The sequence below is a fragment of the Urtica dioica genome, chromosome 7 (assembly GCF_054948205.1).
Source record: "Urtica dioica subsp. dioica isolate 48M chromosome 7, U.dioica_male_clone48M_v1_H2, whole genome shotgun sequence".
NCBI classification, from domain to species: Eukaryota; Viridiplantae; Streptophyta; class Magnoliopsida; order Rosales; family Urticaceae; genus Urtica; species Urtica dioica.
The window spans coordinates 20522892-20594980 of NC_142762.1; the positions used below are offsets into that span (position 1 = coordinate 20522892).

General features: G+C 39.8%; 3 protein-coding genes and 1 long non-coding RNA gene across 4 annotated transcripts in view; 3 read left to right on the top strand and 1 right to left on the bottom strand.

The window, feature by feature from the left end:
• Nucleotides 1–29005: 29005 nt before the first annotated feature.
• On the top strand, nucleotides 29006–32619 carry LOC149390361 (uncharacterized). The gene is made up of 4 exons (XR_016300055.1): nucleotides 29006–29765; nucleotides 30499–30598; nucleotides 30981–31076; nucleotides 32157–32619. It is a non-coding gene; the product is annotated as an uncharacterized LOC149390361 (long non-coding RNA).
• A 9369-nt stretch (nucleotides 32620–41988) lies between these two features.
• LOC149390362 (uncharacterized) lies at nucleotides 41989–43539 on the bottom strand. The gene has a single exon (XM_089621125.1). The coding sequence runs from the start codon at nucleotides 43203–43205 to the stop codon at nucleotides 42294–42296; it is 912 nt and encodes a 303-aa protein (XP_089477251.1). The 5' UTR covers nucleotides 43206–43539; the 3' UTR covers nucleotides 41989–42293.
• Nucleotides 43540–63781: 20242 nt separating this feature from the next.
• Nucleotides 63782–66770, top strand: LOC149390363 (putative mitochondrial protein AtMg01010). Its single transcript, XM_089619756.1, has 3 exons — nucleotides 63782–63882; nucleotides 64106–64399; nucleotides 66577–66770. Exons 1-3 carry the CDS (start codon nucleotides 63782–63784, stop codon nucleotides 66734–66736), a joined length of 555 nt encoding a protein of 184 aa, XP_089475882.1. The 3' UTR covers nucleotides 66737–66770.
• A 2152-nt stretch (nucleotides 66771–68922) lies between these two features.
• Nucleotides 68923–72089, top strand: part of NAD-ME1 (NAD-dependent malic enzyme 1) — a 7294-nt gene continuing 4127 nt past the window's right edge. Inside the window, exons 1-9 of the mRNA XM_089619144.1 lie at nucleotides 68923–69228; nucleotides 69332–69428; nucleotides 69798–69916; nucleotides 70051–70218; nucleotides 70670–70798; nucleotides 71141–71201; nucleotides 71304–71407; nucleotides 71484–71567; nucleotides 71876–71982. Of these exons, the coding sequence (XP_089475270.1) occupies nucleotides 69043–69228; nucleotides 69332–69428; nucleotides 69798–69916; nucleotides 70051–70218; nucleotides 70670–70798; nucleotides 71141–71201; nucleotides 71304–71407; nucleotides 71484–71567; nucleotides 71876–71982 (1055 nt within the window). The 5' untranslated portion in view covers nucleotides 68923–69042. The remainder of the gene's footprint in view (nucleotides 69229–69331; nucleotides 69429–69797; nucleotides 69917–70050; nucleotides 70219–70669; nucleotides 70799–71140; nucleotides 71202–71303; nucleotides 71408–71483; nucleotides 71568–71875; nucleotides 71983–72089) is intronic.

Sequence of the window (72089 nt, forward strand, 5' to 3'; positions counted from 1 at the left end):
ATCTATTCCCGGGGAGACCTGGATCTCGGTTAAGTCCAATCGGATGGCTAGAGGAAGAGCTCGATTCATCTGTGCGGTTGACGTAGCATTCCGAGCTGATTCAGAGGTGGTCATTTCAACGGAACCAGTTTGTGGATCTAGGTGGTTAAGAAGGGTTGTGAGGGAGTCAAGCCGAGCATTGAGGGCTCGATTGGTCTCCTCTTGATTTTCAAGTTTCTTATTTAGAATATCCAGGATCGCCCTAATCCCCGCAAGGATTTCCTCCCCGATTCATAGTGAGTCGAAATGGAAGAGGATGTATTATTTTTTTTAGAAAGATTGTTTCACAGACGGCGCCAAATGTTGATTTCGAAATCTCAACAATCACAAATATTATATAAGATATACTTATTTGATTTATTTAATGGGTCTTAGAAGACTTCGTATAAGAAACAACTGATATGAAAAGAAGAATTCATACGAAATAATAAAGAATAACTTTTATTTAAATGTGTTGTTTACAAGAGGCAAAGTGCCGAGCTCAAATGGGTGAACTCTACAAAATAACTGAAAAAATTTGAATAATAAATAATTATATTACGTGAGCTTGTGTGTGCGAAAATGAATACAACAATTGTCATTTATAAGTGAAGAAAGGATCATGTGATGGACACGTGTTGATCAGCTCGTCCTCACCACATCGCAGACCAGTCAAGCCTCAGATCCGATCTTCTCGGCGAGATTGCAGGGTGACCACGACTTCGTTACTTGGCTAGGTCAGCTCGGGCGAAGTAGATGACTTCTCTGTGAACTAGGTTTGGGCATTTTCTCTTTAGCTGAATTGGATCATTTATTGGGCCTTTGTCCGAACCGAAGCCCAATAAATAATTAAATTTATTTTTATAATCCCACAGTTTTTATATGGTTAAGTTCCTAATAATTTATGAAATCTTATAAGTCGGATTCTCAAAATTCGACCTTATACATCCAAGAAAATCGAAAGTAAATAATATGTTTAGTTGATTTATTTCGCGCGGGAAGAAAAGATGTGTTGTAGGTCATTCTCGAAAAAATCGACACATTAAATTTCACGCGACTTGCGCAAAATCCCGAACTCTAAAAGCCCAACGGGCTGGGTCACTGAAAAACCTACCAAGGCCCGTAACAGCTAAGGCCCATTCCAACGGCCCGAAAGTCCTAGCCCAAGCTCACCACGGAGTGCATTTCACGACCGCACACTCCTTAAAAAGAGCGCGCGTCGTGCCAATGTGCGCCCCCGTGCTACGTACGCGCCTCGGAACTGCCTCACATTCCCGAAACCTACGGCGCGCTCTCTGAGGTGCGTCCAAAGGTCCCCCTAGGCCTCCACATCCACTATAAATACCCCATCTCAGTGAGGGAGAGAGAGACATTCATTTTCTTCTCAAGATTACCCGCTCTCAGAGTTCTAAAATGCTGTCAGAGAATTTCTACGCATAATTTCCTCTAATCGAGCCCTTGATCCAGCGCACAAGCTGCGCCCAGGGTGTTCTATTGAAATCCCCTACGTCTCCAGTGCACAAGTTGCGTCTCCCGAGCGCATGATGATGAAGAGTCTCTCCCTGAAGAGAGCTCGACCTGCTCACCATCTCAATCTCCAAATAGCCAGGGTGACCACATTAGAGAGTTGGAGGAGGATATCCACCGACTAAAGGCGACAAATGCAATGTACCACAACCGACTAGCTGCAAAACAACCTATACATAACACGATAATCCCCAATGGGGAACCTGAAAACCTCAACGAGGAAAGTTGCGAACGCCACCCTGATTACGAGGGCCTTGATGATTCGAAGGATATTAAGACTTCTCTCATTAAGGATGGGGGACTCCCCTCAGTGAATGAAGCCGGTCCTTCGGACCCCTCACCTAAGACAAGGGACGCACCTGCAGCCTCTTAAGAAGGGAACTCTCGACGTTCAGGGCACGGAAACTGGTCGTTGAGGAGAACTACTCGCCTTTTACAGCCCAGATACTGGCCGAGGTATGCATGGGAAATTTTAAACTCCTGAATCTCGCTCCCTACGATGGGAAAGCGGATCCCACCAACCATATCCAACATTACGAAACCTGGATGACGATGCAGGGTGTCGTTCCCGGCGCCATGTGCCGAGCTTTTAGTCTTACCCTCGTCGGACCTGGCTTTGAGTGGTTCAAGAACTTAAGGCCGGGAAACATCCAATCGTTCAAAGACGTGAAGGACATGTTCCTGTCACGCTTCGCTACGTCTATGTTCACAAAGAAGACCAAGATGTACTTGTGGTCAATTAGGCAAGAGAGTGGCGAGTCTCTTAGATGATACCTCTACCGATTCATTGAAGAATCGAATAAGGTTGACCGCTTTGACGATTGTGAAGCAATCATTGCCATCATTGATGGCTTGCGCAAAAGCGACTTCCTCAAGTCCGTCGTCGGCCGTGTCCCTTCTACCATGTCCGAGTTAATGATTCGAGCCAAGACCATCATGGGAGTCGAAGATTACCTCGACGGCTGCAAGAGCAGCAACTAAAGCTCTCGTCGCCGAGATGAACCTAGCCACAGCAAGGCGGCTCCCGCAAAAGGCGAAATAAGAGGAGTCAGTCTTCCAATAGCCAACCCCTCATGCCCTAGAAGCCACGACTAGTGGAAGGCTTTATGGTTTACTCGCCCTTCACACCGTTGAACACGACGCTGGACCGAATTCTGGCTTTTACACGTGACAAGTTCACCGCCCCAGCTCCAATGAAGAATGTTCCCGCGACTCGTGACCGGTCTAGATATTTCGAGTTCCATCGGGAATACGATCACCTGACCTCCGAATGCTACAATCTCAAAAGGCAAATCGAGGCTCAAATCCCACGGGGTGAGCTAAAAGAGCTCGTGTTGCGCATGATTAGCGCTGCGGGTCCCACCTCAAGTATACCAAAATTAGGAAAGGGGGAGGAATAGTCGCTACTGTCAACCGAACCAAAGCTACTGATGCCGCCAATCCGTGACTCCACGTTGTGACAATATACTGTGCCGTCCGCTAGGTGAAGATTCAGCCCGACAACATAAAACATTCCTAAGGGCCGCGTCTCAAGAACACATCACAAAACACATCAACCTCACCTATGAGGAACCTCCATCCTTGCCTCACGAGATGATGTACTTCACCGACGAAGAGGCCAAGCGAGTTGTGCATCCGTACAATGATGCGATAGTTCTCAAAGCCTAGGTGGCAAAAAAAACTGGTGAAGAGGGTTCTCATCGACAATGGCAGTGTTGCCGATATAATCTTCAAGATCACCCTAGACTGCATAAAGCTCAAGGGGCTATGCCCGAATCCGACTCAAACGCCCTTATTTAGGTTCATTGGAGAGAGAGTCATGACGAATGAATCATCGATCTGCCGGTTACCTTCAGTACTCCCGCAGGCATCGAAGTCGTTCACATGGTCCCATTTCTAGTGGTTGATCAGGAGTTGCCCTAAATATCATCATTGGGCGACCCACGCTGAATAGACTAAGTGCTATTACTTCTATATACCACCTACTGGTGAATTTCCCAACCAAAGGAGGAATAGGAATCATGGCCGGTGATCAATCCCAGGCCAGAATATGCAACGTCCAAGGAGTCAACGGCAAATCTGCCGGAAAAATGGTTAACACAATCTTCCAACTAGAAGATGATTATCCATGCGACCTGAAGGACGCAAGGAAGTTCAGAGAACTCGATCCTCGAGACAAAATCGAGAGACTTAAAGTCGAAACCTTCAACGATCTCACGTTAGTCACACTAGACGAATCCAAACCGGACCAGGTTGTGAAGATCGGTGCAAACTTCCGCTTGCCATCAAGAACGCAACTTGCTGCCTTCCTCTGGGAACTTAAGGATGTCTTCGCATGGACTCATGCAGACAGGCTTGGAATTGACCCCTAGGTCATAGAGCACCAGTTGAATGACAAGCGAAGCATCGCTGAAAAACTACAAGCTAGACGAACGTTCAACCCGGAACGATACCTATGCATGAACAAAGAGGTCGAGAAACTTCTCACCGAAAACTCCATCTGAGAAGCTAAGTACCCCAAGTGGGTTACCAACGTGGTAATGGTGATAAAACTTAATGGGAAGTGGCGCATTTGCATAGATTACAAAGGTCTTCACAAAGTCTGCCCTAATGACTGCTTCCCAATCTCGCGCATCGAACAACTGGTCGACGCCACGGCCGACCATGAACTCCACACCTCCATGGACACCTATTCGAGCTACAACCAGATTCGCATGCATGAGCCTGATCAGATTAAGACAACCTTTGTCACTGATCAATGCCTATATTGTTATAAGGTCATGCCTTTCGGCCATACGAATGCGGGAATGAAGCTCATTAAAAGCCTAGCAAATATTCACATACACGACATGTTCACAATCCTCCACCGTTACAGAATGATGCTCAACCCCAACAAATGTGTGTTCGGGGTCGAATCTTGGAAATTTCTGGGTTACATCATCAAAAAACGAGGGATAGAAGTAAATCTCGAAAAGATCGAGGCACTCCTTGAAATGAAGTCTCCAAGACCAGTCAAGGAGGTGCAAAGTCTGACTAGTCGGATTGCTGCTCTGACACGCTTTGTGTCGAAAGCAACCGATAAGTGTCAACCGTTCTTCAAAGCCCTAAAGAAGACGGACGGCTTTGAGTGGATCGATGACTGCGAGAAAGCCTTCCAAGAGATGAAGGCCTATTTTGGGTCCCCACCATTCCTTTCCGAACCGAAAGAAGGCGAGATGTTCTACATCTATCTCGCCGTCTCCGAAATCAAGAAACTTTCTCTAGCTCTCGTGATGGCAGGCTCACCCTATCGCGGTCTGAGCTGAGCACCCGAATTGGTAAAGCTCTCCAAAAGGGAACATCGACTCGCATGGCGATCTGGTCCCAAGAATTGAGCGAGTACGAGTTTAAGTTCCGCCCAAGAATGCTTATTAAGGGTCAGGCCTTAACCAATTTTGTAGCGTAATTCTCCTACACTCCCGACATGGAGAGAACGAAAAATGATTTGACCAACGACTTGTTGGTACTAAAGAGAAAGGTTGACCCAACGGGTCACATCTGGGAATTCCACATAGAGAGAGTATCTAATGACGGGGGGCTGGCGCTAGCATCATATACTAACTATCCATGACGGGAAAAAGTTACGTTACGCCCTCCACTACGGATTCCATCTTCCAACAACGAGGCCAAATATGAAGCCCTCATCATAGGGATAGTGCTAGCACAAAAGCTCGGCACCAAAAACCTGCGACTCGCAGTTGATCGTAAAGGCAATTATACCGCAAAGAGCCCAACACTGTCGCCTACCTGACAAAGACAAACTCCACGCTCGATGCCTTCTCTTGGTTCAAGATCCTCCAAATCCCTAGAGAACAGAACTCTGAGGCTGACGCCCTTGCTCGCCTGGGGTCTAGCATCGACGAAGATAGTCTGGGGACTGTCCCAATCGAATATCTTCCATGACCTTCCGTCTCCCGAGATGAAGTCGAAACTATAGAGGATATGGCTCAGCCAATATGGATGAGCCCGATTATCGAATTTCTACGAAGAGGGGAACTCCCCAAAGACCACTAGGAAGCTGAAAAATTGAGAGCCCTAGCATCCAAGTACACGCTTCGAGATGACGTACTCTACAAGCGCAGTTACTCAATGCCGCTACTCTGATGCCTCGATAGTGTCGAGTCGATAAGGGTTCTTCGCGAAATACACGAAGGCATCTGCGGGAACCACTTTGCTGGGGTCTCTATCGCGCTCAAATCGCTCACCATGAAGAAAGATGCCTGCGAATGTGTGACGCGCTTCGACAAGTGCCAATGCTTCTCCGACATCCCAAGGCAATCACCGACTCCATTGAGCAGCATCATTGTTTCGCGACCATTCGCCAAATAGGGCGTGGACATCATTGGCAAGCTCCCAAGAGCGCCAAGATAATACGAATATGCCATCATCGCCGTCGACTACTTCACCAAATGGGTGCAAGCCGAGTCACTTGCAAAGATCACCGAGGTGAATACGACGAACTTCATCTTGAAGAACATCATCTCCCGACATGGCATCCCTGCCTCAATTATGATCGATAATGGCACACATTTCGACAACGCGCGAGTAATAGATATCTGCGACCAACAAAAGATCAATAAGACGTTCTCCACGCCGCCTCATTCACAGGCTAACGACCAAGTCGAAGCAGTCAACAAGACTATAAAGAGCAATCTTAAAAAAAAGCTTGAAGGCAAGAAAGGCGTATTGGTAGTACTACCAATAGCTAGCGCTTCCCCCCGTTTTATTGCTTTGTTTTCCTAAATTCAATAAGGTCTACGAGCCAATGTTTTAAGATTTCAAATTTTTCGTAATATTAATAAAGTTCGAGGATTTCCTTTCAAAATCCACTTTATCAAAGTTTTTTGGTCATCAAGCTAACGCTTGTAAACCCAAAAACTTTGGGGCTAGTGACATAGGCAACGCGTAAAAAGAGCCTCAAGAAAGTACACTTCACCGAAACAAAACATTAGGGCTTAACCCGAACACAAACGGGAACAAAGACCTAAGTCACGTACATGGTACAACCTAAGATGCCTCTACGGCACGTTGTAAGACATCCCAGAGATGCAGGCTTAAAGTCACCATACACGGTACAACCTAAGACGCCTTTCGCGGTGCGCTGTAAGACATCCCAGAGATACGAGCTAAAGCCACCATACACGGTGCACCCTAAGCCGTCATAAGGCGCACCAAAGCCGTCTAACCATGACGCACCCACAGCCACCATAAGGCGCACCAAAGCCATCTAACCATGACACACCCTAAGCCGCCATAAGGGCACCAAAGCCGCCATAAGGCGCACTAAAGCCGCATAACCACAATGCATCCTAAGCCGCCATAAGGCGAACTAAAGTCGTCTAACCACGACAACTTAAGCTGTCTAACCATGACACACTCAAAGACGCCATAAGGCACACCAAAGCCGCCATAAGGCACACCTAAGCCGCCATAAGGCGCACTTAAGCCGTCTAACCACGTACTCAAAGCCTCCATAAGGCGCACCTAAGTCGCCACACTAGGCGCAACTTAAGCCTTCATACACGATGCACCAAGTTTCCAAGGGCAACACGGTCAAAGACGCATAACACGGCATGCCCATGTCATTGCGACGTTGCGAAAGACTCTTCCCAACCCAAAAAAGGGACACATTTGCTCGGCAACAAGGATGCGAACCATATAGCGGTTCACATGTCTCGTGTTAAACCCCCACAATGGTAAACAAGCCAACACAATTGCTAAGGGAACGGGAGCCAAATCCTTCCAAGGCAGAAGACTTGTCGAAACAATCGACAAAGTTGCAGATCTACCAAACTACGTCATGGCTAATCAGAATAGGAGTGCGCACCGATGATCAAAATGAGAAGACTTATTCAAAAGATCAGAAAAAGAAAGCATTCGAACTCCAAAGAAAAAGATATATTTCATATAAAAGGGTAACCGCTCCAGAATTCCTACAAAAGTATGCTCTAATGCAAGTGCGACGAAAAATGAAAAATCCTAAAAAGCGAGCGCTAAGACAAGTGCGCAGAAAAATGAAATTCCTAAGGATAACAATGCGCGGAAAATAAACAACTACTCAAAAATGACATGTTCGTCTTCGCCACTAGAAGGCTTGACCCCATCAAGCGGTTGGAATAGAGAATCGAAGAAGGCGAAAGTGACCCCTCCGAGAGACATTCTCGATCGCGGTAGCTTCCCGACACTCCACCGCTGCGGCACACCTTGCCTCCTCAACCCCGACATCGAAGTCATCTTGCAAATCGGATGCAAGTTGCTCTTCTACGGCCTTCTCCGCAGTCAGTCGAGCAAGTTCCTCCGCCAAAGAGTCACGCTCGCACTCCGCCCGGACGCAGGCAGCCACGCTCGATGCAAGCTGGCCCTGTATGATGTTCACCTCATCCATCCGAGTGTCCAACTGGCGTCGAAGGTCATGCAACTCGCTCCGGAAAACTTCTGTCGACTGGGTCGCCAATTCGAGAGCTTGACACTCTATAGTCAACTCTCATGCCATCTTTGCCACCGCCGACTGGGCGTGATCACACTGGTCTTGGACGACTCCTAGTTCCAAGCGAGTCTCTTGAAGCTGCTCGCGAATACTCGCAAACTCCTCCCTTGAGTGAGAACCCCACTCACCCCGAGTTAGTTGAGATTTTGCTTGAACAAGCTCCTCCTGGACGAGTCCCATGAGCTGAATGAGGTAGTGTAGAATCTTCTCGCCCCGGGACACATGCGCAAGCACCTAAAGTGATCAGAAGAGCAAGTGAGCAAAAGTGAACTGTCGCAAAAGGGTGCGATGAGACAAGAAGAGGAAAGTTACCCTCTAGGCATCAAAAACGCCATTGCAAAAGAACTCCACATCGTTGCTTGACACGATGCCATTCCACTCTTTCAAAGGTGACTCCTGGAGCCCCTGAAAACACTCCCCTCTAACCTCCAAGGCCTCTGCCTCGATCATCGATTTTGCGCGCTTCGAGTCCGAAGGTGCATTCGGAAGTACCAAGGACGAGGGTCGCTTCAATGAAGTACGTGGACTACACTCCGCTAAGCAACCGGCATCGGACTTCTCCTTGTCGTTCCGTGCTCCGATCCGATAACGAGTCGCTGCCAATGCCTTCGAGTCTCGAGAAGTCTCGCCAAGCGCGCCCGAGCCCTCACCCTGGACGAGGAAGCTGTAAAATACAACGAAGGTCAGGACTCTGACTAAAAGAAACTAAAATCACAAGACGAAAAGCGAAAGTACTTGGAAGACCGACGCTCAAGGGAGACAATGCGGCTTAAGGGACTTCCTCCGCCTGCTGAACACCCTCACGGCCGAAAGGGTAATACGGGAACCACCCAATCGATGCCATCAACTCAAGCAAACAAAACTGTTCACCGGTTTTCTGAGCTTCCAACATGTCTCGGATCTCCTTAGGACCGAACCAGAGTGGTGCTGCTCCAAAGGCCTTAACCGAGACCCACACCTACGCCTTCCTACTAGGGGTCTCGATGTCCATGATCAGTTTGGTGTTATGGCAATCACGGGCCATATTAAAGTTGGGTTGCCCCAATGCGGGAAAGACCACGACAAGATTGTGAAAGTTGTCCATGGTCATGACCCGCTCGGTTTGGCAATGCCACTCCATGTGGCACATTGCCACCAAACGGTAGACCGACGGGCTTATATGAAAGGAATGCACCCCCAATCACGCGACAAGCTGTTTGACAATGGGTTGAAAGGGCAATCGCAGCCCGCTCTGAACGCTCGCCATGGCCACCGCGGGAAACCCATGCCGCGGGATGAACGGTCAAACATCCGCCAAAGGACGGAGAAGCGCCAAGGACGTCAAAATGGCGTATGCTTCCCTAAGACCGACGTACGCTCGATAGGTGATTGAGCTCGGAGCATCATTCTCCGAGCAGTCGAAGCCCTCCGGAGCAGCAAAGCCTTCCAGGGGATACCACTTTGTCCTTTCCAAAGACTTCATCGAGACATTCGACATTGCGTCCAAGACCTCTGACCTAGCACGCCTTTGCCCCGTTGGAGTGTCGTCGCCCCTCAAGACGGCTGAGGCAATCGCCATCACCTTCCCCGGGTGCTCCGCGGCAGAACTCTTTCCACTCCACAGGCTGAGTGACGGACGCAGTCACGTCCGCCTTACCAAATTCGAGCCACTGCTGGACTCCACTTGGATCCTCCTCTACGTGCATGGGAATCTTCTCTAATCCCAAAAATAGATCATTCTCTTCATGCTCAAATTCCAAAAGCAAGTGACAGAAATCCACCTCAGGATCTTCGGTTGAGTAGGGGAATAGAATTTTCATCATGCACTAGTGTACAGAGAGATGAAAAAGTGAGAAAAAGCACGTGCAGTCGCGAAAAATATGTAGAGCAGTGCTCTTATTTATAGGCACATACAGGGGTGGAAAAGTTGGATTCCAAAAGTAGGAATCCTAATCCTACTCCAACAAGGGAGGGAAAAGAAACCAAGAAAAAGACGAAAAAAAATCTTCTCTAGGCCAACCACGCCACGCGTGCGCGCGGCGCGTAGCGCAGACGTGAACTCGAAAAAACCGAAACATTAAATTTCGCGCGACTTGTGCGAAATCTTGAACTTTAAAAACCCAACGGGCCAGGTCACTAAAAAACCTACCAAGACCCACAACGGTTAAGACCTATTCCAACGGTCCAACAATCTGAGCTCAAGCTCACACACAGAGTGGATTTCACCATCGCGCGGTCCTCGAAAGGAGCGCACGCTCGGCGTACTCCTCAAAAGAGTGCGCGCGCGGCGCGCAGAGCACCTGATGTATCGCACCAATGCGCACCCGCACAGTTGTGTGCTGCGTGCATGCCTCGGAACCATCTCGCGTGCTCGAAACCGGTGGCGCACTCCACGAGTTGTGTCCATATGCCCTCCTAGGCCTCCACATCCACTATAAATACCCCCTCTCACTGAGGGGAAGAGAGACATTCATTTTCTCCTCAAGATTACTCGCTCTTAGAGTTCTAAAACGCTGTCAGAGACTTTATACGCATAATTTCCTATGATCGAGCGCTTAATCCAGCGCACAAGTTGCGTCCGAGATTTTCTCTTGAAAATTCCTTCTGTCTCGAGCGCACAAGCTGCGCCCTGGGTTTTCTACTAAAAATCCCCTATGTCTGTAGGGCACAAACTACGCCCTATATTTTCAACTGAAAATCCTATACGTCTCCAAAGAGATAAAACACACATTCTCCTCGGATCACTCGATCCTTAAGTCTCGAGACATCGCCGAGGAGGACCGCGCTCCGTCTCCTCTGTCGAGCACACCCTCCAGACTCCGCGCCTCACACAGCGTATATATACGCCTTGAACTACATTCTAACTCGATCGCGCAATGCGGGTATGTAGGCAGCTCACAAGAAGCACAATCACCCCCCCCCCCCCTCATTCACCCTCTTCTCTCCTTAAGAGAACGCCTCCGACTGGAGGAACCTCAATTCAAGACTTTCGAGTTCACATTCTTAGCTCGGGTGCGGCCACAATTTCCGGCCTTGGGTCGAACCGCCCGAAGCTTTAAATCGTTATTCATTTTTGTGCGCGACAAGATGCAAGTACCATGGCTTAAAGTTATTTGAACAACTTTTTGACGCTCTGACTGGGACAACTCTATTACAATTTGTTTTGTCAAATAAACTATGCCCTAAAAAATTCAACAATCTCCTCCTTGACATTTTTTATGGCAAAAAAAACACATTTCACTACGCAGAGTGTTTCAATATAAAAAAAAAGTTCTAGCAACTAAAGGTACTAGTAATTTAACATAATCAATCAATTCAAACTTTTAGAGTAGTAAGAGCAAATATTTAACTATAGCTATTACAAACCCAAAAATAAAACACTCATCAATAAAAATAAAAAATAAAAATAAAAAATACACCCCATTTTTGCCACAAAAAACAAACCAAGGGAAATATAGAAGTTTAGATTGAGAGTAAAACGAGCTTAAAGTATTGAAATAAAAAGAATTCAAAAGAAAAAAAATACAAATTATTCTGGTCGGAGCGGCTTGAATCTGTAACTTCAGTTCATCTTTATCTTCTTCGTCTGGGTCTTGAAATTGTTCCTCTAGCGGATACTTGATGTCTTTGATGAGGTTGGTGAAAAGCCTCGTCTAGTTGGTGATTCTTGCAATCTCGGTCGTCACTTCTTCTTCAAGCTGCCTGAGTATCTTCTCTATCATTGACGAGGAGAAAATCAATGTACCGGCTAGAGAGAAAGATGTTGGAACATCTTCTTGTACAACTGAAGCAGGTTTTTCTCCCTCGATGTCATTCTTGTGCTTTTTGGTGAACAATTTTGGATAGCTCATATCCAGGTGCCACCAACCAGGAGTCCTACTTCACAATCAGTTCATAAATGAGGGAAGGAAATCCGATGGGATGGTTTACCTTCTTTGAATCCCCATGAGCTACAGTCTAGTTGAAGATGATCTCCCCGATGCTGACAGCTTTCTTGTTTCCTATGGCATAGAGAGGCTGAGTCATTGACTTGAGAGTGTACCTCTATGGATAGAAGGGTACCAGCTCTTGATCGCTATTCCATACAAAAGGGAAGACTTTGTGGAAAGATCAGTGGATGACATCTTGTTCTCAATCCAACTGGATTTCTCTCCTTTGGTGAGACATCTGGTGATCTTGTCAAAGTCTGACTCTGGTTCCTCATGTTATGCAACCAACGAGTTGTAATACTCATTGATCGAATTGGGTGTGATGTGCATCTTCTTTCCCTTGATCATGATCTCTCCAAATAGTGGACTTGACGAGTTCCCAAAGTCCTCAGTGACGTTGACTATGACCTCTCTAACATGTTGAACACTAGACTTCTTGGAAGAAGTCACAGTGGAGAATAAGTTTACCTCTTTCAACAAGGACACAATCTGGGGAGTTGTGTGCTTTTCTTCGTCAATTATATTCTCGTGTATGATTGATCGCTTCTGAACGGTGTCTCATTTGCTGGCGTGAGCTTAAGACTTTAACCAAACACCCTTTTTAGACTCTTGGTGCTCTGGTTGAGTTCTCTTCACCCCAAACCAATTTATTCTTCTTGGTCTGGATCTTCTCCTAGGTTGGACTTGGCTTCTTTGCTGCGATCTTCTTCTTTCCATTTCTCTAGGTAGACTCGGCTTCCAATATTGCTATTGCTGCAACTGTTGTTGGAGGATCATCTTGAGAAGTTGGTGGAGCATCCTCTTGAACATCTTCTGGTACTTCTTCTGGAATTACTAATGAAGAAGCTTAAAATCTCATTTTCTTCTTTTGTTGACCAACATCAACTTTCTTCTTCCTAGAGGGGTAGTCCATCTTCATCTTGTGGGCTTCTTCTGACTCAATGGCTTCATCATCTCAGACTCTACTCGTCTCTTCAACAAGCTTCTTAGCCTTCATATTCATGTTCGCTCCTCAGTGATAGGTTCATTAGCTCCTCAGTTGTGTCCATGTTGTTGGCTTCTTCGTGAGTCTCCTTGGACAGAGCACCTTCTTCAATAATTGCTCCTCGGTGATAGGTTCATTGAAAGAATCATCTCTCTCAGCATCTATGGCATCCTCATCTTCTGCACGGGATTGAGTTGATACACCTATTCTAGCACACATGGTCACCATTTTTGGTCGGAATAGAGAAGAAAACCTCGAAAAGATTGGTCATCGGAAAGATGTGAGTTAGAGACGAGCTAGGGTTTTGGTTTTTTAATTTATCGAACAAGTGAGCGAAACAAACAATGAATGAAATAAAAATGGGTTTTATTCAAACACTTCCATTGGAATCAGAAAGGTTGCAAGCCACTTCCCCCATGATGTCCACGTGTGCCACTTGAGACCCATTTTAAAAGTAACATTTACTCGAACAATTAGAGTAACCAAATTCTTCCAGTAAGTATCCACGTTGTTACTCCCCCTCAATTCCAGGTCAACCTCACAGGACTAAGTCAAATTAAGACCTGGTTGACGAACATGATTAAGAGAAAATTAATTCTCAACGACACAAAGACCTAATGAGGACCTGAGTGTTTCAAATTGCACACAATCAAGGGGCTTGGTGAAGATAACCGCTAGTTGCATATCAGTGGACACGTGCTTTAATTTAAAAACCTTCTCTTCAACTAGCTCTATGATGAAGTGGTGCCTGATATCAATGTGCTTCGTCCATGAGTGTTGCACTGGTTTTTTTTAATTTATTATAGAATTCATGTTATCACAGTATAATGGCATAACATCTTGTTTTACATCATACTCGCACAACATGTGTGTCTTCCAGATCATCAGTGTACAACTACTCCCTACAGCTATATACTTCGCTTCTGCTGTAGATAGTGAGATGATGTTCTGTTTCTTTGTTGAACCATGACCAAAAATTGTTCCCTAAGAAGAAACATGCTCCAGATGTGCTTTTCCAATCTTCGGCACTGTCTCCCCGGTCAGTGTCGTAATAACCCACAACACAAGCATTTGTGTCATTGGTATACCAAATACCATAATCAATTGTGCCGCACACATATTTTATTATTCTCTTGATATGAGAGAGATGACTTTTTATAGAATTTGCCTGATATCTGGTTTGCTTGCAGTCAAATACAATAGACTCCTAATCATGCTTCTATATAGGGTTTGATCAACAGAGATGCCATCTTCATCCTTAGTTACTTTGGTGTGAGTGGCTGCCGGAGTTTTCTTGTGTGAGGCTTTCTCTAGCTCCAACTTCGTCACTAGATTCCTTGCAAACTTGCTCTAGGAGATGAAGATTCCCTCTGATTTCTGCTGGACTTGAAGCCTAAGGAAGTAAGATAGTTCACCCATCATGCTCATCTTGAATTCTCTTTGCATTTGTTCGACAAATTGTTCAACTAACTCATGGGAAATATAACAAAAAAAAACAATATCGTTAACATAGATTTAAGCAATTATGAAGTCTGACCTGGTGTGTTTGACAAAAAGAGTTGTGTATACTCCCCTCGAGCATAGCCATGATCGACCAAGAACACTGTCAATCTCTCATACCAGGCCCTGGTACCTACTTCAATTCATAAAAGGCCTTTTTCAGGTTGTAGACATAGTTTGGATGGTGAATATCTTCAAAGTCTTTAGCTTGTGCAATGTAGACTTCTACGAATAGGGGAACCATTCAGGAACGCGCTCATGACATCCATCTGGTGTAGTTTCAACTTCAAGTGCCAAGCAAGTGCTAGAAGTATTCTGATGACCTCCAATCGTGCCACTGGGAAAATTTCTCCTTAAAATCAACTCCCTCTATATGTGAGTATCCTTGAGAAACTAGGCGAGCTTTACAACATATTGATGTTCCCTTTCTGATCGGAGTTGTTCTTGAAAATCCACTTTGTGCAAATGACATAGACATCAAGTGGACATGGAACTAGATCCCACACATCATTCCGTTTAAACACTTCAAGCTCATCCTGCACCGCCATAACTCAGTATCCATCAATGATCGCCTCCTTGATGTTTTTGGTTTCTACACTAGATATAAAGCAAGAGTGATTGATCATATCAGGAAAGTTAATAGTGGGCTTATCTCTTGTCTTCTTTCCTTCAAGGGGATTGTTAATGATCGAGGCAATTGGATGGTTCTTCCGAATTTCGGAGGAATTTTAAATTTGAGGATTTCTTGGATCAGCTTTGTTCCAAGTCCTAAACAGAATCTTTGACAGTGATGTTTATGGAATCCATAACAGTCATGGTGCAATTGTGGAACACTCTATAGGCCCTGCTATTAGTTGAGTATCCAAGGAATACTCTTTCATCACTCTTCGGGTCCAACTTATATCAGAATTCGCTATCGTTGAGGAGTAGCATGTGCTTCCAAAGATGTGGAAGTATTTGACGGTTGGCCTTCTTCCATTCCACAGCTCTAGCAAGTCTTCTTAGTTCTAGTTTGAATGGAAACTCTATTAATGATGTAGTATACCATATGTACAACTTCGGCCCATAACTTCAGTGGTATGTTCTTTGCGATCATCATCACTCTGGTCATCTCCTGAATTGTTTTGTTCTTCCTCTCTACTACACATTTTGTTGTAGGGTGATGAGGGATGAGAATTGATGATCGATCCCTTGAGTTTTACAGAATTCAGTGAACCCTTTGTTCTCGAACTCTCTCCCATGATCACTTCGTATTGCCAAAATACATTCACTATAGATCTCTTTCTCTCTCTAAAGCTTTGTGAACAGTATGATGAACACATTAGGAGCATCTGATTTTTCCCAGAGAAAATCTACCCAAGAAATACATACTTCTTACCCCCAATACTTTCAGTCTGCATAGAACCCATCAAATCTATGTGAAGAAGTTCTAGTGGTCTCTTGTTGATGTGTAGTGCTTTTATGAATACCCTTCGTCTGTTTTCCCATCTGAGAATATCCATACAATGTTGAGCTTTCCCTTGAGTGTAGGAAGTCCTCTAACCAGTCCTTCAGTAGCAATTTTCTTTATAGTTCTCATGTTGAGATGTCACATCCTCTTAAGCTAGAGATCTATCTCATCAGACTTGCTCAGCAGACATGTTTTTCTATAATTTGTTCGACTAGCTTCTCGAAGGTAACCATTTATGGGTAATGAAACCCTAGTTTGACTTCCAGACTTGTATGACTGCTATAAAAGTTGTATGCTTCCCCTTAGCAGCGCTCGACGCTTTATCAAAATATTTAGGGTTCCTAGACGTGAACGATTGGTGAATTGGGAAACTATTTATTTTGATAAGAGCGGTGTTATTCTACAAACACCATTCCAAAAGTGTAAGTGTCTGTGAGATTGGGTTTTGTGTTTACGTGATTGAAGTCTTCACGTGCGTTGATATTGAAGTTGTTCAAACATCGAAGCATGCTTGAAGAGTTGAATTGAGAGGGGTCTCAAATTCAGGGGGAGTCATTGTTTTGGCAATCACTTGTAGTAATAGTTTCTAGGGCATTGATGTTTGTGATGTTGATATAAGTTCTTGTTTGTACTATTGAACTACTTGACAGTGAAATCCTTTCCACATGCTGAGTCCCTAGATGTATGTGACATTGCACCAAACTGGATAATCATATTGTGTCTTTACTTTTACGCACTGCTTATTTCATTATCCATTATCTGTGTTAGAGCAAGTTGTCGGACACGTTGACGCTACATTGTGTGCGACATCTTGCCTCTTCCTCTAAACAAAATTTCACAAATGAATTTAATCATGCTTGATTCATGTGATTTGTTAAAGAGTATAAATTTCTAATAACACTTATTTTGTGGCTTTTCTTTTATTACAATTTTGTTGATTAGATATATTGTAAGTTTATGGATTGCCTATAATTTTTTTTAAAAGAATATTATTGTGTTAGACTAATTCTTTACTGCATTATAATCACTTTGATATCTCATCGTTTTAGTTTAGTCAATGAGATTTTATTCATGGTCTTAATTGAAAGAGTTTGTTCTTAAATAAAAACATGAGTTTTATTGGTTGATTTTAACGTCTAATTTTCTGATGACTTTGGGTTGTGAAACTTGTGATTGAGGGATAATTTTGGAACCGTATAAATAATTGGTAAACGAAGTAATCGAGTACCCCGACACCTTGTGCTTTCCTTATTGATTTTATAAACATTTTAATCTCAAAAACAATCTTTTTTCATTTTTATCATTCTTTTACCACTTGATATTTGTTTAAATTCTCATTTTCAGTTTTGCCTCCTCATGGGCACGACTCCACTTTCCTTGTGCTATCAACGACCGCTTAGCGATTGCACAATTTGAGCGTGATCAAATTTTGGTGCCGTTGCTGGGGAGGTGCGACAGTTGAATTCTTGAATTAAACGACAAGAGTTAAGTATTTCTTTTCATTATTCTTTTTTTTTACTAACCTTAAAAAAATTGTCTTGCACGTTTTTCTTTTCTTTCCAGATTTTAGTGTATTACTATAGGATTTAGTTTGATTTCATTGCTGTTAAATTACTCTCACGATGCTAGTTGTATCTTAGGTTTATATTCTAGGTTCTTTTGTTCTTAATTAGAGTAGTTCTAATTTTAGATAGTAATCTTTTCTTTTATTTCTTTTTCCTTTTTAGCTTTATTCGTAGAATCTTATTCTTATTTTACTCAGATTTAGTTTTAATAATTTTGGTAATTACTTTTAGATTCATTTTACGCGGTTTAAAAAAAACTCAAAAAAAATATAAAAATCACTAAATTGATGGGTATATGTGCAGTGTGTGGTGGAAATACTGAGTCCTGTTCTGTCTAAAAAGACTGGTTGCTAAGTAAGGTTTTGTCTAGAAAGACATGGGTCTAAAGTGGGATGATAGTGACCTTTCCATTGGGCCTAGGAACATTCTTAGTACGTACTATTCGCGCTATTACATATTTATCCATAAACCAAAAAAAAAAATTCAAAAATTCAAAACAAAAGAGAAGTGAATGACCCAATTTAGAGATGAGCTACGTCGTTTCGCTAAGAAACTCAACGAAGACCTTGACCGTATTCATTAAACACCCAAGTCTCTGTATCTACCGTCAACTTCGACTTTTTCTTCTTCCCATCCATCTTCTCCAATCTCATTGCAAAAAAAAAAAAATCAACCCAATGGCACAGATACAGAACAATCATGTCATAACTCTTAACGAGTACTTGCATCCAACTTGAACTGTTGTGCCATCATGCATCATCTTCAATCCTACCATTCCAAATCATGAGTTCAAGCCTGGCATGATCCAACTTTTGTCAACCTTTCATGGGCTAGAAAACGAGAATCCAAATATGCATGTTCGAGAATTCGAGGAGGCAGTGACCACTTTTAATAGCAGCCCAAATGTCGCAAGCATCATAAGATTGAAATTCTTCCCATTTTCCTCAAGGACAAAGCAAAAAGCTAGTTGTACTCTCTAAGACCAAAGTCTAGTAGAACCTCGGAGGAGATGACTACGTTATTTTTCAACAAGTTTTCCCCAACCATAAGACTAAAGGTCTAAAATGACAGATCTCAATGTTTAACCAAAAATCCAATGAATCACTTCGCCAGGCTTGGGATAGATTTAAGGATCTAATGAACATGTTCCCGTACCTTGGCTTTGAGAGTTAGCGCCTTGTGAGTTACTTCTATGATAGTCTTACAAGTGATGAACGCAACTCAATCCAGTCTATGTGCAATGGACAATTCTTGAACAAAGATCCCGATGAAGCGATTGAGTACCTCAACGAGCTAGCTTAAATGACTGACACTTGTACTAAGCCAAATCTCATTGAAAGTACTAATAGGTCCCGATCAGTTGGAATATACCAATTAAAGGAGGAGGACAACCTCAAAACCCAAGTTGAGAATTTGACTAGGCAATTTGAGGTCCTCAAGTCCCAAAATGGTAGAGGAATCCATTCAGTCGCACAAGCTGAAGTCCAAACTGCATGCTTTGTCTATGGAGGCATCGATCACCAACTTTAGGATTATGCATCATATGTTGAAATGAGAGGGGTGTATAAGGAGCAATGTAATGCCCTTGGCAATTACAATACATCTTATTCACCCTACTCTGAATCTTATAATTCTGGTTGGAAGAACCACCCAAATTTTAATTGGAAGAACAATAACAATGCACCATCACACAAAAACCAATGGAAGCCGGACCAACAACAACCATCATCAATAGTGTATTGCGCCTCAACAAGCGCAAGCACGAAGAAGGTCCATCGAAGACACCTTGCATGATTTTATAGAGGCTCAGTGGAAAACAAACCAAAGGTTTGAGGCAATGAGCACAAAAGTGATGGAAGAGAACAAGGAGATCAAAAGTAAGGTCACTAACCTGATAAATACTTTTTCTGTTTCGGAGCGTGGCAAGCTTCCTTCACAAACATTGTCAAACTCGAAGGGCATTCATCTGGCACAAACCTCAGACTCCAAAGTCAAAGAGGTGGATGCCATCACTACTTGAGCTGGTACTATAGTCGAGCCTCAACCAACAAAATCCACCACTTCCAAAAAGAACAATGGCTCAGAAAAGGAACCCGCAATGATTTAAGTGCAAGCCCTGTTTCCACAAGCTCAAAAATTTCATGGTAATGCACTAGAGAATCAAGGTGAGATCCTTGAACATCTTCGAGAAGTGAAGGTCAATCGTCCTCTATTGGATGTGATCAACCAAGTTCCGGTTTATGCCAAAGTACTTAAGGATCTTTGCACCGTAAAGCGTCGACACCATGTCGAGAAGCCTGTGTTCCTAACAGAGCAAGTTAGTGTTGTAGTTGAGCAGAAAACACCATCAAAGTACAAACATCTTGGTTGCCCCAAAATCTCATGCTACATTAGGACACAACGTTTTGGCTAAGCAATACTAGACCTTGGCGCAAGCGTGAATCTCATGACATATTCGATTTACTTGTATCTCGGACTTGGGGATATCAAACCTACTTCTGTAGTGCTCTAACTGCATGATATATATGTGAAGAAGCCTCAGGGTATAATAGAGGATGTCTGGGTTAAAATTGATAAATTTTACGACCTCATGGATTTTTTTATCTTGGATACGCATTTTGTGTTGACACTGAGTAAAAAATTCTAATCATCCTGGGAAGGCCTTTTCTTTCAATAGAAAATGCCCTAATTAATTGTAGAAATGGCCTCATGAAGATGACTTTTGGAAATATGACTATAGAGGTTAATATCTTCAACATTGCAAAGCAACCACATGATGAAGACGATTCCGCCCACACGTACATGAAATACTCACTCGTCAAATAATCCAATCTTCTTCATGATAATCAAGTTTTTCGATCAAGAGGAGACATCCAATGTTTCGAAGATAGTTGAAGACTCGCAAGATCAAAAAACTAAGTTTTGGCAACCACGCTTTGAAGAGCTATCGCAAGAGAGAACAAAATCAAAACCGTCAAATGAAGAGACCATTAGACTCGAACTCGCTCAGCTTCCCGAGGGTCTCAAACATGCATTTCTGGGAGTTGGTGATACCACTCCGATTATCATATCGTCTATACTCAATATGTCACAAGAGAAAGATTTGATTGACACGTTACGTGAACATAAAGACGCGTTGGGTTGGACGATCACTAATATCAAAGGGACCAACCCTTTAATTTTCTCCCATCACATTCATCTCGAAGAACAGGCTATACCAAGACGAGACCCACAACGAAGACTGAATCCCACAATGAAAGAGGTTGTCAAGAAAGAAGTCTTGAAGTTGTTGGATGCTGATATCATATACCCAGTCCCAGATAGCAAATGGCTTAGCCCAACACAAGTGGCCTCCAAGAAATCGGGCGTCATGGTTGCTGAGAATGAAAAAGGGACCCTTCTTTTAACAAAGGTCATGACGGGTTGGCGGATGTGCATTGACTATCGAAATCTTAACACTGACACCCGCAAGGACCATTTTCCACTTCCATTCATCGATCAAATTTTGGAGCTAGTCCCATGTCATCCTTTCTATTGCTTTCTCGATGGTTATTCAGGGTACTATCAGATAGAGATTGATATATAGGACCAGGATAAGACCACATTCACATGTCCTTTTGGCACATTTCCTTTTCGACATATATCGTTTGGCCTATGTAATGCCCCTGCCACATTTTAAAGGTGCATGATAAGTATGTTCAGTGACATGGTCAAAAAATGTATGGAAGTATTCATGGATTATATAACCATCTTTAGAGATTCATTCGATGCATCCTTATCCAAGCTTCAAGCTGTTCTTCAAAGGTGCATCGACAAAGGTCTTGTGCTCAATTGGGAAAAGTGTCATTTCATGGTTTCATCTAGCATTGTTCTAGGGCACATTGTTTTTTAACGAGGAATTGAGGTCGATCAATCCAAAATTGTGCTCATTTCAAAGTTACCTGGCGCTATGTAACCTCTTAGAAAAAAAAGCCGTATTTGATTGAACACAACAACTGAGGATGCATTTCGTACACTCGTGGCCAAGCTGACTTCCGCCCTTATCATTCAGCCACCAGATTGGAACTTACCATTTGAGATTATGTTTGACGTGAGTAACTTTGCATTGGGGGCCGTTCTAGGTCAAAGAAGGGAAGGCAAGCCCTTTATAGTGTACTATGCAAGCAAGACAATCAATAGTGCCCAAATGAACTACACTACACTGACAAGGAATTGCGTATTGTGGTGTTCTCACTCGAAAAGTTTTGTGCTTACCTGATTAGTTCACCTATCACGATTTTTACAGATCATGCAGCCCTTAAGTACCTTCTTTCAAAAAATGATGCAAAGGCACGTCTTATTAGGTGGATTCTTTTGTTGCATGAATTTGATATAAGGATCAAGGACAAGAAGGGAGTTGAGAATGTTGTGGCAAACCATTTGTCTCGGCTTGAGTTTAACCACTCTCTCGAGGGTCCCGCCATCAATGATAGCTTTCCTGATGAACAACTTTTCTCTGTCACTAAAATGACATGGTATGCTCATATTGTTAACTACTTGGTGACAAATAAATTCCCATCTAATAGGAGTGCCCAAGACAAATGCAAGTTTCTTGTTGAAGTTCGGAACTTCTACTACACTGATCCATATCTCTACAAGTATTGTCTCGACCAAATCATGAGACGATGCATTCCAAATGACGAGGTGTCCAGTGTCATAAATTTTTTCCATAATGAAGCTTGTGGTGGTCATTTTTCTATGAAGAAGACTGTCAAAAAAAATCTTACACTGTGGTCTTTATTGGCCTACTTTATTCAAAGGCACTAATCGTTATTGCCATTCATGTGAGAGATGTCAGAAGTTGGGAGCTCTGTCTCGTCGTCACTTGATGCTCTTGACCCTGATACTTTTTATAAAAGTATTTGACTGTTGGGGGATAGAATTCATGTAGCCATTTCTACCTTCTTCTGGCTACCTCTACATTCTGCTTGCTGTTGACTACGTCTCAAAATGGGTGGAAGTCATACCGTGTCGTACCAATGATAACACACCATTCATGAAGTTCTTAAAAGAAAATGTGTTATTAAGATTTGGTACCCCTTGTGCAATCATCAATGATCAATGGATTCATTTTTGCAACCGATCTTTCAAGGCATTTATGCAAAAGTATGGGGTGATCCACAAAGTTTCAATGGCCTACCATCCACAGACAAATAGACTAGTTGAACTTGCTAATAGGGAGATCAAACAGATCTTGGAAAAGACGGTAAACCCGGATCGTAAAGATTGGTCTTTACGACTGACTGAAGCACTCTGGGCATCGCACCGCTTACAAATCCTCCCTCGGGATGACTCCCTATATGCTAGTTTATGGAAAGGCTTGTCATCTACCTGTTGAGTTGGAACACAAAGCGTATTGGGCCACCAAAGCCCTAAACTTTGATATCAGTGCGGTAGGCATAAATAGAAAGCTCTAATTGATCGAATTAAAGGAGCTACGGAACGACGCTTACGAAAACTCAAGGACCTACAAGGTAAGAATGAAAGCGGATCATGACAAGCAAATATTGAGAAAGAATTTTGAATTGAATCAGCGAGTTCATCTTTATTACTCCCATCTGCATCTCCACCCTGGGAAGTTGACGTCCCAGTGGAATGGCCCACATGTAATTCAAAGAGTATCTCCTTATGGAGCTGTTGAAATTCAAGATCCGAGCAGTGGGAAAACATTCAAAGTCAATGGCCAACGACTGAAGCTCTATGTTGAGCGGTTGCCCGTACCTGAAGAGATCACTCTAGTGGCTCCGATATACCCGTCCGAGTAGTCTTCTTGTACCTCATTGTATCCTTTTGTATCATATTATTTATTTTTATTATTATTTTCTTATTTTAGTCGTCACTTTGCACATTCTCATATATTCACACATGATGAGCTACTTCTAGTGTTGGTCGCTGCTCAGGTGTACTCTGATCCCTAATCTTTTCATTTTCCATCTTTTGTGACATTGAGGACAGTGTCTGATTTTGGTTGGGGGTGGTTGCTAACTCATTCACGCTTAGAACTAATATTTTTCATTCATGGTTGCATATAGTCTCCGTTTGTGAAAATGTTTAGGATTTTGCCTGGCTATGATATTGATTATGTTATTTTGTATCAACTTTTGCTATCTTCACTATTAGGAAATAACTTTCAGAGTTTTTGTGTGTGTTTGCAATAAACCCTCGTAGTATCATGGTATTTGATATATTTTATCCGAGATAAACTCACATGTGTGTTCATATTAAAACCTCGTAGTACCATATTGGATCATCTGTGAGATGATTCTTAATTAAACATGGATACTTGATCCTTAGAGCCAATTCTTCTTCATATTTCTTTCATTTTACCATACTCTTATGTTCTTCTTTATTCATTCTCTATTTTCTTTCTCTACCCTCTACTTCTTCTATGTTGTCTTCTTAATGTAAAAAAAAAGAAAAACAAAAAAAAGCAAAAATTAAAAAATAAAAAATAAAATAAAAGTGATGATGTATTATTTTGTATTTAGTTTCTTATCAACAATACCTTCTTTGATGTTTTTAGGCACAATACTATAAATATGATTTATCATAACGATAGCTAATAGCTGGCTTATCTCTAGTCATTCTTCCCTCCTGAAGATCACCAATGATAGATGACATGGGGTGATTCTTCTAGATTTTGGATGATGGTTGAAGATTAAGGGTACCAGAAGCCTACTGAGAATTTTGATTCTCATTCAAGTCCTGAACAGATTCATCATTAGATGAGCCAAGAAATTTATCTTGAACAGTTGCAGAAGTATGTTCTTGATCAACTTCTTGAACAACTTTAGTGGAACAAATTGTCTCAGAGGTTGTACATTCTTCATCATCTGGATTGTCAAGTTTGTCAATGTCTTTGACAGTGACATTGATTGACTCCATTAGAGAGTGGGTGCACTTGTTGAAGACCCAGTAGGCACGGCTAGAGGTTGAGTAGCCAAAAACAACTCTTCATCACTCTTTGGATCCAGCTTTTGCATGTATTCCATGTCATTCAAAATGTAGAACACACTTTAAAACACATGAAAGTATTTGATAGAAGGCTACTTCCCTTTCCATAGCTCACAGCAAGTTTTCTCAATACCGTCACGAATGGATCATCACCATGGCCATCTCCTGAATAGTTCGATTCTTGCGCTCTACAACTCCATTTTGTTATGGGGTGATTGTGTTGTCAATGGTGCCCACAAGAAGAGTTGTAGTCTTTACTTTTGTACATTTTATGAAATAAAGTCTCACGAAGACTCTTGCTTCTAATTGCTTATTCATTAATAAAAAGTTGAAACGTTCATTCATTATTCCTTGTGTGAAGCTTTATGATAAAACCTTAGTCTGTAGTCCATAAACAAACCTAACAATACATGAAGAAACAAATGTAGATTTGCATATGAACAAACTCTTCATGGTTTGCTTAAAACGATATATTCGCAATCTAAGGGTCAAAGGACTATTGACCTCAGTACGATTGTTAGGAGAATCTATGATGTCTGGTTATGGGACATTGAGAGTTGGAGACTCTATAGTTCTTCTAGGTATCTTCTGAAGGTACTGAATTGACCAGTGCACTTCTAGAGAAAAAATTAGAACAGACCATTTAACCTCTTATGTCTCGAAGCCACTACGTATGAATTGCATCATGCTTACCATAATCCTGAAATGAGACATGCCATTTCACAGCTTACGTATTCTCATTTGAGAAAGTCAGAGTTCGGACTCACTATGTGATTATGAACAGGACCTATTGGTGAAGTACTAAGTTGTGAAGATGTCATGAGTAACTTTGTGAAGTTCTCATAGATATGGAATTCATGTACAAGATTGCTGAAATGCAATGTATATCACCTCATGCTTTGTTCCTTGGAATGTGAATAAATGAACTGGCCAGTGTCCAAATTGAGTCTTGACTCTTTTGGATAAAACAATGTGACTTGTTAGCTCCTCGTCAATACATTGTTTCTAACTTATTCACAAGCGACAAAGGAGTTGAGGAAATAACAGCTAGAAGGGTAAAATGGTAATTTTGTAAATCCCGACTAGCTGATGATATTCATGAAGGGTAAACATAGATAATATTCAGTGGATCCACTCATCACAATTAAATTGAATTCTTGAGTAGAAAATAAATTCATTTGAACCGAGAGATTCTCAGTGTCAACTCTTTAGTGAAGTCAGTTGACATTAAGCTAAACTTGGAAAAGGTTTGTGAACTTTTGAGTCCAAGTATGTTAGCTCAAGCTTTGTTCATTTGGATTCATGAGGTCACTGTCACAAATCATATCGAGTAGGAATAGTTAAACTAGAAGATAATTCAAAACAAAAACGAGACAAGTTTTATGAAAATTGTCTAAAGGGTATTTTTGTCTTTTTGGACATAGGATGTAATGAATGTCAATAAATTTTTTGACATTGTCATATAATGACAAATGAAGCTATATCACACGGCCAAGTTCAAGTAAATTGGGCCTTGGGGATTAATTTCATTTCATGGAATTTTATTTGAAAATTCTTAATGGGCTTTTCTTATGTTGTCATGAACAAATGAAGAAACATCTAGAAGTATGTTCTAGAGCCTTAATTTCGTCCAACATAGAGAAAAAGAGAGAGTTTATTTTGTGCATTGATGTATGAAGATACTTGCCAAAAGAAAAAGAGGAAACAAATTTCCTATACAAGGAAATGGGATTTCGGCCAACATGAGTCAAGGGAGAAGCAAGATAAAAGAGGAAACAAATCCAAGGACTTGCACAACATAGGTTGCACGTCCAAAGGCAAGAGAAAAAGGCAATATTTGCTCATGAATATGTGATATTCTATAGAAGAGGAAACTACCTTGTTGAAGGTAATCCATCCCCTATAAATAGAGGCCTCATTCTCATTGTTTTCTCATCCCACATAAGTTAGAGATTGAGAGACTCTCTCTCTAGACCTTGTGGCCTCCCCTCTCTCATTCTCTCTCTAAGTTCTTTCGTTTTTGTTTTGGCATCTAGGTCCACATTTGACCTAGTGTTTTTAGCTCTTCGATTTGAGACTTGTTCTCGAGTCGTCGTGTTTAAAAGTGCCCAGACACTAATTCCTTTCTTTCTCGAGTGATTTTAGTGATAGAAACTTTCATGGTTGCTCGAGTTCCCGAGGAAAGAAGAAAGACGTGCTGCGAGGGGCGACGAACGTTTCAACCTCCCTAAGGCTTCTCAACGTTCAAGCTTCTCAAAGGTTAGTAAACATATAATGCTCATTTATAGTTTTAATTTATGTGTACTTGCTCTTTGTCTAGGTTAGTAAAATCGTTTTACTTGTTTTAAAGAAAATTTTTAAATTCCACCGCTTGCTCGAAGCGTTAAACTTTTCTTAACCCTAGATCAATTCCAACAGATTGGAGATGAAAACTGATGAGTGATTCCCTGAGATTCACAATACTCATTAAATGACTTGTTTTCGAACTCCCTTCCATGATCACTGCGAATGTAAGTTATATCAACTTCTTTTTCTCTCTGAGGCTTGGTACACAAGTTAATGAAGACTTTAACATGATTTTTCTCTGATGAAATCCGCCCAAGAATATCGTGAGAAGTCGTCAACACAAAAAAAAATATACTTCTTACCCCCCCTAAACTTTTCACATGCATGGGACCCATCAAGCCCATGTGAAGAAGTTCAAGAGGTCTTCTGGTGATATAAGAGGAGCTTTCCACAAACAATACTAAGATCTCCTGTGAGTTCAGGGATGCCTTGAAAAAGACCACCATCAGTGTTTTCTTCATAGACATGTAGTTCAAATGCCCTATTCTCCTATGCCACAAGCTCATCTCATCAGACTTTCTAATTATACAAGTTGTTCGAAAAATAGTTTGATCAACTCCTAGAAGATAGCAGTTGTTAGAGGATCTCTTTCCTACCATGACACACTTGTTTCCTTTATCAAAAACTTGACATCCTTCTTTGCTAAACTCAACATGATGACACTTGTCACAGAGTTGACTGACGCTCAAGAGATTTGCTTTAATCCATCAACATGAAGAACAATTTCCAGTTAAGGTACGCATTTCATATTAAACGTCCCTTTACCAACAACCTTCCCTTTTACTCCATCTCCAAAAGTTACATAATGATTTTTGCTATTTCTCATACATGTGAAAGAGCTGTCATCACCTGTCATGTGCCCTGAGCATCCACTGTCGAAGTACTAGCTTCTTTCTTTTAAGTAACTGGCCGAGCTGTAGGCCACAAATTAAGTAGACTTGTTGCTAGACTTTCCATTCATGTCTAGGAGAAGTCTGTCTCTTCACCTTTTTCATCCTAAGATCAATCAAGAACTTGAAACAACACAGCTTAATGTGTCATGCCTTGTTGCAACAGTAGCAAATCAACTTCTTTTTATGTCTTCCATTCGCATGAGTGGAAACTACATGAGGTTGGTTAAACCTCTTCTTGGGCTCCAAGTTCCAAATCTTTTCTTTAGCTTTAACAAAAGTAGTGGGATGAGTGAGATGAATTTCCTTGAAAACAAATATATCTGCTATTTCCAGTTCTTTGTTAGGTAGCTAAAATGGAGTCGAGATTGTTGGACCCGGAGTTGAGCATCTTCACGTTCTTCTTTAGTTTATTCAACTCAGAGTGAGCTTTCATCTTACCCTTCAACTATTCACTAAGATTCTTGACAGTGTTCTTCTGTAGTAAGATCAGCTACCTTCTCTTCAAGATAACTCTTCTCAAGTCTTAACCCAGTGATGTTGTGACTCGGCTTATTGTTGAGTTTATGGGAAACTCCACAGCTATGAAACGCCTCAAGAATATGGCATTCATAGCTGTGGAGTTTCCCATAAATTCTTTCGGATGATCATCTGTCCACTGGTCTTGAGGAAGGTTAGTTGTCTTTCCATCCTTATCAGTCAATCGAAGTCTTCCTACCATTCTCAATGAAACACCAAGCTTTATCGTCAATAGCTTTGATAAAAGATTTCATCCTAGCTTTCCAGTAACCATAGTTGTGTCCTTCCAACAGCGGAGGTCGCCCAATACTCTGTCCCTCCTTCATGTTCATCTTAAAATACGTTAGTAGATGAATCGAATCACACTCTGTAAATTGAATGACCCGCTCTGATACCAACTGAAATTATTTCACGTGATTAAGATGGTTGATCAACTAGTGTATAAGATAACTTGTTGAACAACTGGTTACTTTTAACAATTTTAATGAAGATGATGACCAAACAAATAATCAAACCGAAAGTAATAAGGACACATAAGTGTTAGGAATCCCACATTGAAAGTGAATGGGAACTAACAAGAGTTTATAAAGGTCATGGGTTACTCCTCTCATTACCAATTGGTTTTGAGATGGAACCCCATTGTGAGACCCGACTTTTGTACACGTCAGCATCTGTAAAAATTTCCTCTTATCAATAAATAAAGGAAATTTTCTTCTCTCTCCGTGTTGAATGAATTATAAGAATTCACAATAAGGAAATGGTGAGTTTTGATAATCCGAATATAAGGAAAGAGATTTTTGAAAGCACTTGAATGTTGGAATAAATTTAAGTGCTTGAGAACGAAGGAAATAATATTAAGGAATTTCTCGAATGAATGAGGAAACAATCGAGAATGGAAAATTAAGAATATTAAGGTCGATAATATTTTAGAATATTTTCACGGATTTAAGGATGGTGAAAGTGAAAATATATTTTAACGACCTTAAACTAATTCCAACGTGAAAGGAGTTCGAAAGGAAATTAGTGGATTAATTTCCTCGTTATATTTTTCCATCTCTCGAAAAGAGAATAAAATTAAAAGGATCCAGGTACAACGAGGTGGAGGACGAAATTGAGAAGAAACTTTGAGGAGGGGCAGTTTTGACAATATACAAGCCCAATAATGAGGTGACACCCGTCCCACACGTGGGCCTTTTGAGTTTTCCCATGTGGCATTCTAATCACCTACTTCTCTTCATTCAGTCTTCTTCTTCCTTCTTCTCCACGCACGCGACCTGCAAAACAAACGAACAAAGAAAAAAAAATCTCTCGGTCATCTCCTTCAAGCTCACCGAGACTCATCGTCACCACCGTCTCTCGCCCTTTCCCTTTCTCTCTCTCTCTCTCTCGCCTTCGCGCGTCACGTGGTGCCGGGCCATCGCGCGCGCCTCGACCGAGCGAAGCGACGCCGCCGCGAGCTCGCCGTGACCACCGCCTGAGGAAGAGACGCCGGGAACGAGAGTTACAGCGACGAGGACTCCGGATTCGCAAGAATTTCGGTAAGAAAAGCTAAACCCGAATTGATTTTTGAGATTTAGGGTTTTTGAAATTGAAAATTTGGGGGTTTTCGATTTCAATGAGGATTTTCGTGAAATTGATTGGTTTCATACGTTAATTGGACTCGATTGTTGATGTATATGACCTGAATTTGAAGTTTTGAATTCGGATTTCTGGGTTTGTTGATTTTGACCGAATTTTTGAAAAGGAAAACTGTTTGTTTGAGTAGCCTCTGTAAATCGACGTGGACAGAACGGTACGATCTGAGTTCTTATTTTTGGATATTTTTCATGGATAGTAGACTGTATGAGCTTTCTAAGATGATCAAGAACATTTAAATCCATTGAGTATTGAATGAGTTATGAATTTTCAAAGATTGTGTTTCGCAGCAGTAATTACAGGATTTCCAGAACTGTAACCGGAAATTTCGGGCTGTTTTTGAGATAGCTATTCTTGTCGTATGTATGCTTGTAATATCTCGTTAGAAAGCTACATGAGTCTACTTTCATTTGCCGCTAGAATCAATCGATTTCAAGTTTTGTAGCTCGAGTTATGATGGCTTAAGCGCTAGTGGGTCGGGCTGTCGGGAAATTCTTGTGATTTGTTTGTGTTTTGCCGAGCGTTTGATTCTGTGTGTTCAGCCGGGGCTGGTTAAGTGTTTGCTTGGTTTGGAGTTGATTATGAGTTTGAAAGTGTGAAATTGACTCGTTATCGGATTCAATGACTTGGTTACAGATCTAGACGGACGAACGGAAACCGGACGAGGCGGAGGCGACGAAGCCGGTTTTGAAGATTCTAAGAAAAAGAGTTATCGAAATTAAAGCTCGATTAACTCGTGAGTCTTTTAATCGCGTCTCACGTTTAAATACTCTTGGATTTGATTAATGTGATGTATTTCACGTATTTAAATAAATAATTTATGTTTATTTATTTAATAACGTTTAAGAGTTTGATTTGATTCGCTTTGGAATTCTCGGTTACTTTTTATTCGGATCAATTTATTTGAGACTCATAAGCATGTTATTGGATTTTATTTCGTATTGTTCTCGATACGAAAATACGCGAGTCTTGAATAAGTTTGACTTCCGAAAAACAGGAGAATAATGAATTAAATTCTCGAATTCCGAACCGACTCGAATCTAATCCCGACAACGAACCTTATCTTTTCAAGTAGTTTCAAATCCAGTAACTAACGAAGTTTCAACTTCAGATTCTAGTTCTCTCGACGCTCCAGGACGTGCTAAAGGTCTCGGGAAGCGTGTAAAGCAAAGTGTCCTCCGGAATTCATCGAGTTCTCTGACGAACTATTCCGGGTAAGTGGGATTTAAGTTTGAGGCGCCAAAAAGGGGAATGGTGCCTAGTAGAATAATTGTTTATGTTTATTCGTTTAATCCTAAAACAAAGAGAAACCCTCAGTTAGACAAGATGACCGAATAAGGCTTCGGCCACTAACTAATAAGATAATAAAATGATAGGGTTAAACGGTTAGCGGGTTAAGAACCTTGAAGCCTTTAAAACTATGTTGAGCTTCTGTAATAGGTTTTACCCCTTCGTCCTGATGAGAGGACAACAGGAGGAGGAAAGACGGTGTCCTTCGGATTCAATCCCGAGAGGAACTGTTCTAGGAGAAGGTCCAGCCTCACAGCTGTCGACAACTCCTTCTAAAATACTTAAAGAGCCATACAGTGAAATTAATAATGTTAGTGACGGGCTTTATCCCGATAAGATCTCCTCCTGTAATAAGATAGACAGGTAGGCTGTAGACAGCTCCTGTAAAACATAACGAACTCTTGTCGGCAATGTAGCGAGTGGCATTCCCGAAGGTCCTTTAATGGGAAGTCGATGGGTGGCTTCAGGTAAGTCGATGGGTGGCTTACCTGTCCTGAAGGAAATATGAACCCTGGATCGACCAGGGATTGGTGAGGGTTTGATTCCCTCTACCAAATGCGCGCTAAGGCCCTCCTACATGTGCTAGTGGATCCCAGACGTTTAAAACTTCGGCCTTCTGAGGGCTAGGCTCAAGTCCTCAGAATGGTTTACTCATCTCTCATGAACGGCTGCGGACTGAAGTGTTGATTGGCCAGTCCACTGATGTAAGGCGCCGGTATGAGCGAGATGGATGAGTTTCTAGGAAGACGGTTGTTAGCCGGATTCCTATATGATTATGTGTTTGATTGTTTTAGAACGGGGTTCTAAAACTGAATATGTCTATGTTGATTGAATGAGATTTTTGTTATCCTGATTGTACGATGAAACTTCTTTATTCTTCTGAATCTATCACCTGCTGTCATCTGCATTCTATCATCTGCACCCATGCATCTCATGTAGTGCTAGGTTAGATATCCTGCTTGCTGAGTCGGTGTGACTCACCCCTTAAATCCCTCTCCTTGTAGATAAAGGAAAAGCTCAGGCGAAGCAGGAGTGCTAGTCAAGGTAGATCTCATGACGACCTGTGGCATAGGAAATGTCTTTTTGGGAAATGGGTATCAGGTTTTTGAAAACCGAGCTTGTATGCTCGTGAAAGTTTTATATAGCTTTTGGAATAACTTTTATTATATAATAACGTTTAGATAATCGGCCCGAAACTCTTTTTACGTTTTGAAACTCGGTTAGCACGATTATGGGCCTGTGCTTATGGATAGCAAGCTATGGTAGTCCGCATTTTTGTAACCCTTTTAAAAGCGAAAAATTTTACCGGTTTTTAGCGGACTAGCTCTAGAAACCTTTGTTATTCCTTATATGTAAATTAAATTTATTTCCGCTGTCGTTCAATAAACGTTTTGTAAATGACGTTTGAAAATGTTTTATGTTCATTTCGTTTGAAAATATAAATGGTTATGAAAATGTTACGAGAAAGGTCGCGTTCCGAGGGCGACGGGTGTCCTGCGGGTCGTGACACCCATGATACTCATGATACTTTCACATGGTATCAGAGCCCATTAAGCCCAAACGGGTATCCGATCCAATCGTTGGGATTCGGCCCAAGATGAGCGAACGCAAAAGAGCCGCCATCTTGAGGGGGCGTGTTAGGAATCCCACATTGAAAGTGAATGGGAACTAACAAGAGTTTATAAAGGTCATGGGTTACTCCTCTCATTACCAATTGGTTTTGAGATGGAACCCCATGATACTCATGATACTTTCACATGGTATCAGAGCCCATTAAGCCCAAACGGGTATCCGATCCAATCGTTGGGATTCGGCCCAAGATGAGCGAACGCAAAGAGCCGCCATCTTGAGGGGGCGTGTTAGGAATCCCACATTGAAAGTGAATGGGAACTAACAAGAGTTTATAAAGGTCATGGGTTACTCCTCTCATTACCAATTGGTTTTGAGATGGAACCCCATGATACTCATGATACTTTCACAATAAGAATCGGTAATCATGTTCGGTATAAACAACCTACCCATGGGGACTGATACGTCCGGGTGCAAACAGTCCACTATAATCAATCGTCAAAGAAATAGGAATATTAAGTTTGACAAAACTCTTTTTTCAAACACCGTCGTCTTTGACATCTTCAATGGATGTAGATCTAAGCTCCCCTTATATTAGAGACTCCCTTCTATGTTTCACCCAATCTTCTCCTGGAGATTATCAAGCACGTCAATGCAAACACACTCACTCACAAACTCTGATCAAGGAATGACTCAAAAACTTGCAAGCACCAATAGCTAGTTGTCAATGAAGATCTCCATAGTAGAGAGACTAGCTAAAGGTGTAAGGCGATGTGACTTACCTAACAAAAAGAGACAATGACCTAATTCGACCCTAAAGGAGCTTTATTAGATCAAGCCTCAAATCTCTCGTGAATCTCTCATAATCGAATACCAAATATCCGATAATATATGTCCAATATATTCTAAACTGAAAACAGGAAGTTTTCAGTTTTAGTTCGCGCGAGAGAACATCATTGAACAAGTAACCTGAGTCTTGAACATCTTCTTGCAGATTTACTCGAACAACTTAAACATACAAATTATTTTGCCAAACAACTCATGCCACAAAAGAACTAACACTCGTGAAGTTTAAGAGTCCGCACATGCAAGAACACCTTTGCCAATGTTAACAACTTTTTTTTAAATGAAACGGATCTCAATAAAACCCAATTGTCCCCCCAAATAGGTGCTACGATGAGGAAAAGTGTCTCTATGTTTATATATTACTCATCACAATCATAACACCAAATTTATCTCGAACAACTTAAACATACAAACTATTTTGCCAAACAACTCATGCCACAAAAGAGCTAACACTCGTGAAGTTTAAGAGTCCGCACGTGCAAGAACACCTTTGCCAATGTTAACAACTTTTTTTTTAAATGAAACGGATCTCAATAAAACCCAATTGTCCCCCAAATAGGTGCTACGATGAGGAAAAGTGTCTCTATGTTTATATATTACTCATCGCAATCATAACACCAAATTTATCTCGGACAAGGGCGATAATATCCCCAATAACACAAAAGCCCACCTCGTCCGAGCCGGAAGCTCACATGAACACATAAGAATGAAAATTATAAATCAATTCATGGGCTCTGTTCTTTCATCTCGGAGCCAACGTGAACGCGCATGAATTAAAATTATAAAACTTAATACAAATCAAATTAAAAAGCGGACTAAGCTCCTAAAATGGACTCTCTTTCAAATACCAAAATTACCCATGATAAGCATATTGTCGCCCTCTATGACGATGTCTTGGGTTTGACATGATTTAGACTTTTGTAGTAATGCCAGATCGAGATGATGAAAATAAAGTATATTGCTCAATCGTCGATTTAAATGTACTTTAAAATTCAAATTTAAACGTGGCAAGGGTTTGTATAAGCTAGCCGTTGATAAGCTTTAGAGAAAGTTGTCTGAGTTTAAATGCGAAGATCATCCGAGTACAAATATGTCCCCAACGAGTCCAAGTTTCGGATTCAAATCAAACACTTGTAAAGAAGAGACTGGAGGGTCAAATTAAAGTTGAGACCCAAAATCAGTTGGCAAAGATATAAAGAAGATTCTAAGGTTTTAGAAAAAGTTAACAGCATAACAAAAAAAAAAAGTCAGATGTCTTAATGATTTGGCATTATTAATATTTGGGGATGGAAAATAGTCTGTTCACACACGACTCATTGTCAAATGGACAGTTTGGAACTACATCTCTCATAAATACATAAATAATAAATGTCATTTACATATTAAACTACTTTTTCCTTTATTTTGCTGCGAATTTTTCTTCGATTGTCTTCGAAATGTTGGGGAATTTCAAGGTCGGTTTTTAAATGATAAGAAGACTAAGCTTGAAACCTCTAATAGAAATAAAAATCTTTTTCTAAGGGAAATAAAAATCTTGTAATGGAACATTAATAAAAACAATTGTTTCCCGATTTGTTTGGTTTACAGTTAATATAGTACCATGAAATTTTAATATAAACGAAGTTTGAACAAACTCCGAAAAAGAAAGGGAAAAAGCCGGAAAGAAAATGTTTGTTAATCGATGTAGCAAAATTCGTTACACATCTACTATTTTCCTCGTTGACTTATACATATCATTACAAATCTCACTAAGCTTACAACATGAACTTTTGTACAATAACATTACTTACTCACACTTGCCACATACTATTTTATTCTTCCCTCTCAAATTAAACGACACAGACGTTAAACGTGGAACAAACAATTTCAAATCGTCAAGATATCACTGGTTTGATCAAGCATGGGAACATGACAAACCGAGGGCTTACCATAAAGGACTTGCTCTTTCAAAAAATATAGGTAACATGTTTCTTTTGCACATAAAGAACTACATTTGAGGACAAAGCAATGGAGCCGAGATTGTCCACCCAAATAGTTGGGGGCACGCAGAGATATGTGTAGCTCAGTGAGAAGCAATCGAGTTCATATGAGTTCTTTAACAGTGTGCGCAATACTCAAATACTCTCTTTCAGTGCTATTTTTAAACACCATTGATTGCTTCTTAGAGGAGCACGATATCAAATTACCACTAAGAAAAGAGACACGATATGGAGGTTTAACGTTGCTGGTAGTCAAGATTAAACATCCAATTCTAATAAGAACCTCAATGCCAAGTGACTTCATAATGCCACACTAAAGACCAAAAATCTAATGTGCATGTGAGATATTGGAGAATATGTTTCACAACTTTCCATTGTGGTAATGGAGGATAGTGCATGGGAAACCCGATTGACACTCTTTGCAATTTCACGTTGAGTGACACACACGCATTGAAATCCACCGACAATGTTACAATAGACAGCAGGGTTGTCCATTGAATCTCCTAAATGTGCATAATAGTTTGTCGTAGCTGTTTGGAGCATAATTTTTCTTTTTCATCTTTTCTTTGTGAGAGGAAAAAAAAAATCTCGTTGGTACACTAGCGTTGAGATAGTTAAGACCTTCAAACTTCTACTCCAAAAAAATTACAATAGAGCTCTCATAAATCCTTCAAGAAAAAAGGATATGTTTAGCTCTCTTATAAGCATTAAAATAGCCTTATTGTCACTACTAGTAATCCATTTTTGGCATCGTAAACAATAAAAGATATTCGCATCTAATAGTGTGCATAATGAAGAGTGATGGATCAGCTTTGCGGTAAGTGATACCAAGTTGAGAAAAGGCATCAATTGTTTTTAAACTACGATCTACGATCGTAGGCCTGTTCATAAGTGAAATTCATTCACACCTATCAATACCTTTTTAGCAAGAGTTGGAACTTGTTCTTAGGTGTTTTTCATGTTATTTTGTAGTTTCCTATGAAATTTCAAGTTTTTTTTAGCTAAAATGAGCATTTTTGAGCTTCATATAGCTAATTAGAGGTAGTGTGGAGCATATTGGATGATATGAATCACGCCAACAATGTGACGGTGACCCGGAACCAATGTTGGTGCCTTCGCAAAACCTGGATCTCAAGTTCGATGCCTCCGCGATCCAACGCCTAGAGAGACGCGAACCTTGGAATAATGAGGACGCCATAAACGAATGTGTAAGTTCGCTTGATAAGTCGGGGATGAACGCCACAAGGAATACCTTGATAAGTTCATAAGTTTCTTCAAGAAACAAAGAGAATTCTCTTACTTTTTTTGTATCAAAAACGTAGTATGTCTTTCTTTTAACCTCCTTAAATAAGGAAAATACAAATTGAATTCGGAGTTCCTGATTGCCCTAACTTAAATGGTATTAGAAGACATTATTTAGGCCTAGTAACATTAAAATTAAAAGGCTAACTTAATACCTAACACAAATGGGCTTCATTTAACATAATTAAGCCCAAAAACACTTTAAAAAGACTCCAACTTAACCCATTTTTTTTGCTACGAAAATAACAAATAAATAACTCAAACAATAATAACTAAAATGAGTCTTCTTCAATAACGGCTTGAATGATGTGAATAAACTCTCCTTTATTTCCTTGGGTGTGGTCGCTCTCCACTTCTTGCAAAACTTGTAAAACAAGGTTGTTCATATATTCCTTCATTCGCTTTGCCCTTGCCCTCATGATTGGTCCATTTGTTTGTTCCTCATTGATGTCCGCATCATTGGAGGCACGACGTGTGGTATGAAGACATGCACAAAATAAATGCAATTAGAACAATGTGTATTGGGTGTCGCAAGCCTACGCGCTGCGACAAAAATTCCCAGTGCGGCGCAGTGCGTCCGACCATGCGATTGTGGATGGGGCATAAAAAGATGACAAGCCGCGCTAACCCCTGGAGATTGATGCGCGCTATGCTAGGACATAGCGCGCGCCATTTTGCCTCGTTTTCTATATCATTTTGTGTAATTTTAATCCTTGGATCATATCCAATGTTCCAAAATTCCCCAAAAATACATTACTTTACGTAGATTTCGAGCATTAGTCATTAGATTAGAAAAGAATTGCTAGACCTATGTTTTGGGTATTGATATTGAGAGAATCTCATATAAGAATCTTGAGCTTTTGGATTGAAGAAGAAGAAAAAGGAGATGAGCTAGTAACATCTCCCTCAATCCTCGCCATCTACACTTCCATTCCATTAGTTTACTCTTCTCCCTTTCTCTTTTTCTTATTTGTTCTAGCTTGAATTTCATTTTCTTTTTGCTTTCTTGGATTGAATTTAGACTTAGTTGTTGCTTTGTTGAATCGGATTTGTATATTGATGTATGATGGCACTTATTGTTGATTTGGATTGGATTTAGATGTTTGCTATGGGGATTGATGTTGATTTTAGTGAGTGAATGAGGATTGGAACTTGTATATTGTTTTTTGATTGATTATTGAGTTGATGGTCTTGATGTCTTCATTTCTTATGGCTTTGATGTTTTCACTTATTTCAATCTTGTTTTGCTTAATAAGATAATGATTAGCTGATTTGATGAAGAGGGGTGCAGTGTAGTTGAATTTTGGTTGGTTAATCACATTGGATTATATTTGTGCTTAATTAGAATGTGAAATTCAAGAAGGTTATAACAAATCATTAGTTTAGTCTAGCTAGCCATTTAGTGAGTCCCTAGGCTTATTTAAAACCGAGAGATGATAAACGAGCGAGCTTTACCCTTTCTCTCATTCTATGACCTTGAGTTAGACATATATGTATGCTTAGTCTTAGTCTATATGTCTAACTCTATATGGCTTATTAAGAAACAATTAGACATATAGGTATGCGTAGTTATTCCATTTACATCTAATTGTTACGAGGCCTTAAATATAAATAACAAAGATGTTAAATAACCTTTATATGGTTTTACACATATATGCCCTTGAATTTCAGTCCAGAAAGAGACTTGGTTTGCATAACAACACATAGGAGTCTATTGATCACGCATGCCGATATACCAAGAATTGAAATATCGACGGCCGATTTCGTGCCGATGCACTTGAATTTCAGTCCAGAAAGAGACTTGGTTTGCATAACAACACATAGGAGTCTATTGATCACACATGCCGATATACCAAGAATTGAAATGTCGACGGCCGATTTCGTGCCGATGGCCTCAAAAAACTGGCGGTGGCCGATGGGAATTGCGACGGAAAAAATGTGAAAATTTGCTTAAAAAATGTCGACGGAAATTGCGGTGCCGACGGAAATTTTGATAAAACACGGAAATGTCGACGGAAATGTTGCATAATTATTAATATAACAAATAAATTAGTTTCAAACACACACATAATAAGTTTAAACTCCAAATTCAAGTCTCCAACACACGTAATAATTTCACATATCATAAAACAAACATAAACAACAGCTCTAAAACACTTAATAGGTTCAAACACAAAGATAAGTTCAAAACACATATTAAGTTCAACATAGATAAAAAGACACAATAGTAAGTTAACTCAATAGTAAGTTCAAAACACATTCTAACTTTGAAATCTAAGTCTCAAATATCAAATAAATTTGGATTCTATTAAAAAATAAATTGAGAAAAACATATGTGAACCACACAACATAAATACACATCTTTCATTCAGCAAGATTTTTCCAAAAAAATTAAAACGATTCGATTTCATCACAAACTCAAACTGTCGACACAAAATAGTGAGAATAATACGGGAATTTCGGCGACATTCCCAAGAAATGACGGAAATATTGTTGACTTTGCACAGACAACGTGAAAATAATGTGGGCACGGTCGAAATTCCTAGGAATGCCGACGAAAAAAAATACGCGAAACGACAAATGTTCATTTTTGTGCCGGAATCCCAAAAATAACGAAATTTCCACGCAATTTCCCCGAAATTTTAAACAATGCGATATACTAAAAAAAATTACCAATACTTCAGTGACATGGCAGCTAGAGTTAGCCAAGAGAGGCTAATATATGCTATATTTCGATCTTTTTGTTCATCCAATCCATTTTTTGATGGCTTTGCTGAAGAATATGACGATGTACCAAATGCTGAAACAGTAAAAACTTCTAAGCATCACTTTTCTTTTTCTACCAAGTGAGTTCTCAACTTGAGCTTTGAAAGTGTAATAATACATGTACAACGAAAGACTTTTCTTTAATGAAATAGATTCACATGTATTCACTAAAGAAATCCATGAAGTGAACATAATATTTGTCGTCCAATGCAAAATTTGGAGAACTGTCCCACACATCAAATATAACTAATACAAGACGAGAATTGTATTAGTTTCTGACGTAGAAAAATGCATTTGATGACTTTTGTCGAGATAATATATATCATAAAAGGAATAGTCATGTAGTCCGCTAACTATTTTAATTTATGATCTTTTTTTTTTGTTATGTTCCACAATTATTCCCATGTTCTTAAATTGTTCTAAATATCCATATAACTTGTTCCAACATGAATTGATATACAGATGAAAAGGTGCAGCGCGGGATCTCTCATTTGTCAGCGTGATATCCAATCCAATTTCCTAAGGGTAACTAATCAACGTGCTTTGACTCACAATTTGTTTGAACCTATTCCGAAAGAGTGGTTGTTTCTCGGTAATAACTTTGTCGATTACATATTTTCGCGTTCATCCTTTAATTGCATCTTCTAGCTCCTTATGCTTTGAATTACTCCGAACGTGCAACTTGATTATCCCCATTCCTGCCCTACTACAGAGCTTTCGAAAACAAAATATCAAAAAGTTAATCATGAAAATTTACCTACTTACCGGAATATATTATTAAACTCTCTTCATAATGGAATCTGAAAACGAAATCCTCAAAAAACCGAACCGGTAAAATCCAAAAAGGGACCCAAAATAAAAAGATAAAAAATTAAAAAAAGGACAAACGGCCGTACTGGAAGCGATCTGTTATCAGGGCAGTGAAACAAAAACCCTTTTCCCAGGGGCATATACGACGTGACCAGTACATATATATATATATATATATATATATATATATATGTATAGTTTTTTTACCCACCCTTTTTTTTCATTCCCTTCATTTTATTTCATCTCATGGCCATTTTTATTAAACAATTTCTGAGAAAGAAACATAAGATCTAGTGGTCAGACCTATCCGACCCTACAACATTTAGGACACCTTCCATTTAATGGGCCCCACTCCTCTCAGCCCAAAGCTCCCGTTCTTTTTTCTTTTTTTTTAGTTTTGTTTTTTCATAAAGTCACTCTCCCAAGAATTTAATGATCTTCCTACTTTCTTAGGTTCTTCACTCAAACATTGATGATCACACAAGCCACAACCGTGCTATAAATATTTTTAACCATATATTATATAAATGTGTTATTGAAATTATGCTAGATCTTTTACTACGTTAAAGTGCACTGCGCGTTATAAGTGCTCTGTAAATTTAAGACATATCAGTAAATATTGTAACGCGTGTAAACTTGGCGGGTCAGAATTGTTTATCAAATTCGGAAATAAATCATTTGCTATTAAATTTTTTTAATATATCTCGAAACTATCGTCGAATAACGGAAATGAAAATAATACTATCTGGAAATCAAGTTTTATTTTCTTACCAATAGGCAAAAGCTCATTTTCCGGGAGTAATAAATTACTATGAAAAAAATTAGAAAAGAAATGAATCACCAGAATCGTATCATAACCAAAGTTGACCATATAGGAATTGGTGCCCATTAATTAACAAAATCAAAATCACATCCATAAGGCTATCATTTTTTTTTAAACATAATGTTATCATTCCCTTCTCTGTATTAATAATAACAATAATAACAGTAATAATAAGAGACATATATACACAACTGTCAAGTGTAGACATGACTTCCAATTTCTTTTTTCTAAATACGTAATTGAACCCCATAAAAAAACACTAATTGAACAAAATAAACATTAAAGAAGAATAATACAGAGTGCATGTTTTTTTAAAGTCCTTGAATTTTCTACACCACAAAATAAAATAAAAAAGGGTCTAGAGAGGACTTTGAAATCTTTTTGTAAAAGCAAAGCTTTATTTTGCCAACTGCCCTTAACAATACAACACTGAGAAACTCCATTGTTGTTAGTGTAACCCCACACGGCCACACCACACCCACCATCTATCCTCAACGCCTATTTGCTTCCAAAACCGACGGCTTCTGGTGAGCGCACGTGGACCCATGTCGCCCGTACGATCATTCTCATCGGACGACTATACTACAGTAATTAGATATATGAGCCCCGAATGCTCAAAGACCCGGCCTTTGATACGTCAGATTTAATTTTTTATTTTAAAAACTTGAAAAATAATAATAAAGTGTAAAAAGACAAATTAGATATGAATAAGTTGGATGAGACGAACATGAGGACGACGGGTTTCAGAAATAACTCGCTGTATTAAATTATCCGACTGACATGTTTACAATAAAAAAATTTCAACCTATTCTGTTTTTTTTTTTCACTATAAGGAACATTTGGTATACAGAAACAAAAGCAACAACATCAACGGTTCGTTTCTTTCTCCTTTCCTTTCTTTTTCGAAATGAATTTTGGAGTATAATATTGTAAGGGGAAAAAGAAAAAGAAAACGAAAAATAATTAACAAGAAAGAAAGGGGCAGAACCGTAATAACAAAGAGTCGTCAATCATCGCCGTTATCAAATGGTCAACGGTCGAGTGGATTACCGGTTCTGAGTCGACCGCCCAAAATCCACGAGCTTCCTCGAACGATTCTTGCAAAACGACGCCGCGTTCGAGAGGTGTGGCTTCGTCGGGAGCCTAGCCGCTTCGCCGGAGTTCCCGATCTCCGGCGGCATCCCTTTCTGGCTAGTCCAGTGCCGATTAGGGCTAGCGCGAACCAGCGGACTGAGGCAGAACGCGAGACCACCGACGTTCCGGCTCATCCCCGGCTTCGACCGCCGAGCCGACGGAGGAGGCACCGCGGGAGTTCTCTTCCACGACGGCGACGTCTCCGTGGTGTCTCCACTCCCGGAAGGCGAGCGATCGCCGTCGAGCTCGTCGCAGGCGTAGTCGAAATCCGGCGACATTCCTCGATCCGTCGGTGGCCTCCTAGTCCGGAACCCCCCCGTGGTGGTGGCGGCGGAGGAGCAATAGTCGGACGATCTGGTCCCGTTGCCGGTGAAGATCGCGGAGAACCAGGAGGGAGGCACGTGGCGGGCGTGGATTTCGAACTTGTCGGATCTGGAGCGGAAGAGGTTGGTGATGAGAGAGAACCTGCTCTTCTTCTTCTTGGCCTTGTTTGGGTAGGGATCGGGATCGGCGACGGAGGCGGAAGAGTCGTAGAACGTGGGCCCCACCTGAGGCGTGCTGTAGAATCTGAGGCGGTGGTGGTGGCGGTGATCGTGCGGCGGGGGATGGGTCCACGTGGCGGAGGAGGCGTCCGATTTCCTTCGCGAGACGTAGGGAGAGACGGAGCGAGGGAAGGCGAGCGGCGGTGGATGGTCGGAGATTTGGGCGTGGGCGTGTTGGGCTTGGGCCTGTTGGGCGATGAGAGCGAAGAGGCGCTCGCGGAGGCAGGACGAGCAAACTCCCACGTCGCTGCTCTGGTCGGACACGTGCTTCTTACACCTCATCGTCAATTTCGCATTTTCTGCTCTCTGATTCCGGTAACTCTGTTTTGAGTTGTGGGTTGTTGTTGTTAGAGAGAGAGAGAGAGAAAGTGGGTGGGAGTGAGAGTTAGCGCATGCGCGAGCCTAATGGGCAATTTTTTTTATCTTTGTTTTAATAAGTTGAGAGAGAGAGAGAGAGAGAGAGAGAGCAATAAAGAGGAGAGAGTCAAAAATTGAAGAAGTGGGTGTGGTGGTGGTGGTGTGTGTGTTAGCTTGTTCGGGGTCATTTACTTGCCTTCAGGGATAATGATGATATCCCGCATTTTATAGCTTACCAAATAACAAGGAAAAGATACTCGGAGAATAAAATTAAAAATATCTCTGGGGTTTTATTTTTTTTTTATTACCTACTACTTGGGTTATTTTCAGAGATAAAAAAGATTGTGGTTTTTTTTTTTTTTTTTTTTGTAAGTGTTGACTTTGAAATCCTTAGTTGAGTTATAATCATTTGATTGACAATCGGTTTTGTTTTAAGATAGTCTCTTACTCAGCACTAATCTTGCTATTTGTTTTTCTGATAAATAAATATATAAAAGGATATTCTTCCTAAAATGACGTTTCTCTAATGTGCTTGGTAATAAATTAATCCGGAACTATTTGTTTTTTAATATAAGAAAGAATCCGATGGTAATGTTTATGTTGAACTACGCTATTTTTATATTTTTTTAATATATCATAGTTGAATAACTATTTTAAAAATTAACTTCTAGTTTGTTTGTTTGTTTGACATTTCAGAATGGATATATTGTAATTTTGAGTTTATTGCATAAAGGTTCTTATATGATTATTAAATATATAAATTAAACAAGAATTTGTTGCAACTAATTATATCTCTGACTCTTTTAAAAATTTAGCCAAAGTTTTATTTTATTAAATATATATATTTCATCAGGTCCGTAATAAACTAATTAACTAAAAAGTCAATTAAATTTACTATTTAGCAAATTAATTTACTGTGAATTTGATTGTCTGTTTTTTAAATAAAATAAAACTTGAAGTACCTAAAAAAAAAGTTATTGATAAATATTTCTAGACCGGATTCCTAATTGGCTATGATAAATTAAAGATATTGTTTTGACTTTTTTTTTTAATACGAACTGGGAGCTACATAATTAAAAGTTCAAATTTCAACATCCCAATCTGAATGCGAACTTGGTTTGAATCATTTCATTTTTAGTTTTAATTATTCTAGCATTTACGATTATTTATAAATATAATTATATTTATAATATGGTTATTAAGTTATATAGTCACACGGTTATAGTGAATTGGGATATAGCCCACATTTTCGTTAATTTCTTGTAAATAACCAAGTTAACTTATTAACAGATTAGTAAAAGACTTATTTAATCCAACCAAACATGTAAAAAAAATAGTTAATAGACTGCCACGTATGCAAGTTGGCTATTTACAACGTATTTACCAAAAATTGGCTAATTTACAATTTATATAGTTTAGGTGACTTACGTACCTAATTTTTTGTTTATAATATGCTTCATAAATTATATCACAAGAAAATGACCTCACTATATAAATCTACAACTGAAAAGGAAAAAAGAAAAAAGAAAAATGTAGCACAAAGTCTGAAGATGTTTTAGGCATGGCCATTTGTTGTATTCCACATCTCTTTCGTGGAATTAAATGATCCATACATAACATGTATTTTCTATAGGAAAGGGACATAAGTACAAGTAATTTATACTCACTCTACCATAATAATAATAAAAGAAAATTACGAGTAATATACTCGCCCTACCATAATTATAAAAGCAAAAAATTAGTCAAAGAAGCCATCGAAAGTCTAAGAATTGCTAGATAACCAACTTTTGTAAATAGTCACCTCAACTTATTTACGGCACTCAAAAAAACAAAAATACTCAAAAACATTCCCGCCTATTTTTGGTTTCTTTTTTCAAAAAAATTAGAAAAATAGCCAATTTAAACGTTTGATATTGCTAAATAGCCAATGTTTGGTAAATATTAAGTAAATAGCCATATATGATGACGTGGCTTAATATGGGAGTGGCTATTTACTTGATATTTACGTTTGTAAATATATAAAAATGGCTATTTACCTACTATTTACCAAACATTGGCTATTTAGCAATTCTCAACGTTTAAGTTGGCTATTTTGCTAAATTACCTTTTTTTTGTCTTTTTTAGTACCGTAAATAAGTTGAGGTGGTTGTTTACAGAAAATTTACAAAAAGTTGACTATTATATACAAAATGTTATAAGTCAAATGGCTATATAGCTAAAACATCCTAATAAAAAAAATCACGAGTAATCTATACTCACTCTACCATGATAAAAAAAAATCATTTTTATGACTATTGATTGTGGTAAGTCAGTAGAATACCCCTTAAAGTCCCTTGTATTTTCTCAAGTACGCTCTCACTCTCCACCCTTCTCTCTCGTTGAAATCGGGATGCTACCAAGGCAGGAATTAGTGATTCTCATTATCAAGTTAACTAACTCACTAACATAACAGATTTTCAAAGGTGATATAGTTTAGTTAACAAACTAAGCTGAAATTTACATAAAATAACGAAAGATGAAAAGAATGAGTATAAATGGCAACCACGATACAAGGACTAAAAACGGCAATCTAAACTCATCAACTACAAACGACAAACATCAACGCTCTAACGTTGATCGTAACACTTTCCATCAAGGTGGATGAAAATTTTCATTTACGGTTATCTTGGATAATAACGAGTTCTAAAGAGGCGAGTGACTTGGTGCAAATGTCGGCCAGTTGATACTGAGTTTTGATCGGTAAAAACTTGATACTCCCTACTTAAAAACTTGATACTCCCGACTTAAGCTTATCCTGAACAAAGTAACAATCAATCTCTATGTGCTTTGTTCTTTCATGAAATGATTAATTTGAAGCTATATGAACTACCACTTGGTTGTTATAATGGAGCACTATCGCAGCATATGAGTTAATGCAAAAAACTTGTAGTGGCTGATGGATCTAGATTACTTTATTGGTAGTAGTTGCAAAAGCCATGTACTCGACATTTTTTGATGACCTTGAATTGGTAGTTTGCTTATTTTACTTACATGTCACCACATAGTCACCAATGAACACGCATATGCCCTTGAATAAACTCATGGTCTTTAGACATGTGCCTCAATCTGCATTAGAGATTGCTCGAATGTAAGTTGATGAAGTTGCTGAGAAGAAAAGTTCAAGTCTAGGTTGTCATTTGCTAAATCGAAGGAGATGATGTGCTACTTATAGGTGAGGTGTTCGTGGTGCTGACAAAAATTGACTCAAAGAATTCACACTAAATGTGATGTCTGATCTTGGAATGGTCAAGTACATCAACTTATCAATTAGTTGTCTATAATAAGTTCTAATGAGTTGAATAAGATAACAACTCTCCATCTACTGCATATAGAACTTGCTTGGGATCCATGGGAGTAAGAGCGGGCTTTAGACTTTAGAAGTCAAAGTCTTCAATAAATTATAGAGCATATATTGTTTTAAAGACAACAAATCCATATGAGGATCTTGCAATTTCTATGCAAAAGAAAAACTTCAAATCTCCTATATCTTTGAGTTTAAAATGAGACTCTATAAACTTCTTCACTTTGGCAATCACAAAAGAATTAGGACATGCCACTATGATGCCATCAACTATAACAATACTGCAACAACATGATGATTGTGATCCCCTTAGTGAACAAAGAATATATGGCTTTAGATTGAGTGAAGCCAAATTGGACAACAACCTCTCTAATCTCAAATTTTATTGTCTAGAAGCCTGCTTAATTCTATAGGTGGACTTATAGATCGCTTGCACACTAGTCTCTAGTTGATGTAGACAGTTGAATCTCACAATGAGGCTGATATCTAGGTGGTAAGTCCATGTAAACTTCCTCAAAGAAATTCCCACTAAAGAAGATATTATTAACATCAAGCTTAACAAACCTCCAATTCTTAGAGACATCTAAAGCTAGCAAGAGTTTTACAGTTACTAATTTTGTCACTGGTGATCACTGAAAATATATCCATAAAATCAATCTCCTCTTGCTTGTAATAGCCTTTTTCCACTAAACAACCATATGCCACTAAACGAGCTTTGTGACTTACCAAGCTTTCATAAAAGTTAAAATTGTTCTTAATAACTCATCTACAACCAATAGGTCTTTTGTCACGAGGAAGAGGGAGAGGAAGTTACAAGTGCCAAGTATGGTTCAGATGCATGGTATCAATTTCATCTTTCATGGTTGTTATCTACTCAAATGGCTTACCTACCTGATGATAAAATTGTAGCTCAAACTCAAGGGAAAGAACAAAAAACACGGGATCTGTATGAAGTTGCATAATTGCAATGAAAATCCTTTAAATGAGTAGAAGAGTGAGCTCATCCTTCTTGATCTTCCATAGTTGTGACTATAAGCTGCATAGGCTGGAAACGTCAATTAGCTAAACTCATCAACTACAAACAACATAAAATAAATCTTTGAGGTTGATCAATATCCCACTATGCGTATCCATGAACGGAGCTAACAATCCCGCCGTGTTTCTTCGCCGACAGAGTGCCAAGATCTTTACTGCATCAGACTCTAAAACAAATAACGATGAGTGAAACAAGTCTCTTTACATACAAATGCACTACTCAATTCAGGGGTAGTTTTAAAATCCTTAAATATCAGCGTATTAACTTAAACAAATAAGTATGTATACATGAGTATTCTTATAATCGATTACATGCAACAAAGAAGCCAAACTAAACTCAGAATCAACCCTAATCAATCTCGACTAATCTCTAAAAGATAAAATCAAAATGTTTTTTTTTTCCCTTTTTTACTAGAACAGTGGCCAAGACCTGTAATAGTTTATAAATTTGCAGGCATTAATATATATATTTTTACAGACTCTTGTGAGTTGGCTTTTTTTTTTACTAGGAGATTTGGCTTTAATTTTTCTCAGTGCTGTAATAAGTTTGACAATGTCGATTTTGTGTTTTGAAAGTGTTGGAGGATCTCAACGTCGTAGGTCTGTGTGAAGTTTCCATTGATTCTAGTGATCGTTCATGGGAAGAAGTGAGTTTGTTTGTCCCCTTGATTATTCGTTCATTTCTTATTCATGGTGGATATATGAGGTTTCTCTCCGATGTTTATATTTGTTGCAGCGATGAAGGATGGGTTGACGGAAGTTGGACAGTCTTTAACTTTTGTTAGGCTGTTGTTGATCGCCCAGTTTTTTTTTGTTCCGTTCTTCACTAGGACATTTTTAGACTTTTGGATGCAGCTTTGTCGTATCCAAAAGTTAAAAATACCACTTAAGCTGACTCAATCTAGGTGAAGCTCGGTGACCCCTTTGGGTGCGATTATTCACATTCAAAAACTGTCAAAAGCTAAAGACTCAATTTGTCTTAGTGTTTTCTTCTAAATTTGTCTTTGCTCATTATTCTTTATAGGACTTGGACTATGAGTCCTTGATTCGTGAAATAGTCTACCATTTTTTTCTTTTCAATGTTAACAATGTGAAGTTTTGTGTTGCAAGGAAAATACATGGGAACCATTTTCTCATTTTTTTTTTCTACTTATAAGCACGAGGGATGAAGACAAGAATTTCGAGAGAAGAGAGCGAAATGCCTCCTTTTCAATGTTTCTTTTAGGGATATTGACGCTAATATTACTAGTTGGTTGTCACTTATAAAAATTCAACTAAAAATCCAAATTTGAGAGATCTATCACTAAATCAAGTTGATAGAAACATTTTTTTTTTATCCAAATACCCTTTAACTCATTTTGCCTATTGTTTTCATTTTTTCCATTTTTTTTTCTTCCTTTGTTTTTTCTGGCTCTCTGATCATCATTCAACTCGCTCCATCTCTCTCTCTCTCTCTCTTTAAAATCTCTCTCTGTTTATCAAGCATATGAAATCTCCGAGAAGAAAAGTTAAAACCAAACGCCTACAAAGTAAATAAAAAAAAAACACCTTTTTTTTCTTTGCTCTTTAGCATTACTTAATTCGCCAGGTTGATTTACCCTTTTTTTGTCCGATGGATTTAGTGAATCTTTTGTTTCCGGTATCGAAGTTTCGAACTTTGATTTCTTTCCTCTTTTTAAATTCCAGTTATATTTCTTATGCAGACCTTCTCGTTTTTGGGGTGCCCATACAGAAAGTGAATATTGCTGTGGATTGTAAATGATTTGAGTCTTAAAGGGATCGATAATAAATAAGACGAATAAATTCCAATACCCTACAGCAAATAGAGCAATAATCTGTTTTATTTCCTCATAGCGCATAAGTTTTTTTCCTCTTAGTTTGAAACTGAGAGCAAATGAAGTAAATAAATACAAACATCCATGGACAGCAAAAACTTCATCTAATAGGTCGTCAACCACTGAAACAACAAACAGATTTTTAATTATTTATTGCTGAATATTCTATCAGTCACTTAGCGTCTCATATATATATGCAAGTTGATTGAACTTTGTGACTGATATATGCATAAATGGAATGGGACAGCAGTATGTTTTTGGTTAATGAACAGGCTTCAAGTGAAATTACTGAAATCCTTCCATTGATATCCAAAATAGATTATTTGAAGAATTAATTACAAATTTAGCCCCTTAACTTTGTTACTTGTAACGAGTTGGTCCTCAAACTAAATAATCTGCAGCGTTGTCTCTCGTCATTGTTACTGATTCACTTTAGCCCCTTCTGTTAACATTTTCATCAATTTAAGCGGTCTTAGACCACGTGGCTTTCACGACCGCTTACTGATTCATTTTCGTCAATGTTGAACTTCTTTTCCAGTGACTGGACGTTCGACATCGACCGCGTCGTCTCATACACCTCCACCGGCGGAGCCGCCGCGGTCTCGTTCGAGACGATGATCTCCGAGGCGTTTCTGATCTCAGACCCGGCGTTGGCGGTGGTCATATACCCGGAGTCCACCTCCCACGCCCGCCACATCACCGGGTCCGCCGCCGCCGGAATCGCCGCGCCGCCGACGTTCAGCCGGTACATCGTCTCCGCCGCGCGCCGCGGGAAGCCCAGGCTCGATATAGACCCGTCCACCTTTCCGGCGGAGTCCGGGAGCAGGCCGTTCGGCGCCGGGAGGATCTCGACGGCGCTCACGAACCCTAGAGACTCTCCATTGGCGGCGAACTCCACCACGAGGGTCCCCGACCCGACGGGGATGAAGTACTCCTTCACGACCACCGGCACGGAGGAGTTTCGGTGCGCGATCTCGCCTGGGACGTCGAGCTTGGAGGCCAACCGGAGGCCGTTGGCGGCGACGGCGAAGGAGGAGCCGTTGGCGTCGCGGTCGGCGATTGGGGCGGCGCAGAAGTGGAACCTCACGACGTAGGTCCCCTTCGGCAGCCCTCGGATGGTGTAGTTCAGGGCATCCGCTCCGGCGAAGACCCGGGCGGTGCTGTAGATCTCCGCGAGAGGGTGGTCTCCGATCGACTCGGCGACAGTTTATGAAGATGGGTTTGACCTGAGCTTCCACATTTACACAGAAGTACAGAGCAACCATGAAAACAAGGACACACATCTCTGTACCCTGAACCTTCAGTCCCTCTAGAACCCAAAACACGAAGAATTCATTGTCCCATTCGTTCAAAGACTCGATCTTTATCCTCGGCTCAATGGAATATCACACCCAAACAGGGTTGCAGATCTGAAGAGAACAAGAATTCATTGTACTTTACTGTACTCTACATAAAGCCCTGGCTGTGTCTTAGACCACGTGGCTTTTACGACCGCTTAAATTGACGACAATGTTAACAGAAGGGGTTAAAGTGAATCAGTAACAATGACGAGGGAGCAACGCTGCAGATTATTTAGTTTGAGGACCAACTCGTTACAAGTAACAAAGTTGAGGGGCTAAATTTGTAATTAATTCTTATTTGAATTAATGTTTAGCTCAATTCCCGCTCAGGCTTTTAAATTGTGTAGATAGATCGCCTCAAAATTTGATTGCAATCAAGTCAGTAACCATAATGTAGAAACAAAGCGGGAGTTTTGTATAATTGGTTATGTCATTAAATTTGGTTTGAATGAAATCTCCCAGTTTTCTCAACAAAAAAAAAAGGATCATTTTGTGTAATTGTTGGGACTTGGAATTTTTTCACCGTTATTTATAATATTTATATTTTCACTAATTGTGTAATTATTCTTTTTATGTAAGAGAATTCCGTGACAAATATGTCACGAAATAGAAGATCATATGACAGATGTGTCACGAAATAGAAAATTTATCTTCTATTTCATGGTATATGTGTCACAAAATTGGAGAATTTCGTTACAGATGTGTCACGAAATTAGAGAATTTCGTGATAGATTTCATTAAGAGTATTACAGTCTTTTTACATTCAAATAGTAAGAGATCTACCAAATTTTTATTTTTGGTTGATTTTTCGTATGTGGCATCCAAGTGGTAATTTTGGTGCAATATCCATTTTTCTTAATATGTATCAGTGTAGTTTTAATATAGGATAATTAGGCATATTGCCCATTTAAACCCTCTACGTTAAAATTCTATGCGAAATTTCTAAAAAATTAAGAAAGTAGTTCAAACTTAAGCAAGATACATGCACCATGTTATAGAAACGTAGATATGAGTTGAGCTATTTTTTAATATTCGAATAATTATGCTATAATTTTAATTGAAGGTAGCCATTTGACTGCTAACAACCGTTTTTTTATGGGCTATCTAGATATATAGCCACATGATTTTTTTTTTACCATATATCTAGCTTTTGATAAATTTTAAGTGAATAACACGAGATTTTATTTACAATGCCAAAATGACTCATCCCCAGTTTGTTTTTCCAACCCACATGCCTCAGTTTTATTACATAAATTAAATCAATTAACTACCACTAATATTAATCCCATAAATGAAGAGAATGAACGTTAACCTCGCAATAACTACCATTATTTACGTTGATTATTCTTTTAATTTTTATTTCAAATTGCTCTAACTTTTCATGTTTTTTTTTTCTTTAGTTTCATAAATATCTTGTTCGGAAACGCTATTAACTTATATTAACATATATTAACCAAATTATCATGTTTATTAACTACTATTTACAATTTTTAACCCAATAATTATATGTTATTTTTTCAATCCAGATTTTCATCTTCAATGTTTTCAATCTTGTAATTCATCATCATCTATTATAATTCAGGATGCTTTGTTTTTTTTGTCCTCTTGTTGCTTCACAACCAAAGCTCTTTTTCTCACTTCAATTGCTTACATTGAATTTCAAGTTAATTGACCTTATTATGCTAAAATTCATGAACAAAAAAATGATTAATAGTGATTAACAAGTACTCAACGTAACTGTGCATTACGAACATAAAACAAAAAAAAATTGATTGATGATAGTTAATAGTCGTAAATAGACGTTAACATATAATGGATAAAAAAAAGGCAAAAGCAGAGCAAAAAGAAAAAAAAGCTACTCCAATCTCCAATCCTTCCTCGTTGTACCTCTGCTATCTCAATCTATCACATTATAGTAACCGGTTCTTTTCGGTTAAAAAAAATATAGTAACCGGTTTACTTACTCAGTATAGTATTCAAAGATGGTGCATTGCTTTGAAACAAAAATGGGGATAACAACTCTTATGCCGCCTTTTTCACGAAGTAAAAACAACACCCCGAGAGCAAAAAAGACATAAAATTGGTAGATCTTTCCGCCGAAACATCGAGACCAAAGGATCCCTCCGCCAAGACTCCCAAAACTGGAGGATCCCTCTGCCAAAGGTCTCGAAACCAAAGTATCTCTCCGCTGGCTTGTCCAAAACCAGAAGATCTATCTACCAAGACTCACAAAACCAGAGGATTCCTCCGCTAGAACCCATAAAACCAGAGGACCCATCCGCCAAGACTCCCAAAATAAGAGAATCCCTTCACCAAAAGTCCTAAACCAGAGGACCCCTCCGGTAGAACCCACAAAACCGAAACCGGAGGATCCCTCTGGTAAAACCCACAAAACCAGAGGATCCCTCCGTCAAAATCCCCGAAACCGGAGAATCCCTCCGACCAAGTGTCCAAGACTTTGCACACTCAAAATCTCATAAATATCCCCTCATTTTTCCCAAATAAAAGATGGTCATTCTCTACCAAGAAAAAAAGACTACAACTTCTCTCTCTAAAATTATCTCTAGAGTTAAAAGAGAACTCTCTCTCTCTCTCTCTCTCTCTCTCATAATCGAGACAAACTATCTCACTTATCTACTTTATTTCTCTCTAAAATTGAAGAAGAAATATTCTCTCTCTCATATTTAGTTCATAAACAAAAAGGCTAAAATTATGCCAAATTACATTCCATCCCAAAAAGTGTCCAAGAACTTGAGAAATCTAATTCTCGTGTTCTTCACTTAATAAGAGGAACATTGCAAAATATATAACCATTTGTATCTTCTCTTTCAGCAAAGGGAAATGAAGGGCACGACGAAACACACCACCCACGTCGAGTTCCCGAAGGTCTTCATCACAGTCGTAACACCATCACTGATCTGTCACAATCCATTCGGAACCATAGGATATTTGACGCTTCGCAACCCAAGATCGAGACACGTCTCAAGCTCGCACCCCGACACGTGTCCCGTGAATGTTGATCTAAAAAACGCATTAACATGTTGACGCTAGAAGGAGGGGTACTCGAAGAACAACCACGATATCCCACCGGCAAACTTTCTCTTTTCAAAACCGGAAGACTCCTCCGGCAAAAGTCTCAAGACCGGAGGACTACTCCGCTGAAGCATAAAAACCGGAAGACTCCTCCGACAAAAGTCTCAAGACCAGAGGACTACTCTGCTGAAGCATCAAAACCGGAAGCTCCTCCAGCAAAAGACTCAAGACTGGAGGACTACCCCACTAAAGCATCAAAACGGGAAGACTCATCCGCGGAATACCACAAGACTCACCGACAACAAATGGATAGCCATCTAGTCATCTCCGAGGGTGGCGCCCCTCCTACGGAAAGCGTCGCATTCAAAACTTGAGCCCGATCCTGCCAAGCCCAAGAGAACGATGACCATCGAGATGATGCTCTCCCCGCACCCGTTCAAGGCGACTGAGATGCACGAATGGAGCGAATCAAGACAAATATATTCCATCTCGCCAACGTTGTCGGGAGACTCGGAGGGCAAGGCGGCCTCATCGATGACTTCTTTAATGATAAAGATGCACCGGAGTACATCCCGTTGGGACCCAAAATTGAAGAGTCGGAGCAAGGCCCCAACGAATCTTGAAGGAGAAGCACCCGAGTCCCTTCAAGAGAAAAGCGACGACGACCCCGATCCGAGCATTCGAGACATCGGCCACAACCACCTCGAAGGGGCACGAGGAGTTCGTGAACATCACCGACGCCGTGAGGCTCACCAAAAAATGGTTGAGCCAAGGCCACGAAACCACCCGGCCGCGTCACGGAGCTCTCGCTCCTTCTCTGAGGAGTCACGCCTGTTCGCCTTTGATCGCCGAGACCATATAGAGGACATGACGGATAACAGTGACACTCAAAGGTTTTCTCCACCGAGACGCATCCACAACCCGAGACCCATGCCCCGCCATGACGAGGATCGAAGGCAACGACTCAATGCCCAATGGGAGATTCCACGGAATCCACCCCCTCTTGAACCAACGAACCCCCGAGCGGAAACAAGACCAACCCCGGACGACCCGACTCCACCACACATCTCTCCTCTTGACCAAGCATCTAACGAGAGAGGACAGACGACAAGACTTACCCCCGCAGCAACCCCCACTGACAACACATATGTGATGACCCTCTTCCAAGAGTTGAGGGATGAAAAGCGAAGCATCAGAACGGCCCAAACCTTGACGATCGACGTCCGCAACATGATGGAAGATGATGCATCACCATTCACCGCGAATATACTCGAAGAAGATTTCGCACGCTACTTCCTTCTGCCATGGATCCCTCATTATGATGGAAAGACCAACCTCATCTACCACATCCAATAGTACCAGATGTGGATGAGAGTGGCGAGACACTCACCAGTGATCATGTGTCAGGCGTTCTGACTCACTCTTAGTGGCCCCGCATATCAATGGTTCCTCAAGCTAATGCCTAGGACCATTCGATCTTTCGAGGAGCTGCAGCAGAACTTCCTCGCCCACTTCAGCGGCTCTAGAGAGAGGAAGCTGGGAAAACGCCACTCCAGACAGTCAGGCAGAGGAGAAACGAACCTATATGTGAATACTTGTCGCGTTTCACTTAGGAGTCGAACAAAATTGGCAAGTTTGAAGACGGCGACGTCATCTCGATCATTCTTGATGGACTCCTACTCTGTGACTTCCTTAACTCCTTGATCAAGAAAGAGCCAAAGACAATGACCGAGCTCACGGTTCGGACTGGAAAATACATCACTCGGAAAGAGTTTTTCTAGATCAGATGGACAAGGAACAAGGAAATCTCCAAAGGGAGGACGACGAGTCCAACGATTGGAAAAGGAAAAAGGCTTCTGGCGACCCCTCCGGATTATCTCATACCGGCTCGAAGCATTTGTTGGTATAAATTTTTTGAGACCACTCAAACATCACCTCGCTAAACGCCCCTCCTGAAAGGATCTTTCGTTAGCTCGCGACAAGTTTACAGATCCCACACCTCTAAAGAGCGACCTTGCTAAACGAAATCCCCATGATCGTGTCACTTAAAGCTCTGTGGCTCTGAAAATCTTGACACCCATGGTTTACAGTCGCTTGATCCCCGTTACCGAGTTGCTTAAGGCCCATGTGGCTCCGAAAATCCTGACCCTGTGGTTTGGCATATACCCATGTTGCTCCGAAATCAATGAAAAGCTCAAAGTCGACCCTTCGCGGTCTAGACAAGCACACACTGAGGTCACTGACGTAAAAGAGAAAGAAAAGGGTCATTCGAAGATTAATTTCTCGCACGACAAGTCGCACTAAAAACTGGGGGGGGGGGGGGGGGTTATTGTTATGCCATCTTTTTATGAAGTAAAAAAAGACCCCAAGAGTAAAAAACGACATAAAACTGGAAGATCCTTCCGTCGAAACATCGAGGCCAAAGGATCCATCCACCAAGACTCCTAAAAACGAAGGATCTTTCTGCCAAAGGTCTCGAAACTAGAGTATCTCTCCATTGGTTTGTCCAAAACCAGAAGATCTCTCCACTAGGACTCACAAAACCATAGGATTCCTCGGCTAGAACCCACAAAACCAGAGGACCCATCCGCCAAGACTCCCAAAACAAGAGAATCCCTTCGCCAAAAGTCCTAAACCAGAGGACCCCTCCGGTAGAACCCACAAAACCGAAACCGGAGGATCCCTCTGGTAAAACCCACAAAACAGAGGATCCCCCCGCCAAAATCCCCCAAACCGGAGAATCTCTCCGACCAAGTGTCCAAGACTTTACACACTCAAAATCCTATAAATCTCCCTTCATTGTTGACAATTAAAAGAAGGTCAGTCTCTACCAAGAAAAAAATACTACAACTTCTCTCTCTAAAATTCTCTCTAGAGTTAAAAGAGAACACATTCTCTCTCTCTCTCATAATCGAGACAAACTATCTCACCTCAAAACACAAAGAGAAATGATCTACTTCCTTTCTCTCTAGAATTGAAGAAGAAATATTGTCTCTCTCTCTCTCTCTCTCTCATATTTAGTTCACAAACAAAGGTTAAAATTACGCCAAATTACATTCCTTCTCAAAAGGCATCCAAGAACTTGAGAAATCTAATTCTCTTGTTTCACTTAATAAGATAAACATTCCAAAATATATCACCATTTGTATCTTCTCTTTCACGTAAGGGAAAAGAAGGGCACGACAAAACACACCACCCATGTCGAGTTCCCGTAGGTCTCCACCACGGTCGTAACACCATTCCCGACCTGTCGCAATCCATTCGGAATCATAGTAGATTCGACGCTTCGCAACCCAAGATCGAGACACGTCTCAAGCTTGCATCCCGACACGTATCCCGTGAATGTTGATATAAAAAACGTATTAACAACAACAGCGGAGTCAATTAAAATCATTTTTATTTTTCTAGGAGAAATTGAAATGCCTAAGAACGCCCCTGATCCCATGCATTATTATTGTTATTTGTGAAATTAATCCTCAGAAACTAACAACAATTTCAAACGCAAGAGAAACCATTCTTTTATTAAAGAATCTTGATATATAACTACTATCACAATATATATATATATATATATATATATATATATACATTGTTCTATTGGGAATTAAACCCCTATATATAATCATGCGGAAGAATTAATTACGCTATCCTAAGCTAATTAATATTGATTATATTTAAAACAAGATCTAGTTTTACGAATTTGTACTATAAAGTTGGAGAAGCAATCAAGAAACCGATAAGAATAAAGGTTCAAGGAGACTTACAGGTTGGGCTCACGAACCGAATTCTTCAAGCCTTGTCAGATCCGTCTTCGTTCTTGAACGTTCGTCGATGAAAAGGACTTCCAGATCAACTTCGAGTCGTCGATGATGACACCGTAGTCTTCCGAAACGTAATCTTCGAGACAAATAGGGCAACTGAGTGGGCAGCTTTCTGAATCTCACTTCGATCTCGAAACAATGATGTTTCGGATCTCACCGTGTTTATGGGATTGGAATCACGGAATTCTGAGGAGAGGGAAAGAGAAAATATTCCGGCCTCCATAGAGAGGAGGTGGAACGAAATTTCTAGAGTGATTAGGTTAAAGTTTCTCTTCCCTTGAACCCATATTTATAGCAGTGGAGTGGAGAGGTTTTAGGAAACCCTAGTCTCCAATTAAAGATCAACCGTTGGATCTTTATTTAATTTCCTACTTTCTCTCTCAACCATTAGATCATAATCTAGGATATATTATTCCATAATATCTTCCTTTAACTAAGGAATATATTTAAAAAGGCAATATCTCATTCCCTTTTAAATAGTGAAATAATATCAAATATAATATTATCTCCTAGATATTAGGAATTTAAATATAGAGAGAATAAAGGCAAATATCTTATTTTCTTTTAAATATTATTCTCTCTTTATTTAAATCATGAAAGAGAAAAATTGGGCGTTTTCCCAATATACACACTATGGGTATTTCGAATTTCATGTGCCCATGAGCAAATGATTTCGTTTTTTGGCGTTTTCCCAATATACCCACTGTGGGTATGGACAAATTAATTGCTTCTCCATGGGCCAAGGAATTTCGAAATTTGCAATGCCCATAAGGACCAATTCAAAATTCAATTAATTATTTACTTGATCCAACAACAAATAATTAATTCCACTATAAATAGTTAATTCGACAAATAAATAAATTTCCGAATGTATGCTGCTAATCATATTACAACATGGGAGATTATAATAAAAACATTGTTATTAGAAAGTTCATATTCGTCTTTATCGAAGCCGAATCAGGGACTATGGACCTAGTATTTGAAGCTTAACAAATCCGATCAAAAAGACGAAAAAAAAGTCTTTTCTCTTTTTCGATCGATTCGTCTAATCTTAGCCAATACTCCACCGTGTAAGCTAAGATTGAACTCTCCTTTAATACTAGAATTATATTTATTCATCGTGACGAGTGTCCACTGTTATAGTCAGTATGTGATCAAGATCCTCCAGGTTCAACACGTATCGAGAAAAGGTCAATTATTCCGTTATACATTTCTCATACATATAAGCCCTGATCATTGTTACTTCCCCAGCGAAAGATTCTCTCGAACGTTACTTACTTCGAGAGTGCCGGCAATCTATCGGTTCTGAAATCAACCCTTATGTGAGAGAACATTTACCTTCTTTCAGGAAGACTGGATTCCGTATCAGTAAACCACTTCCCTTCTACGATCAAGTCCCGAGTTCCCAAAACATATGTCTAAGCAACCTCAATTGGCATTTAACGTGATGAATCAAAGAACTAAGTAACAAGACCTAGAAGTCCATGAACACTTCATGATTTAGATCAAGTCTCACTGTAACCATCATAGTGACCTCAGCTAGTGTGTTGTAACGGTGCTTAAACTATTGTCAATGGTGCCCACAAGAAGAGTTGTAGTCTTTATTTTGTACATTTGATGTAATAAAGTCTCACGAAGACTCTTGCTTGTAATTGCTTATTCATTAATAAAAAGTTGAAACGTTCATTCATTCTTCCTCGTCTGTTTGAAGCTTTATGATAAAACATTAGTCTTTAGTCCATAAACAAACTTAACAACTTACGAAGAGACAAATGTAGATTTCCATGAACAAACTCTTCGTAGTTTGCTTAAAACGATATATTCGCAATCTAAGGGTCAAAGGACTATTGACCTCAGTACGACTGTTAGGAGAATCTATGATGTCTGGTTATGGGGCATTGAGAGTTGGAGACTCTATATTTCTTCTAGGTATCTTCCGAAGGTACTGAATTGACCAGTGCACTTCTAGAGACAAGATAAGAACAAACCATTTAACCTCTTATGTCTCGAAGTCACTACGTATGAATTGCATCATGCTTACCTTAATCCTGAAACGAGACATGCCATTTCACAGCTTACGTATTCTCATTTGAGAAAGTCAGAGTTCGGACTCACTATGTGATTCCGAATAGGACCTATTGGTGAAGTACTAAGTTGTGAAGATGTCATGAGTAACTTTGTGAAGATCTCATAGATATGGAATTCATGTACAAGATTGCTGAAATGCAATGTATATCACCTCATGCTTTGTTCCTTGGAGTGTGAATAAATGAACTGGCCAGTGTCCAAATTGAGTCCTGACTCTTTTGGATGAAACAATGTGACTTGTTAGCTCCTCGTCAATACATTGTTTCTAACTTATTCACAAGCGACAAATGAGTTGAGGAAATAACAGCTAGAAGGGTAAAATGGTAATTTCGTAAATCCCGACTAGCTGATGATATTCATGAAGGGTAAAAACTGATAATATTCTGTGGATTCGCTCATTACAATTAGGTTGAATTCTTGAGTAGAAAATAAATTCATTTGAACCGAGAGATTTTCAGTGTCAACTCTTTAGTGGAGTCAGTTGACATTAAGCTAAACTTGGAAAAGGTTTGTGAACTTTTGAGTCCAAGTATTTAGCTCAAGCTTTGTTCATTTGGATCCATGAGGTCACTGTCACGAATCACATCGAGTAGGAATAGTTAAACTGGAAGCTAAGTCAAAACAAGAACGAGACAAGTTTTACGAAAATTGTCAAAAGGGTATTTTTGTCTTTTGAGACATAGGATGAAATGAATGTCAATAAATTTTTGACAAGGTCATTTAATGACTTAAAACCACTCGGCCAAGATTAGTTTCATTGGGACTTGTGGATTAACTTCATTTCATAAGAGTTTTATTGAAAACTCTTAATGGGCTTTTCTTATGTTGTCATGAACAAGTGAAGAAAATTTTAGAAGCCTTTCTAGAAGATTTTGGCCACCCACTACCCAAAGGAAAAGATAGATTTTTTGTGCATTAATGTATGAAGATACTTGCCAAAAGAAAAAGATGAAACAAATTTGCATCTAGATGCATAAGGGAATTCGGCCAAGTAGAGTCAAAGGGAGAAGCTAAACAAAAGAGGAAACAAATCCAAGGCTTCTAGAAGCCTCCTCTTGGCCGTGTGACTCATGAAGGAAAAGAGGAAATTGGCTCATGAATATGTGATATTCTATAGAAGTGGAAAATACCCTATTGAATGTGAGACCTCTCCTATAAATATGGGCCTTATTCTTCTCATTTTATTCATCCCAAGTTTTAGAGACTGAGAGCTTCTCTCTCTAGCTTGGCCGCCCCTCTCTCCTTCTCTCTCTAAGTTCTTTTCGTTTTTGTTTTGGCACCTAGGTCCTCATTTGACCTAGCGAGTTTAGCTCTTCGACTTTGAGACTTGTTCTTGAGACGTAGTGTTTAAAATTGACCACTCACTAATTCCTTTTCTCTCGAGTGATTCTTGTGATAGAAACCATCGTGGTTGCTCGTGTTGCCAAGGAAAGAAGAGAGACGTGCTGCGAGGGGAGACGAACACTGCAACTTTCCAAAAGCTTCTCAACGTTCAAGCTTCTAAAAAGGTTAGTATATTTATAACGCTCATAATAGTTTTTATTTACATGTGCTTGCTCTTTGTCTAGGTTAGTAAAATCGTTTTACTTGTCAAAAGAAATTTTTTAAAATTCCGCCGCTTACCGAAGCGTTAAACTTTTTCTTAAACCCTAGATCAATTCCAACAGTTCGATCCAAGGTCGGACCAAGTGGCCGCACCCGAGCCAAATGTGTGAACTCGAAAGTCTCGAGTTGAGGTTTTCTCCAGTCGGAGGTGTTCTCTGAGGAGAGAAAAGGGTGAATGGAGGGTGTGACTGTGCTTCTTACGAGATCAAGTCAGAACGTAGATCAAGGCGTATGTAACGTTGTATGAGGCGCAGAGACTGGAGGGTGTGCTCGACAAAGGAGACGGAGCGTGGAGGAGTCCTCGGTGAAGTCTCAAGACTCTAGGATCGAGCGACCCGAGAGAGAATATGTGTTTTCTTTCTTTTGGAGACGTAGAAGATTCTCAGTGGAGAATTTCGGGCGCGTTGGACGCGTAGGGGATTTTCAGTAGAAAATGGTGGACGTGGCTTGTGCGTTGGACGCGTATGGGATTTTCTATAGAAAATCCTAGGATCAGCTTGCGCTCTAGATCAAGCGCTCAATCAGAGGAAATTGTGCTCAGAAAGTCTCAGGCAGTGTTAAGAACTGTGAGAGAGAGTAATCTTTGAGAGGAATGAATGTGTCTCTCCCCCTCAATGAGAGGGGGTATTTATAGTTAATGAGGAGGCATAGGAGGCCCCAAGGACGCACCTCAAGGAGCGGGACGCGGGTTCCAGGCGCGCGTGACGCGGCGCACACACGCTCTTTTCCAAGGAGCGGGCTCGTTCGCTCCTTTTGAGGCCATTTGCATGGGCCTTAGCCGTTTTCAGCGACCCGGCCCATTGGGCTTTCGGAGTTCGGGATTTCGTGTAAGTCGCGCGACATAAGAGAGACTCTACTCAAGGAATTGGGGTCAACACGAGGACTTGTCAGTCGACACGTGGGCGCAAAACACGACTCAAAGAGCAAGACTCGACTCGATGAGTAGCGTAGTTTCAACGCGAGGACTCGTCCATCGACTCTTGGAGGAAGGTTACCACTCTTTAGGACCTACGGCTTGACCATCGGTTCTTTGAGTGGCGTGGGCCTTCTTGACGTTTCGGGTTTTCTGAGAACGACCGATAACATAAACAAAATAATTAATATTTATTAATAATAAAATAATATGTTTGTTTGATTTTTTTATTTAAAAAATCGATTTCTATTTGAGGAAGGGCATATTCGAGAATGTTACACAATTAAAAACTATAAGATCAGAAAAAATGGCTATTTGACTAAACATTTGAAACTTTGGCTATAACGAAATTTCTACGTTTGAAGTGGCCTAGTTGATTTAAATTTCTAAATTCAAACTTTAAACACACAAATAATAATTTTAGAGTTATATTGTATCCTGAATTATAAGAGTGTTATTTCGAAATTGAATATTTTTCGACCAAAATTTTGGTAGAATTTTGTCATATTATTGACAACTGAGCTTCCAGAATTGATTTGCATCTCAAATTTAACCAATCATTCTCGAAATAAATATACTACAACTTATTAATCTCTTTAAAATCTACAAGATTAAAATTTCACCTTCATAATTTATATCTCTTCAAAGTTTCAAAATAAAAAACAATCAATGATAATGAGTTTTCAAATAAACACTAATTTATAAATAACCAAGTCTCTCTAAAACTTCTAAATTTGGATTTTGAAATGCCGAAAGAGTGTGGTGTCGCTGAAATTATGGCTGTTCGTCGAATCTATTGAAAATTTTGATAAAAAAAAATATATGTTATGGTTAAAGAATTACCTACAATATTAAAAGAGTTAAAAAAATAAAAATTCATTAATTTCGTATTATTGAAGATAATGGGCAACGACACCTCCAAAACAACGCAATTTATGCACAATAAAATGACATGAGAAATAAAGCATCATTCATCGTCCGATATCGAGCTAATACCACGATTTCACACAATTTTCCAAAATTTAAAAATTCGTTGAAACAGCCTGCATAATAATATCTAACACTAAGTACATGTGTTTGCTCATTTTGTACAAAATTTCGGCATACGAAAAAAGCAATAGCCACATTAAGATTTGAGTAATTATATTGCTCTTTGAAGATAGTGCAAGTGATGGAGATGTCCAATTGATTACGAAGAAGATAGTTGTTTAATGTGTGTAAACAAAAATAAAAAAAAGTACTCCCATAAAGGGATAGTGGAAAACGACTACTCCATTCACAATCCAAAACAAAACAAACAGAAAACATCGACAATATAGAGTGCTGATAAACAAAAAATCGGAAGTCGACACTCGTATGACAACGTTGTACGAAGAATGTAATAGACGAAGACCCATTTCCATGGTCACCCAAAACTTTGGTCAACCATAAACCATCGAATCTAACACCACCGAAGACGTCGGAGGCCACAAAACATGTAAGCCTACCGCTATGCCATTGACTATGATGCAGCCCACCGACGATGACGTACGTTGCACCATAACAAACAACAATCCTCACTACACTTCGTCATCCATGATGTCCGGCTCAAGGTTTCAAATCTAGCTGATATCTACCTATATCTAGGCGAGATCTAGTTTTTTTTTCACACTCTCGGTACGATATCTATAATATCTCTTATAGTTTTATAAAATTTTGCAATAAGTAAATGAGATTTCGCAGAAAATTTCGTCGTTTTTAAGAAAAACAGGCGTTTAAAAAACTAGGAATTGATAGAAATTCGATCGCGATACTTATTTTTTCTAAAATAACCAGGATTTTAGCCTTAAAATTGGCTTTTCTGTTGACTCTGACCCTTTTGATTGGATTCGATCTCACTAACTCCGAAGCGTTTGCAGAGGACGTGGAAGATGTGGTTCTCGGAACCGATCCGTCCGTTCCCGAATATGGGGGCGACAGCCGTGATGCGATAGAGAGGCGCCTCCTGTCTCGAAATCCCCAAGAGCCCATTGAAGTGACGCGGTACAAAGCCGAAGATCTTCTCCACTATAAGGTCTCCATATGTAGGATAATGGCACAGTGGCATCATGAGGGGGACTGGGAAGCTATGTTGTCAATGGTGCCCACAAGAAGAGTTGTAATCTTTATATTGTACATTTGATGTAATAAAGTCTCATGAAGACTCTTGCTTGTAATTGCTTATTCATTAATAAAAAGTTGAAACGTTCATTCATTCTTCCGTGTCTGTTTGAAGCTTTATGATAAAACATTAGTCTTTAGTCCATAAACAAACTAAACAACTTACAAAGAGACAAATGTAGATTTACATGAACAAACTCTTCGTAGTTTGCTTAAAACGATACATTCGCAATCTAAGGGTCAAAGGACTATTGACATCAGTATGATTGTTAGGAGAATCTATGATGTCTGGTTATGAGGCATTGAGAGTTGGAGACTCTATAGTTCTTCTAGGTATCTTCCGAAGGTACTGAATTGACCAGTGCACTTCTAGAGACAAGATAAGAACAAACCATTTAACCTCTTATGTCTCGAAGTCACTACGTATGAATTGCATTGTGCTTACCTTAATCCTGAAATGAGACATGTCATTTCACACCTTAGTATTCTCATTTGAGAAAGTCAGAGTTCGGACTCACTATGTGATTCCGAACAAGGCCTATTGGTGAAGTACTAAGTTGTGAGAATGTCATGAGTAACTTTGTGAAGATCTCATAGATATGGAATTCATGTACAAGATTGCTGAAATGCAATGTATATCACCTCATGCTTTGTTCCTTGGAGTGTGAATAAATGAACTGGCCAGTGTCCAAATTGAGTCCTGACTCTTTTGGATGAAACAATGTGACTTGTTAGCTCCTCCTCAATACATTGTTTCTAACTTATTCACAAGCGACAAAGGAGTTGAGGAAATAACAGCTAGAAGGGTAAAATGGTAATTTTGTAAATCTCGACTAGCTGATGATATTCATGAAGGGTAAACACTGATAATATTCTGTGGATCCACTCATTACAATTAGGTTGAATTCTTGAGTAGAAAATAAATTCATTTGAACCGAGAGATTTTCAGTGTCAATTCTTTAGTGGAGTCAGTTGACATTAAGCTAAACTTGGAAAAGGTTTGTGAACTTTTGAGTCCAAGTATTTAGCTCAAGCTTTGTTCATTTGGATCCATGAGGTCACTGTCACGAATCACATCGAGTAGGAATAGTTAAACTGGAAGCTAAGTCAAAACAAGAACGAAAATTGTCAAAATGGTATTTTTGTCTTTTGAGACATAGGATGAAATGAATGTCAATAAATTTTTTGACAAGGTCATTTGATGACTCAATAACACTCGGCCATGACTTGATCATTGGGCCTTGTGGATTAATTTCATTTCATAAGAATTTTATTGAAAATTCTTAATGGGCCTTTTTCATGTTGTCATGAACAAATGAAGAAGCTTCTAGAAGCTCCTTCTAGTATGATGTTGGGCGCCCAAATACCTAAGAGAAAGAGAGAATATTGTGTGCATAAATGTATCAAGATACTTGCCAAAAAAAAAAGAGGAAACAAATTTGCATAAGGATGCTTAAGGGAATCGGCCAAGTAGACAAAAGGCAAGGCAAGGAACAAAAAAGGAAACAAATCCAAGCCTTCTAGAAGGCTGCCTTGGCCGTGTGACTTAAGTGGGAAGGAGGCAATATTTGCTCATGAATATGTGATATTCTATAGAAGAGGAAACTACCTTATTGAAGGTGAGACCTCTCCTATAAATAGGAGCCCCATTCTTCACATTTCATTCATCCCAAGTTCTAGAGATTTGAGAGCTTCTCTCTCTAGCTTGGCCGATCCTCTCTCTCTCTCTATTCAATTTCGTTTTATTGTTTTTGGCACCTACGTCCTCATTTGACCTAGAGTTTAGCTCTGCGACTTCAAGACTCGTTCTTAAGTCGTAGTGTTTAAAAGTGCCCACACACTAATTCCTTTTATTTCGAGTGATTTAGTGATAGAAACTTTCGTGGTTGCTCGAGTTGCCGAGGAAAGAAAGAGAGACGTGCTGCGAGGGAGACGAATGTTTTCAACCTTCCGAAGGCTCATCAATGTTCAAGTTTCTAAAGAGGTTAGTAAATTTATTATGCTCATATTAGTTTTATTTACATGTGCTTGCACTTTGTCTAGGTTAATAAAAATTGTTTTACTTGAAAAAGAAAATTTTTAAAATTCCGCCGCTTAACGAACCGTTAAACTTTTTCTTAAACCCTAGATCAATTCCAACAAGCTAGAGGAGCCCGGGCCCTTGATATCGACAACCCCAGGAGACACGGGACAGGCGAGCCCACGGTGGAGTCTCTAGCGAATATCCTTAAAGATTTAGAGGAGACGGGTTCATTATCGGACTCGTTTTCTTTTTTAAAAGACAAGGTAAGGCATCGTTTGCCCTAATGATGGTCTTTCTGATCTCATCCGTATTCCAAACAGGGGGTCTAAAATTGACATTTTTTCAACACTAATGCTCATTTCTTTGAGAACGACCAACGAGCTTGTCTTAAACTAATATCAAGTTACGAGGGAGCTATGATTTCTGATAAGCTACGATATATACAATTATTTTGATATATGTGTATAATTATTTTTTTATTATATATTTTATAAAATATCCGTCGATATCTCCATTGGTATTCGATATCTCAGTAAAGTTATTATTGGTAAGTCGGTAGCGGTATTTCAAATAACTATATAATCTCAATAAAATTGGACTATCGATATTTGATCGATAACGATATTTGAATCATTGGTCCCGGCTATGCATACTCTCCACTTTTCTAGTCACGCCAAATTCATTCTATCTAGTCCTTTGAAATTTATCCTTATTTCTCCTCCTTCTTAAGTCTAATGTTAGCCGACACGAACCCCATGGGAGAAAAGAATGGAGCCGGCACTTATTCGGTCCTTTGCCAAAAACTTTAAAGTTTAAGAATAAATCCCATTTTTACCCCATGGACTCGTACCTCGATTATATTTCGCCCCATGGACTCGAAAATGTTGCAAAACTCATCTCACAACTCAAACACGTGTTACAAAGCCCCACTTCCGTCAGTATTTGGACGTTAAGTTTAACTTTTGATGACGTGACAAGATTTTAAAGGGTATAAGAGTATTTTCTATTATTCTAAATACTTTTAATATTTAAATATTGTTATAAGATATATTAATTGTTATTAAATAATTAAATATTTATATTATTCTCTCTCTCACATCTCTCTCTCTCTCTCTCTCTCTCTCTCTCTCTGTTTCCTTTCTTCTTCTTCTTTTCTTCTCTACGTTTTTTCCTTCCATCAAAATACAGCATTATTATCAAACCCAGGTATGCCAAACAATAACAATCCTCCTGAACCCTGTAACCCAACCAAATAAGAACACACTTCATATATAAGACTAAACCAAGAAATGACCTATAAAATCAAACCCAGGATTTCAATACAGAATATAGCAATATCAAAACCAGGCATGCCAATATTAGGTTCCATTGGCAAGCGCATTTGCAGATCCGGGAAGCATAGGTCACGAAGACCGCTGGAGAGAGCTTCGCGAACCCGGGAAGCTTCACAGACCCGAAGAGAGACGTCCAAAGTCGGATCTCGTCGATCCTCGTCGCGCGGTCCGAGAGACAGAGACGTCTCCGAGCGCCGCCCCTCCACGCAACACAGATCCAAGCAAGAAGAAGGCCGATCGAGTGGTGAAGTCCCGTCCACACCTGGGTCACGCAAAGAGGGGAACTTCGAGACCCTACAGTCGCGTGGACCGCAAGAAGAAAGCCGAGCGCGAGGAACCCCGAAGAGAGGAAGGGTCGAGCTCGAGGAATCCAATGGCGTGATGGCGAGCCGGCCGAGGGGACGCGAAGTCGCGACCGGGTCCGAGACGGTCTGGTCGCGCGAAGGAGATCGGAGCGAGGCCGGAGAGCTGCGCAGGCTGTGGGGAGCTTCGGGGAAGTGAGAAAAGAGAGAGAATAAAAGAAATATTTAATTATTTAATAACAATTAATATATCTGATAACAATATTTAAATATTAAAAGTATTTAGAATAATAGAAAATACTCTTATACCCTTTTAAATATTGTCACGTCATCAAAAAGTTAAACTTAACGTCCAAATATTGACCGAAGTGGGGTCTTGTAACACGTGTTTGAGTTGTGAGATGAGTTTTGTAACATTTTCGAGTATAAGAGGCGAAATGTAACTGAGGTACGAGTCCATGGGATAAAAATGAGATTTATTCAAAGTTTAAATAGCAATTTTGTAATCGAATTATTATTATTATTATTATTTATTTTGGTATCTGGGAAGTTCTTCAACTACTTTTACTCGTAACAAGTATATAACTGCAAAGAAAATGCATCGGGTAAGCAACGTGTAACAAGACGATTGCCACTAATGGATGTATGCATCTAATTGTAGCAACCAATAAGGTAAGGCTTTAACCGAACTGGATAATCCGACATATGACAAAACAAAACAAAACTAGTGAGAACTCGAATTATGTTTTAACGAAAAGAAGAGAAAAAAAAAAAAGAAGAGTCCATCCACATTCATTGACTTGACAGAATCAGTTTCCCAATTGAGAGGGTAAATATATAAATAATAAAACTGAGACGCACATACGCGACCAATCATTTTCTTGGTTTCACTATTCTCACTCTTTTTCTTCGTCTCCTTCTCGGGCGGTAGTGAGAGAAGAAAGAAAGAAAGAAATGTCAAACCTCCATGGCCAGATCAGAGCATCTTCTTCTCTCCTCAAGCACCTCAGGACCAGGATCGGCAGCTTGGTCTGTCCTCTCACGTCCCAGACCAGATCGTTCACCACTCTCGAAGGTCACAGACCCTCCATCGTCCACAAGCGAAGCCTCGACATTCTTCACGACCCTTGGTTCAACAAGGTCACACTCCGTGAACTCGCCTTTGTAGAATCGATTGACCTATTTCGTGCTTTTTTTGGTGTTGAGTTTAGTTTCTGTTTCTGTTTGTTTTGGTGGTGATTAGGGAACGGCTTTCACGATGACGGAGCGGGATCGGCTCGATCTCCGCGGGCTTCTTCCGCCGAATGTCATGTCCACGGATCAGCAAATCGAACGCTTCAGTAAGTTTCCGATGTATTTCTGTGATCTCTCTTTCCACAATTGTGTTTTACCTCCCTTAAATGCGATGAGAATCACAGTCTAGGTTGTGGCCAGTGAAAAAACGATTGTACATGAAAAACGACTAGATGAATAGATCTACTAACGGATAGTACTTAGTCCAGGCTTAGAAACTATTTGGCCAGTCCAAATTATGCGATCTGAATAGTCAGCGTAATGAATTGAGTTTGTGTATGGTCAGCCTTTGAGACTATCTTCTGGATCAGTCACTCCTCGGCTCACTGGTTGCTTAGTTTCAGGTTGCTCTTATGTTTGTATAGTTCTGTCGTGTGGGTTCAGGAATATTGGTTTTGAAATTTATGAATACACAGTGGTCGATTTGAAGAGGCTTGAGGTGCAAGCAAGAGATGGACCTTCTGATCCGTATGCTCTGGCAAAATGGCGTATACTTAACCGCCTTCATGACAGAAATGAGACGATGTATTACAATGTAAGTTAAGAGAAATATCTTTGATAAGGCACTAACTTGGTAGTTTTATACTATAATGCATAGTTTTCTCCAGTTTATGCTAGTTTAGGTTGTTTCATATCTTGGAACTTATATTCTCTCCAAAAATCTGACAGGTCTTGATCGCTAACATTGAGGAATATGCTCCGATAGTTTATACGCCGACAGTGGGTCTTGTATGCCAAAACTACAGTGGCTTGTTTAGAAGGCCCCGGGGCATGTACTTCAGTGCAGAGGACCGTGGAGAAATGATGTCTATGGTTTATAATTGGCCAGCCGAGCAGGTAGAACTTGGACTCTATGAATCCACTATGTGATCAAAATTTATATTACATTATTCTTATACGTTATTTGTACTTTTTGAAATTTGAATCATGTTGCCTGCCAATTTTATGTGATTCGTGGCTCTTTATCAGCTCAGTAGGAATATATGTGTGTACTGTGGCATTCTAGCATATGACTTATAAGATTTAAGCGTTTCTATGCAGAATTTATTGTTTCAGCATTACAGTTAAAACTTAAATGCATGAATCTTTCTGTTCAGTGTCTGGAGTGTTTGTTGTAGTTGAATGTGTATGTTTGAACTTGTTCCAAAATTGTTGGAGTGAGTAATTGCAGTTTTAATTTTCAATCCATTGCAATGTAATGGTTGTCTTATTCTTATTCGGATCAGTAATTAAAAAACTCAGTCCCCTTTTTTTCACCTTCTCAATACTTTTTGTTTCTCATGCGCAGGTGGATATGATTGTTGTTACAGATGGAAGCAGAATATTGGGTCTTGGAGACCTTGGCGTACAGGGGATTGGAATCTCAATTGGGAAGCTTGACTTATACGTGGCAGCGGCTGGAATAAATCCTCAAAGGGTACATTTTTTTTTTTGGAAAAACCTGCATATGTTATCATGAGAAAATGAGATTACTGTGCTTCTAGCTCGTATGGTTAAAATCCAGACGACTTTCCCATGCTTTTGTGTAAAACTAGCACTCACCTTAGCTACAAAGATTAACTTGTACGATTAAAGAAAACTGGATCAAAAAGTTTTCCCTCGGTTGAAAATTAAACTTGCCTTACCTATGTCAGATGACTTAAATGGTTTACCTTTACCCGTCTCATGCTCGTGAACAAGGCTACCGTAAAAAGATATATATGCTAAGAAAAAAAAGAAGTGTATTGTGTTTTTCATCGGGCGCTGAATGAAAGAACAGGTACTTCCTGTCATGATTGACGTTGGAACAAACAATGAGAAGTTGCTCAAGGACCCCATGTGTATGTGTCCTCTTGCAATCAATGATCAATAACAATAAGCATCGCTAGTATTCTGTGTTCCCCTGTTTATTAACGGGAACACAAATTTGGATTTTGCTCCAGATCTGGGATTGCAGGAACATCGTCTTGAAGGTGATGAATATCTCGCTGTCATCGATGAATTTATGGAGGCAGTATTTACTCGGTGGCCTCATGTCATTGTGCAGGTATATAAATTTCCCTAATAGCTTATGAGCACCACTAGCGTTCCATTCACTAAGATGATACTTTCTATCTGTGAAGTTTGAAGATTTCCAAAGCAAGTGGGCATTTAAGTTATTGCAGCGTTACAGAACTACTTACCGGATGTTTAATGATGATGTCCAGGTAATCAACTTGATTTGCTACACCATACCATTTCTCTAATTAAATGGTTTTCCGTGGCCAAATTATGATTCTCTCAATAGAAATAGATCTTTGCGCCACCCCAGCTCTAGTTTTGACACCTCTATATTTTTTTGTTTTTGGTTGCATTTCGATCCATAAGAAACCATGGTAATGTGAAAACTTAAACAGTCACTTATAGGGTTCCGTTTTTTAAAAAAAAAAAAAAAAAAAAAACCCTTAATAGTGTTCTCTTGTTCAGAGTGATTTGATAGTTTCTAGACTTGAGTTGTGGAAATGTAAACACACAGGGAACAGCAGGAGTAGCAATTGCTGGTCTTTTGGGTGCAGTCAGAGCGCAAGGAAGGCCAATGATTGATTTCCCTAAACAAAAGATCGTTGTTGCTGGTGCTGGGAGGTTAGTTAACATTAGTAACTACTCTCTGGGAATGTCTACAGAAATGTGTGAAAAATAAATAATTAACGACATCAATAGTTGATGTCATCAAAGAAATAAGTCATGCT

What these genes read in the sequence shown, in the direction of transcription:
- LOC149390362 (XM_089621125.1), bottom strand. Translation starts at nt 43,205, where the DNA reads ATGAGGTGTAAGAAGCACGTGTCCGACCAGAGCAGCGACGTGGGAGTT.
- LOC149390363 (XM_089619756.1), top strand. Translation starts at nt 63,782, where the DNA reads ATGCCATTGACTATGATGCAGCCCACCGACGATGACGTACGTTGCACC. An exon ending in TCCATGATGTCCGGCTCAAG is followed by an intron (nt 63,883 to 64,105) that starts GTTTCAAATCTA and finishes TAAAATAACCAG; the next exon opens with GATTTTAGCCTTAAAATTGG. An exon ending in GAGGGGGACTGGGAAGCTAT is followed by an intron (nt 64,400 to 66,576) that starts GTTGTCAATGGT and finishes CCAACAAGCTAG; the next exon opens with AGGAGCCCGGGCCCTTGATA.